The 72,089-nt window shown below is 48.6% G+C and overlaps 1 protein-coding gene across 1 annotated transcript; it reads left to right on the top strand.

Annotated features, from left to right (window-relative positions):
- Window positions 1-36,775: 36,775 nt before the first annotated feature.
- LOC142311195 (uncharacterized) lies at window positions 36,776-60,672 on the top strand. The gene is made up of 5 exons (XM_075349388.1): window positions 36,776-37,247; window positions 56,330-56,467; window positions 58,115-58,276; window positions 58,462-58,531; window positions 58,638-60,672. The coding sequence occupies exons 1-5, from the start codon at window positions 36,798-36,800 to the stop codon at window positions 59,837-59,839; spliced, it is 2,022 nt and encodes a 673-aa protein (XP_075205503.1). The 5' UTR covers window positions 36,776-36,797; the 3' UTR covers window positions 59,840-60,672.
- Window positions 60,673-72,089: the final 11,417 nt, after the last annotated feature.

Genomic DNA, 72,089 nt, shown 5'->3' with positions numbered 1-72,089 from the left:
GTGGTCAGTGATGCTGGGGATACACATTGCTGGGGCTGTAGTGTAGGATGTGGTGAGTGATGCTGGGGATACACATTGCTGGGGCTGTAGTGTAGGATGTGGTGAGTGATGCTGGGGATACACATTGCTGGGGCTGTAGTGTAGGATGTGGTGAGTGATGCTGGGGATACACATTGCTGGGGCTGTAGTGTAGGATGTGGTGAGTGATCCTGGGGATACACATTGCTGGGGCTGTAGTGTAGGATGTGGTGAGTGATGCTGGGGATACACATTGCTGGGGCTGTAGTGTAGGATATGGTGAGTGATGCTGGGGATACACATTGCTGGGGCTGTAGTGTAGGATGTGGTGAGTGATGCTGGGGATACACATTGCTGGGGCTGTAGTGTAGGATGTGGTGAGTGATGCTGGGGATACACATTGCTGGGGCTGTAGTGTAGGATGTGGTGAGTGATGCTGGGGATACACATTGCTGGGGCTGTAGTGTAGGATGTGGTGAGTGATGCTGGGGATACACATTGCTGGGGCTGTAGTGTAGGATGTGGTGAGTGATGCTGGGGATACACATTGCTGGGGCTGTAGTGTAGGATGTGGTGAGTGATGCTGGGGATACACATTGCTGGGGCTGTAGTGTAGGATGTGGTGAGTGATCCTGGGGATACACATTGCTGGGGCTGTAGTGTAGGATGTGGTGAGTGATGCTGGGGATACACATTGCTGGGGCTGTAGTGTAGGATGTGGTGAGTGATGCTGGGGATACACATTGCTGGGGCTGTAGTGTAGGATATGGTGAGTGATGCTGGGGATACACATTGCTGGGGCTGTAGTGTAGGATGTGGTGAGTGATGCTGGGGATACACATTGCTGGGGCTGTAGTGTAGGATATGGTGAGTGATGCTGGGGATACACATTGCTGGGGCTGTAGTGTAGGATATGGTGAGTGATGCTGGGGATACACATTGCTGGGGCTGTAGTGTAGGATGTGGTCAGTGATGCTGGGGATACACATTGCTGGGGCTGTAGTGTAGGATGTGATGAGTGATGCTGGGGATACACATTGCTGGGGCTGTACTGTAGGATATGGTGAGTGATGCTGGGGATACACATTGCTGGGGCTGTAGTGTAGGATGTGGTGAGTGATGCTGGGGATACACATTGCTGGGGCTGTAGTGTAGGATGTGGTGAGTGATGCTGGAGATACACATTGCTGGGGCTGTAGTGTAGGATGTGGTGAGTGATGCTGGGGATACACATTGCTGGGGCTGTAGTGTAGGATGTGGTGAGTGATGCTGGAGATACACATTGCTGGGGCTGTAGTGTAGGATGTGGTCAGTGATGCTGGGGATACACATTGCTGGGGCTGTAGTGTAGGATGTGGTGAGTGATGCTGGGGATACACATTGCTGGGGCTGTAGTGTAGGATGTGGTGAGTGATGCTGGGGATACACATTGCTGGGGCTGTAGTGTAGGATGTGGTGAGTGATGCTGGGGATACACATTGCTGGGGCTGTAGTGTAGGATGTGGTGAGTGATGCTGGGGATACACATTGCTGGGGCTGTAGTGTAGGATGTGGTGAGTGATGCTGGAGATACACATTGCTGGGGCTGTAGTGTAGGATGTGGTGAGTGATGCTGGGGATACACATTGCTGGGGCTGTAGTGTAGGATGTGCTCAGTGATGCTGGGGATACACATTGCTGGGGCTGTAGTGTAGGATGTGATGAGTGATGCTGGGGATACACATTGCTGGGGCTGTAGTGTAGGATGTGGTGAGTGATGCTGGGGATACACATTGCTGGGGCTGTAGTGTAGGATGTGATGAGTGATGCTGGGGATACACATTGCTGGGGCTGTAGTGTAGGATGTGGTGAGTGATGCTGGGGATACACATTGCTGGGGCTGTAGTGTAGGATGTGGTGAGTGATGCTGGAGATACACATTGCTGGGGGTGTAGTGTAGGATGTGGTGAGTGATGCTGGAGATACACATTGCTGGGGGTGTAGTGTAGGATGTGGTGAGTGATGCTGGGGATACACATTGCTGGGGCTGTAGTGTAGGATATGGTGAGTGATGCTGGGGATACACATTGCTGGGGCTGTAGTGTAGGATGTGGTGAGTGATGCTGGGGATACACATTGCTGGGGCTGTAGTGTAGGATGTGCTCAGTGATGCTGGGGATACACATTGCTGGGGCTGTAGTGTAGGATGTGGTCAGTGATGCTGGGGATACACATTGCTGGGGCTGTAGTGTAGGATGTGGTCAGTGATGCTGGGGATACACATTGCTGGGGTGTAGTGTAGGATGTGGTGAGTGATGCTGGGGATACACATTGCTGGGGCTGTAGTGTAGGATGTGGTGAGTGATGCTGGAGATACACATTGCTGGGGGTGTAGTGTAGGATGTGATGAGTGATGCTGGGGATACACATTGCTGGGGCTGTAGTGTAGGATGTGATGAGTGATGCTGGGGATACACATTGCTGGGGCTGTAGTGTAGGATGTGGTGAGTGATGCTGGGGATACACATTGCTGGGGCTGTAGTGTAGGATGTGGTGAGTGATGCTGGGGATACACATTGCTGGGGCTGTAGTGTAGGATGTGGTGAGTGATGCTGGGGATACACATTGCTGGGGCTGTAGTGTAGGATGTGGTGAGTGATGCTGGGGATACACATTGCTGGGGCTGTAGTGTAGGATATGGTGAGTGATGCTGGGGATACACATTGCTGGGGCTGTAGTGCAGGATGTGCTCAGTGATGCTTGAGATACACATTGCTGGGGCTGTAGTGTAGGATGTGGTGAGTGATGCTGGGGATACACATTGCTGGGGCTGTAGTGTAGGATATGGTGAGTGATGCTGGGGATACACATTGCTGGGGCTGTAGTGCAGGATGTGCTCAGTGATGCTTGAGATACACATTGCTGGGGCTGTAGTGTAGGATGTGGTGAGTGATGCTGGGGATACACACTGCTCGGGGCTGTAGTGCAGGATGTGCTCAGTGATGCTGGGGATACACATTGCTGGGGCTGTAGTGTAGGATGTGCTCAGTGATGCTGGGGATACACATTGCTGGGGCTGTAGTGCAGGATGTGCTCAGTGATGCTGGGGATACACATTGCTGGGGCTCTAGTGCAGGATGTGCTCAGTGATGCTGGGGATACACATTGCTGGGGCTGTAGTGTAGGATGTGCTCAGTGATGCTGGGGATACACATTGCTGGGGCTGTAGTGTAGGATGTGCTCAGTGATGCTGGGGATACACATTGCTGGGGCTGTTGTGTAGGATGTGGTGAGTGATGCTGGGGATACACATTGCTGGGGCTGTAGTGTAGGATGTGCTCAGTGATGCTGGAGATACACATTGCTGGGGCTGTAGTGTAGGATGTGGTGAGTGATGCTGGAGATACACATTGCTGGGGCTGTAGTGTAGGATGTGCTCAGTGATGCTGGAGATACACATTGCTGGGGCTGTAGTGTAGGATGTGGTGTGAAGTGCTGGGGATACACATTGCTGGGGCTGTAGTGTAGGATGTGGTGAGTGATGCTGGGGATACACATTGCTGGGGCTGTAGTGTAGGATGTGGTGAGTGATGCTGGGGATACACATTGCTGGGGCTGTAGTGTAGGATGTGCTCAGTGATGCTGGAGATACACATTGCTGGGGCTGTAGTGTAGGATGTGGTCAGTGATGCTGGGGATACACATTGCTGGGGCTGTAGTGTAGGATGTGGTGAGTGATGCTGGGGATACACATTGCTGGGGCTGTAGTGTAGGATGTGGTGAGTGATGCTGGGGATACACATTGCTGGGGCTGTAGTGTAGGATGTGGTGAGTGATGCTGGGGATACACATTGCTGGGGCTGTAGTGTAGGATGTGGTGAGTGATGCTGGGGATACACATTGCTGGGGCTGTAGTGTAGGATGTGGTGAGTGATGCTGGAGATACACATTGCTGGGGCTGTAGTGTAGGATGTGGTGAGTGATGCTGGGGATACACATTGCTGGGGCTGTAGTGTAGGATGTGCTCAGTGATGCTGGGGATACACATTGCTGGGGCTGTAGTGTAGGATGTGATGAGTGATGCTGGGGATACACATTGCTGGGGCTGTAGTGTAGGATGTGGTGAGTGATGCTGGGGATACACATTGCTGGGGCTGTAGTGTAGGATGTGATGAGTGATGCTGGGGATACACATTGCTGGGGCTGTAGTGTAGGATGTGGTGAGTGATGCTGGGGATACACATTGCTGGGGCTGTAGTGTAGGATGTGGTGAGTGATGCTGGAGATACACATTGCTGGGGGTGTAGTGTAGGATGTGGTGAGTGATGCTGGAGATACACATTGCTGGGGGTGTAGTGTAGGATGTGGTGAGTGATGCTGGGGATACACATTGCTGGGGCTGTAGTGTAGGATATGGTGAGTGATGCTGGGGATACACATTGCTGGGGCTGTAGTGTAGGATGTGGTGAGTGATGCTGGGGATACACATTGCTGGGGCTGTAGTGTAGGATGTGCTCAGTGATGCTGGGGATACACATTGCTGGGGCTGTAGTGTAGGATGTGGTCAGTGATGCTGGGGATACACATTGCTGGGGCTGTAGTGTAGGATGTGGTCAGTGATGCTGGGGATACACATTGCTGGGGTGTAGTGTAGGATGTGGTGAGTGATGCTGGGGATACACATTGCTGGGGCTGTAGTGTAGGATGTGGTGAGTGATGCTGGAGATACACATTGCTGGGGGTGTAGTGTAGGATGTGATGAGTGATGCTGGGGATACACATTGCTGGGGCTGTAGTGTAGGATGTGATGAGTGATGCTGGGGATACACATTGCTGGGGCTGTAGTGTAGGATGTGGTGAGTGATGCTGGGGATACACATTGCTGGGGCTGTAGTGTAGGATGTGATGAGTGATGCTGGGGATACACATTGCTGGGGCTGTAGTGTAGGATGTGGTGAGTGATGCTGGAGATACACATTACTGGGGGTGTAGAGTAGGATGTGATGAGTGATGCTGGGGATACACATTGCTGGGGCTGTAGTGTAGGATGTGATGAGTGATGCTGGGGATACACATTGCTGGGGCTGTAGTGTAGGATGTGGTGAGTGATGCTGGGGATACACATTGCTGGGGCTGTAGTGTAGGATGTGATGAGTGATGCTGGGGATACACATTGCTGGGGCTGTAGTGTAGGATGTGGTGAGTGATGCTGGGGATACACATTGCTGGGGCTGTAGTGTAGGATGTGGTGAGTGATACTGGAGATACACATTGCTGGGGCTGTAGTGTAGGATGTGGTGAGTGATACTGGAGATACACATTGCTGGGGCTGTAGTGTAGGATGTGGTGAGTGATGCTGGGGATACACATTGCTGGGGCTGTAGTGTAGGATGTGGTGAGTGATGCTGCGGATACACATTGCTGGGGCTGTAGTGTAGGATGTGGTGAGTGATGCTGCGGATACACATTGCTGGGGCTGTAGTGTAGGATGTGGTGAGTGATGCTGGGGATACACATTGCTGGGGCTGTAGTGTAGGATGTGGTGAGTGATGCTGCGGATACACATTGCTGGGGCTGTAGTGTAGGATGTGGTGAGTGATGTTGGGGATACACATTGCTGGGGCTGTAGTGTTGATGTGGTGAGTGACGCTGCGGATACACATTGCTGGGGCTGTAGTGTAGGATATGGTGAGTGATCCTGGGGATACACATTGCTGGGGCTGTAGTGTAGGATGTGGTGAGTGATGCTGGGGATACACATTGCTGGGGCTGTAGTGTAGGATGTGGTGAGTGATGCTGGGGATACACATTGCTGGGGCTGTAGTGTAGGATGTGGTGAGTGATCCTAGGGATACACATTGCTGGGGCTGTAGTGTAGGATGTGGTGAGTGATGCTGGAGATACACATTGCTGGGGCTGTAGTGTAGGATGTGGTGAGTGATGCTGGGGATACACATTGCTGGGGCTGTAGTGTAGGATGTGGTGAGTGATGCTGCGGATACACATTGCTGGGGCTGTAGTGTAGGATGTGGTGAGTGATGCTGCGGATACACATTGCTGGGGCTGTAGTGTAGGATGTGGTGAGTGATCCTAGGGATACACATTGCTGGGGCTGTAGTGTAGGATGTGGTGAGTGATGCTGGAGATACACATTGCTGGGGCTGTAGTGTAGGATGTGGTGAGTGATGCTGGGGATACACATTGCTGGGGCTGTAGTGTAGGATGTGGTGAGTGATGCTGCGGATACACATTGCTGGGGCTGTAGTGTAGGATGTGGTGAGTGATGCTGCGGATACACATTGCTGGGGCTGTAGTGTAGGATGTGGTGAGTGATGCTGGGGATACACATTGCTGGGGCTGTAGTGTAGGATGTGGTGAGTGATGCTGGGGATACACATTGCTGGGGCTGTAGTGTAGGATGTGGTGAGTGATGTTGGGGATACACATTGCTGGGGCTGTAGTGTAGGATGTGGTGAGTGACGCTGCGGATACACATTGCTGGGGCTGTAGTGTAGGATATGGTGAGTGATCCTGGGGATACACATTGCTGGGGCTGTAGTGTAGGATGTGGTCAGTGATGCTGGGGATACACATTGCTGGGGCTGTAGTGTAGGATGTGATGAGTGATGCTGGGGATACACATTGCTGGGGCTGTAGTGTAGGATGTGGTGAGTGATGCTGGGGATACACATTACTGGGGCTGTAGTGTAGGATGTGGTGAGTGATGCTGGGGATACACATTGCTGGGGCTGTAGTGTAGGATGTGGTGAGTGATCCTCGGGATACACATTGCTGGGGCTGTAGTGTAGGATGTGGTGAGTGATGCTGGGGATACACATTGCTGGGGCTGTAGTGTAGGATGTGGTGAGTGATCCTCGGGATACACATTGCTGGGGCTGTAGTGTAGGATGTGGTGAGTGATGCTGGGGATACACATTGCTGGGGCTGTAGTGTAGGATGTGGTGAGTGATCCTAGGGATACACATTGCTGGGGCTGTAGTGTAGGATGTGGTGAGTGATGCTGGAGATACACATTGCTGGGGCTGTAGTGTAGGATGTGGTGAGTGATGCTGGGGATACACATTGCTGGGGCTGTAGTGTAGGATGTGGTGAGTGATGCTGCGGATACACATTGCTGGGGCTGTAGTGTAGGATGTGGTGAGTGATGCTGCGGATACACATTGCTGGGGCTGTAGTGTAGGATGTGGTGAGTGATGCTGGGGATACACATTGCTGGGGCTGTAGTGTAGGATGTGGTGAGTGATGTTGGGGATACACATTGCTGGGGCTGTAGTGTAGGATGTGGTGAGTGACGCTGCGGATACACATTGCTGGGGCTGTAGTGTAGGATATGGTGAGTGATCCTGGGGATACACATTGCTGGGGCTGTAGTGTAGGATGTGGTCAGTGATGCTGGGGATACACATTGCTGGGGCTGTAGTGTAGGATGTGATGAGTGATGCTGGGGATACACATTGCTGGGGCTGTAGTGTAGGATGTGGTGAGTGATGCTGGGGATACACATTGCTGGGGCTGTAGTGTAGGATGTGGTGAGTGATGCTGGGGATACACATTGCTGGGGCTGTAGTGTAGGATGTGGTGAGTGATCCTCGGGATACACATTGCTGGGGCTGTAGTGTAGGATGTGGTGAGTGATGCTGGGGATACACATTGCTGGGGCTGTAGTGTAGGATGTGGTGAGTGATCCTCGGGATACACATTGCTGGGGCTGTAGTGTAGGATGTGGTGAGTGATGCTGGGGATACACATTGCTGGGGCTGTAGTGTAGGATGTGGTGAGTGATCCTAGGGATACACATTGCTGGGGCTGTAGTGTAGGATGTGGTGAGTGATGCTGGAGATACACATTGCTGGGGCTGTAGTGTAGGATGTGGTGAGTGATGCTGGGGATACACATTGCTGGGGCTGTAGTGTAGGATGTGGTGAGTGATGCTGCGGATACACATTGCTGGGGCTGTAGTGTAGGATGTGGTGAGTGATGCTGCGGATACACATTGCTGGGGCTGTAGTGTAGGATGTGGTGAGTGATGCTGGGGATACACATTGCTGGGGCTGTAGTGTAGGATGTGGTGAGTGATGCTGGGGATACACATTGCTGGGGCTGTAGTGTAGGATGTGGTGAGTTATGCTGCGGATACACATTGCTGGGGCTGTAGTGTAGGATGTGGTGAGTGATGCTGGGGATACACATTGCTGGGGCTGTAGTGTAGGATGTGGTGAGTGATGCTGCGGATACACATTGCTGGGGCTGTAGTGTAGGATGTGGTGAGTGATGTTGGGGATACACATTGCTGGGGCTGTAGTGTAGGATGTGGTGAGTGATGCTGCGGATACACATTGCTGGGGCTGTAGTGTAGGATATGGTGAGTGATCCTGGGGATACACATTGCTGGGGCTGTAGTGTAGGATGTGGTCAGTGATGCTGGGGATACACATTGCTGGGGCTGTAGTGTAGGATGTGGTCAGTGATCCTGGAGATACACGTTGCTGGGGCTGTAGTGTAGGATGTGGTCAGTGATCCTGGGGATACACATTGCTGGGGCTGTAGTGTAGGATATGGTGAGTGATGCTGGGGATACACATTGCTGGGGCTGTAGTGTAGGATGTGGTGAGTGATGCTGGGGATACACATTGCTGGGGCTGTAGTGTAGGATGTGGTGAGTGATGCTGCGGATACACATTGCTGGGGCTGTAGTGTAGGATGTGGTGAGTGATGTTGGGGATACACATTGCTGGGGCTGTAGTGTAGGATGTGGTGAGTGATGCTGCGGATACACATTGCTGGGGCTGTAGTGTAGGATATGGTGAGTGATCCTGGGGATACACATTGCTGGGGCTGTAGTGTAGGATGTGGTCAGTGATGCTGGGGATACACATTGCTGGGGCTGTAGTGTAGGATGTGGTCAGTGATCCTGGAGATACACATTGCTGGGGCTGTAGTGTAGGATGTGGTGAGTGATGCTGGGGATACACATTGCTGGGGCTGTAGTGCAGGATGTGCTCAGTGATGCTGGGGATACACATTGCTGGGGCTGTAGTGTAGGATGTGGTGAGTGATGCTGGGGATACACATTGCTGGGGCTGTAGTGTAGGATGTGGTGAGTGATACTGGAGATACACATTGCTGGGGCTGTAGTGTAGGATGTGGTGAGTGATGCTGGGGATACACATTGCTGGGGCTGTAGTGTAGGATGTGGTGAGTGATGCTGGGGATACACATTGCTGGGGCTGTACTGTAGGATGTGGTGAGTGATGCTGGGGATACACATTGCTGGGGCTGTAGTGTAGGATGTGGTGAGTGATGCTGCGGATACACATTGCTGGGGCTGTAGTGTAGGATGTGGTCAGTGATCCTGGAGATACACATTGCTGGGGCTGTAGTGTAGGATGTGGTCAGTGATCCTGGGGATACACATTGCTGGGGCTGTAGTGTAGGATATGGTGAGTGATGCTGGGGATACACATTGCTGGGGCTGTAGTGTAGGATGTGGTGAGTGATGCTGGGGATACACATTGCTGGGGCTGTAGTGTAGCATGTGGTGAGTGATGCTGCGGATACACATTGCTGGGGCTGTAGTGTAGGATGTGGTGAGTGATGCTGCGGATACACATTGCTGGGGCTGTAGTGTAGGATGTGGTGAGTGATGTTGGGGCTACACATTGCTGGGGCTGTAGTGTAGGATGTGGTGAGTGATGCTGGAGATACACATTGCTGGGGCTGTAGTGTAGGATGTGGTGAGTGATGCTGGGGATACACATTGCTGGGGCTGTAGTGTAGAATGTGGTGAGTGATGCTGCGGATACACATTGCTGGGGCTGTAGTGTAGGATATGGTGAGTGATGCTGGGGATACACATTGCTGGGGCTGTAGTGTAGGATGTGGTGAGTGATGCTGGGGATACACATTGCTGGGGCTGTAGTGTAGGATGTGGTGAGTGATGCTGGGGATACACATTGCTGGGGCTGTACTGTAGGATGTGGTGAGTGATGCTGGGGATACACATTGCTGGGGCTGTAGTGTAGGATGTGGTGAGTGATGCTGCGGATACACATTGCTGGGGCTGTAGTGTAGGATGTGGTCAGTGATCCTGGAGATACACATTGCTGGGGCTGTAGTGTAGGATGTGGTGAGTGATGCTGGGGATACACATTGCTGGGGCTGTAGTGCAGGATGTGCTCAGTGATGCTGGGGATACACATTGCTGGGGCTGTAGTGTAGGATGTGGTGAGTGATGCTGGGGATACACATTGCTGGGGCTGTAGTGTAGGATGTGGTGAGTGATACTGGAGATACACATTGCTGGGGCTGTAGTGTAGGATGTGGTGAGTGATGCTGGGGATACACATTGCTGGGGCTGTAGTGTAGGATGTGGTGAGTGATGCTGGGGATACACATTGCTGGGGCTGTACTGTAGGATGTGGTGAGTGATGCTGGGGATACACATTGCTGGGGCTGTAGTGTAGGATGTGGTGAGTGATGCTGCGGATACACATTGCTGGGGCTGTAGTGTAGGATGTGGTCAGTGATCCTGGAGATACACATTGCTGGGGCTGTAGTGTAGGATGTGGTCAGTGATCCTGGGGATACACATTGCTGGGGCTGTAGTGTAGGATATGGTGAGTGATGCTGGGGATACACATTGCTGGGGCTGTAGTGTAGGATGTGGTGAGTGATGCTGGGGATACACATTGCTGGGGCTGTAGTGTAGCATGTGGTGAGTGATGCTGCGGATACACATTGCTGGGGCTGTAGTGTAGGATGTGGTGAGTGATGCTGCGGATACACATTGCTGGGGCTGTAGTGTAGGATGTGGTGAGTGATGTTGGGGCTACACATTGCTGGGGCTGTAGTGTAGGATGTGGTGAGTGATGCTGGAGATACACATTGCTGGGGCTGTAGTGTAGGATGTGGTGAGTGATGCTGGGGATACACATTGCTGGGGCTGTAGTGTAGAATGTGGTGAGTGATGCTGCGGATACACATTGCTGGGGCTGTAGTGTAGGATATGGTGAGTGATGCTGGGGATACACATTGCTGGGGCTGTAGTGTAGGATGTGGTGAGTGATGCTGGGGATACACATTGCTGGGGCTGTAGTGTAGGATGTGGTGAGTGATGTTGGGGATACACATTGCTGGGGCTGTAGTGTAGGATGTGGTGAGTGATGCTGCGGATACACATTGCTGGGGCTGTAGTGTAGGATGTGGTGAGTGATGCTGGGGATACACATTGCTGGGGCTGTAGTGTAGGATGTGGTGAGTGATGCTGGAGATTCACATTGCTGGGGCTGTAGTGTAGGATGTGGTGAGTGATGCTGGTGATACACATTGCTGGGGCTGTAGTGTAGGATGTGGTGAGTGATGCTGGGGATACACATTGCTGGGGCTGTAGTGTAGGATGTGGTGAGTGATGCTGGGGATACACATTGCTGGGGCTGTAGTGTAGGATGTGGTGAGTGATGCTGGGGATACACATTGCTGGGGCTGTAGTGTAGGATGTGGTGAGTGATGCTGGGGATACACATTGCTGGGGCTGTAGTGTAGGATATGGTGAGTGATGCTGGGGATACACATTGCTGGGGCTGTAGTGTAGGATGTGGTGAGTGATGCTGGGGATACACATTGCTGGGGCTGTAGTGTAGGATGTGGTGAGTGATGCTGGGGATACACATTGCTGGGGCTGTAGTGTAGGATGTGGTGAGTGATGCTGGGGATACACATTGCTGGGGCTGTAGTGTAGGATGTGGTGAGTGATGCTGCGGATACACATTGCTGGGGCTGTAGTGTAGGATGTGGTGAGTGATGCTGCGGATACACATTGCTGGGGCTGTAGTGTAGGATGTGGTGAGTGATGCTGGAGATACACATTGCTGGGGCTGTAGTGTAGGATGTGGTGAGTGATGCTGGGGATACACATTGCTGGGGCTGTAGTGCAGGATGTGCTCAGTGATGCTGGGGATACACATTGCTGGGGCTGTAGTGTAGGATGTGGTGAGTGATGCTGGAGATACACATTGCTGGGGCTGTAGTGTAGGATGTGGTGAGTGATGCTGGGGATACACATTGCTGGGGCTGTAGTGTAGGATGTGCTCAGTGATGCTGGGGATACACATTGCTCGGGGGTGTAGTGCAGGATGTGCTCAGTGATGCTGGGGCTACACATTGCTGGGGCTGTAGTGTAGGATGTGGTGAGTGATGCTGGGGATACACATTGCTGGGGCTGTAGTGCAGGATGTGGTGAGTGATGCTGGGGATACACATTGCTGGGGCTGTAGTGTAGGATGTGGTGAGTGATGCTGGGGATACACATTGCTGGGGCTGTAGTGTAGGATATGGTGAGTGATGCTGGGGATACACATTGCTGGGGCTGTAGTGTAGGATGTGGTGAGTGATGCTGGGGATACACATTGCTGGGGTTGTAGTGTAGGATGTGGTGAGTGATGCTGGAGATACACATTGCTGGGGCTGTAGTGTAGGATGTGGTGAGTGATGCTGGGGATACACATTGCTGGGGCTGTAGTGTAGGATGTGGTGAGTGATGCTGGGGATACACATTGCTGGGGCTGTAGTGTAGGATGTGGTGAGTGATGCTGGGGATACACATTGCTGGGGCTGTAGTGTAGGATGTGGTGAGTGATGCTGGGGATACACATTGCTGGGGCTGTAGTGTAGGATGGGGTGAGTGATGCTGGGGACACACATTGCTGGGGCTGTAGTGCAGGATGTGCTCAGTGATGCTGGGGCTACACATTGCTGGGGCTGTAGTGTAGGATATGGTGAGTGATGCTGGGGATACACATTGCTGGGGCTGTAGTGTAGGATGTGCTCAGTGATGCTGGGGATACACATTGCTGGGGCTGTAGTGTAGGATGTGGTGAGTGATGCTGGGGATACACATTGCTGGGGCTGTAGTGTAGGATGTGGTGAGTGATGCTGGGGATACACATTGCTGGGGCTGTAGTGTAGGATATGGTGAGTGATGCTGGGGATACATATTGCTGGGGCTGTAGTGTAGGATGTGGTGAGTGATGCTGGGGATACACATTGCTGGGGCTGTAGTGCAGGATGTGGTGAGTGATGCTGGGGATACACATTGCTGGGGCTGTAGTGTAGGATGTGGTGAGTGATGCTGGGGATACACATTGCTGGGGCTGTAGTGTAGGATATGGTGAGTGATGCTGGGGATACACATTGCTGGGGCTGTAGTGTAGGATGTGGTGAGTGATGCTGGGGATACACATTGCTGGGGCTGTAGTGTAGGATGTGGTGAGTGATGCTGGAGATACACATTGCTGGGGCTGGAGATACACATTGCTGGGGCTGTAGTGTAGGATGTGGTGAGTGATGCTGGGGATACACATTGCTGGGGCTGTAGTGTAGGATGTGGTGAGTGATGCTGGGGATACACATTGCTGGGGCTGTAGTGTAGGATGTGGTGAGTGATGCTGGGGACACACATTGCTGGGGCTGTAGTGCAGGATGTGCTCAGTGATGCTGGGGCTGCACATTGCTGGGGCTACACATTGCTGGGGCTGTAGTGTAGGATATGGTGAGTGATGCTGGGGATACACATTGCTGGGGCTGTAGTGTAGGATGTGCTCAGTGATGCTGGAGATACACATTGCTGGGGCTGTAGTGTAGGATGTGGTGAGTGATGCTGGGGATACACATTGCTGGGGCTGTAGTGTAGGATATGGTGAGTGATGCTGGGGATACACATTGCTGGGGCTGTAGTGTAGGATATGGTGAGTGATTCTGGGGATACACATTGCTGGGGCTGTAGTGTAGGATGTGGTGAGTGATGCTGAGGATACACATTGCTGGGGCTGTAGTGTAGGATGTGGTGAGTGATGCTGGGGATACACATTGCTGGGGCTGTAGTGTAGGATGTGGTGAGTGATGCTGGAGATACACATTGCTGGGGCTGTAGTGTAGGATGTGCTCAGTGATGCTGGAGATACACATTGCTGGGGCTGTAGTGTAGGATGTGCTCAGTGATGCTGGGGCTACACATTGCTGGGGCTTTAGTGTAGGATGTGGTGAGTGATGCTGGGGATACACATTGCTGGGGCTGTAGTGTAGGATGTGGTGAGTGATCCTGGGGCTACACATTGCTGGGGCTGTAGTGTAGGATGTGGTGAGTGATGCTGGGGATACACATTGCTGGGGCTGTAGTGCAGGATGTGGTGAGTGATGCTGGGGATACACATTGCTGGGGGTGTAGTGTAGGATGTGGTGAGTGATGCTGGGTATACACATTGCTGGGGCTGTAGTGTAGGATGTGGTGAGTGATGCTGGGGATACACATTGCTGGGGCTTTAGTGTAGGATGTGGTGAGTGATGCTGGGGATACACATTGCTGGGGCTGTAGTGTAGGATGTGGTGAGTGATGCTGGGGATACACATTGCTGGGGGTGTAGTGTAGGATGTGGTGAGTGATGCTGGGTATACAAATTGCTGGGGCTGTAGTGTAGGATGTGGTGAGTGATGCTGGGGATACACATTGCTGGGGCTGTAGTGTAGGATGTGGTGAGTGATGCTGGGGATACACATTGCTGGGGCTGTAGTGTAGGATGTGGTGAGTGATGCTGCGGATACACATTGCTGGGGCTGTAGTGTAGGATGTGGTGAGTGATGCTGCGGATACACATTGCTGGGGCTGTAGTGTAGGATGTGGTGAGTGATGCTGGGGATACACATTGCTGGGGCTGTAGTGTAGGATGTGGTGAGTGATGCTGGGGATACACATTGCTCGGGGGTGTATTGCAGGATGTGCTCAGTGATGCTGGGGCTACACATTGCTGGGGCTGTAGTGTAGGATGTGGTGAGTGATGCTGGGGATACACATTGCTGGGGCTGTAGTGTAGGATATGGTGAGTGATGCTGGGGATACACATTGCTGGGGCTGTGGTGTAGGATGTGGTGAGTGATGCTGGGGATACACATTGCTGGGGCTGTAGTGTAGGATATGGTGAGTGATGCTGGGGATACACATTGCTGGGGCTGTAGTGTGGTGGTGGATGTGGTGAGTGATGCTGGGGATACACATTGCTGGGGCTGTAGTGTAGGATGTGGTGAGTGATGCTGGGGATACACATTGCTGGGGCTGTAGTGCAGGATGTGCTCAGTGATGCTGGAGATACACATTGCTGGGGCTGTAGTGTAGGATGTGGTGAGTGATGCTGGAGATACACATTGCTGGGGCTGTAGTGTAGGATGTGCTCAGTGATGCTGGAGATACACATTGCTGGGGCTGTAGTGTAGGATGTGGTGAGTGATCCTGGGGATACACATTGCTGGGGCTGTAGTGTAGGATGTGGTGAGTGATGCTGGGGATACACATTGCTGGGGCTGTAGTGTAGGATGTGCTCAGTGATGCTGGAGATACACATTGCTGGGGCTGTAGTGTAGGATGTGGTGAGTTATGCTGGAGATACACATTGCTGGGGCTGTAGTGTAGGATGTGGTGAGTGATCCTGGGGCTACACATTGCTGGGGCTGTAGTGTAGGATGTGGTGAGTGATCCTGGGGCTACACATTGCTGGGGCTGTAGTGTAGGATGTGGTGAGTGATGCTGGAGATACACATTGCTGGGGCTGTAGTGTAGGATGTGGTGAGTGATGCTGGGGATACACATTGCTGGGGCTGTAGTGTAGGATGTGGTGAGTGATGCTGGGGATACACATTGCTGGGGCTGTAGTGTAGGATGTGGTGAGTGATGCTGGGGATACACATTGCTGGGGCTGTAGTGTAGGATGTGGTGAGTGATGCTGGGGATACACATTGCTGGGGCTGTAGTGTAGGATGTGGTGAGTGATGCTGGGGATACACATTGCTGGGGCTGTAGTGTAGGATATGGTGAGTGATGCTGGGGATACACATTGCTGGGGCTGTAGTGCAGGATGTGCTCAGTGATGCTTGAGATACACATTGCTGGGGCTGTAGTGTAGGATGTGGTGAGTGATGCTGGGGATACACATTGCTGGGGCTGTAGTGTAGGATATGGTGAGTGATGCTGGGGATACACATTGCTGGGGCTGTAGTGCAGGATGTGCTCAGTGATGCTTGAGATACACATTGCTGGGGCTGTAGTGTAGGATGTGGTGAGTGATGCTGGGGATACACACTGCTCGGGGCTGTAGTGCAGGATGTGCTCAGTGATGCTGGGGATACACATTGCTGGGGCTGTAGTGTAGGATGTGCTCAGTGATGCTGGGGATACACATTGCTGGGGCTGTAGTGCAGGATGTGCTCAGTGATGCTGGGGATACACATTGCTGGGGCTGTAGTGCAGGATGTGCTCAGTGATGCTGGGGATACACATTGCTGGGGCTGTAGTGTAGGATGTGCTCAGTGATGCTGGGGATACACATTGCTGGGGCTGTAGTGTAGGATGTGCTCAGTGATGCTGGGGATACACATTGCTGGGGCTGTAGTGTAGGATGTGGTGAGTGATGCTGGGGATACACATTGCTGGGGCTGTAGTGTAGGATGTGGTGAGTGATGCTGGAGATACACATTGCTGGGGCTGTAGTGTAGGATGTGCTCAGTGATGCTGGAGATACACATTGCTGGGGCTGTAGTGCAGGATATGGTGAGTGATGCTGGAGATACACATTGCTGGGGCTGTAGTGTAGGATGTGGTGAGTGATGCTGGGGATACACATTGCTGGGGCTGTAGTGTAGGATGTGGTGAGTGATGCTGGGGATACACATTGCTGGGGCTGTAGTGTAGGATGTGCTCAGTGATGCTGGAGATACACATTGCTGGGGCTGTAGTGTAGGATGTGGTGAGTGATGCTGGAGATACACATTGCTGGGGCTGTAGTGTAGGATGTGGTGAGTGATGCTGGGGATACACATTGCTGGGGCTGTAGTGTAGGATGTGGTGAGTGATGCTGGGGATACACATTGCTGGGGCTGTAGTGTAGGATGTGGTGAGTGATGCTGCGGATACACATTGCTGGGGCTGTAGTGTAGGATATGGTGAGTGATGCTGGGGATACACATTGCTGGGGCTGTAGTGTAGGATATGGTGAGTGATCCTGGGGATACACATTGCTGGGGCTGTGGTGTAGGATGTGGTGAGTGATGCTGGGGATACACATTGCTGGGGCTGTAGTGTAGGATATGGTGAGTGATGCTGGGGATACACATTGCTGGGGCTGTGGTGTAGGATGTGGTGAGTGATGCTGGGGATACACATTGCTGGGGCTGTAGTGTAGGATATGGTGAGTGATGCTGGGGATACACATTGCTGGGGCTGTAGTGTGGTGGTGGATGTGGTGAGTGATGCTGGGGATACACATTGCTGGGGCTGTAGTGTAGGATGTGGTGAGTGATGCTGGGGATACACATTGCTGGGGCTGTAGTGCAGGATGTGCTCAGTGATGCTGGAGATACACATTGCTGGGGCTGTAGTGTAGGATGTGGTGAGTGATGCTGGAGATACACATTGCTGGGGCTGTAGTGTAGGATGTGCTCAGTGATGCTGGAGATACACATTGCTGGGGCTGTAGTGTAGGATGTGGTGAGTGATGCTGGGGCTACACATTGCTGGGGCTGTAGTGTAGGATGTGGTGAGTGATGCTGGAGATACACATTGCTGGGGCTGTAGTGTAGGATGTGGTGAGTGATGCTGGGGATACACATTGCTGGGGCTGTAGTGTAGGATGTGGTGAGTGATGCTGGGGATACACATTGCTGGGGCTGTAGTGTAGGATGTGGTGAGTGATGCTGGGGATACACATTGCTGGGGCTGTAGTGTAGGATATGGTGAGTGATGCTGGGGATACACATTGCAGGGGCTGTAGTGCAGGATGTGCTCAGTGATGCTTGAGATACACATTGCTGGGGCTGTAGTGTAGGATATGGTGAGTGATGCTGGGGATACACATTGCTGGGGCTGTAGTGCAGGATGTGCTCAGTGATGCTGGGGATACACATTGCTGGGGCTGTAGTGTAGGATGTGCTCAGTGATGCTGGGGATACACATTGCTGGGGCTGTAGTGCAGGATGTGCTCAGTGATGCTGGGGATACACATTGCTGGGGCTGTAGTGTAGGATGTGCTCAGTGATGCTGGGGATACACATTGCTGGGGCTGTAGTGTAGGATGTGGTGAGTGATGCTGGGGATACACATTGCTGGGGCTGTAGTGTAGGATGTGGTGAGTGATGCTGGGGATACACATTGCTGGGGCTGTAGTGTAGGATGTGGTGAGTGATGCTGGGGATACACATTGCTGGGGCTGTAGTGTAGGATGTGGTGAGTGATGCTGGGGATACACATTGCTGGGGCTGTAGTGTAGGATGTGCTCAGTGATGCTGGAGATACACATTGCTGGGGCTGTAGTGTAGGATGTGGTGAGTGATGCTGGAGATACACATTGCTGGGGCTGTAGTGTAGGATGTGGTGAGTGATGCTGGAGATACACATTGCTGGGGCTGTAGTGTAGGATGTGCTCAGTGATGCTGGGGATACACATTGCTGGGGCTGTAGTGTAGGATATGGTGAGTGATGCTGGAGATACACATTGCTGGGGCTGTAGTGTAGGATGTGGTGAGTGATGCTGGGGATACACATTGCTGGGGCTGTAGTGTAGGATGTGGTCAGTGATCCTGGAGATACACATTGCTGGGGCTGTAGTGTAGGATGTGGTCAGTGATCCTGGGGATACACATTGCTGGGGCTGTAGTGTAGGATATGGTGAGTGATGCTGGGGATACACATTGCTGGGGCTGTAGTGTAGGATGTGGTGAGTGATGCTGGGGATACACATTGCTGGGGCTGTAGTGTAGCATGTGGTGAGTGATGCTGCGGATACACATTGCTGGGGCTGTAGTGTAGGATGTGGTGAGTGATGCTGCGGATACACATTGCTGGGGCTGTAGTGTAGGATGTGGTGAGTGATGTTGGGGCTACACATTGCTGGGGCTGTAGTGTAGGATGTGGTGAGTGATGCTGGAGATACACATTGCTGGGGCTGTAGTGTAGGATGTGGTGAGTGATGCTGGGGATACACATTGCTGGGGCTGTAGTGTAGAATGTGGTGAGTGATGCTGCGGATACACATTGCTGGGGCTGTAGTGTAGGATATGGTGAGTGATGCTGGGGATACACATTGCTGGGGCTGTAGTGTAGGATGTGGTGAGTGATGCTGGGGATACACATTGCTGGGGCTGTAGTGTAGGATGTGGTGAGTGATGTTGGGGATACACATTGCTGGGGCTGTAGTGTAGGATGTGGTGAGTGATGCTGCGGATACACATTGCTGGGGCTGTAGTGTAGGATGTGGTGAGTGATGCTGGGGATACACATTGCTGGGGCTGTAGTGTAGGATGTGGTGAGTGATGCTGGAGATTCACATTGCTGGGGCTGTAGTGTAGGATGTGGTGAGTGATGCTGGTGATACACATTGCTGGGGCTGTAGTGTAGGATGTGGTGAGTGATGCTGGGGATACACATTGCTGGGGCTGTAGTGTAGGATGTGGTGAGTGATGCTGGGGATACACATTGCTGGGGCTGTAGTGTAGGATGTGGTGAGTGATGCTGAGGATACACATTGCTGGGGCTGTAGTGTAGGATGTGGTGAGTGATGCTGGGGATACACATTGCTGGGGCTGTAGTGTAGGATATGGTGAGTGATGCTGGGGATACACATTGCTGGGGCTGTAGTGTAGGATGTGGTGAGTGATGCTGGGGATACACATTGCTGGGGCTGTAGTGTAGGATGTGGTGAGTGATGCTGGGGATACACATTGCTGGGGCTGTAGTGTAGGATGTGGTGAGTGATGCTGGGGATACACATTGCTGGGGCTGTAGTGTAGGATGTGGTGAGTGATGCTGCGGATACACATTGCTGGGGCTGTAGTGTAGGATGTGGTGAGTGATGCTGCGGATACACATTGCTGGGGCTGTAGTGTAGGATGTGGTGAGTGATGCTGGAGATACACATTGCTGGGGCTGTAGTGTAGGATGTGGTGAGTGATGCTGGGGATACACATTGCTGGGGCTGTAGTGCAGGATGTGCTCAGTGATGCTGGGGATACACATTGCTGGGGCTGTAGTGTAGGATGTGGTGAGTGATGCTGGAGATACACATTGCTGGGGCTGTAGTGTAGGATGTGGTGAGTGATGCTGGGGATACACATTGCTGGGGCTGTAGTGTAGGATGTGCTCAGTGATGCTGGGGATACACATTGCTCGGGGGTGTAGTGCAGGATGTGCTCAGTGATGCTGGGGCTACACATTGCTGGGGCTGTAGTGTAGGATGTGGTGAGTGATGCTGGGGATACACATTGCTGGGGCTGTAGTGCAGGATGTGGTGAGTGATGCTGGGGATACACATTGCTGGGGCTGTAGTGTAGGATGTGGTGAGTGATGCTGGGGATACACATTGCTGGGGCTGTAGTGTAGGATATGGTGAGTGATGCTGGGGATACACATTGCTGGGGCTGTAGTGTAGGATGTGGTGAGTGATGCTGGGGATACACATTGCTGGGGCTGTAGTGTAGGATGTGGTGAGTGATGCTGGAGATACACATTGCTGGGGCTGTAGTGTAGGATGTGGTGAGTGATGCTGGGGATACACATTGCTGGGGCTGTAGTGTAGGATGTGGTGAGTGATGCTGGGGATACACATTGCTGGGGCTGTAGTGTAGGATGTGGTGAGTGATGCTGGGGATACACATTGCTGGGGCTGTAGTGTAGGATGGGGTGAGTGATGCTGGGGACACACATTGCTGGGGCTGTAGTGCAGGATGTGCTCAGTGATGCTGGGGCTACACATTGCTGGGGCTGTAGTGTAGGATATGGTGAGTGATGCTGGGGATACACATTGCTGGGGCTGTAGTGTAGGATGTGCTCAGTGATGCTGGGGATACACATTGCTGGGGCTGTAGTGTAGGATGTGGTGAGTGATGCTGGGGATACACATTGCTGGGGCTGTAGTGTAGGATGTGGTGAGTGATGCTGGGGATACACATTGCTGGGGCTGTAGTGTAGGATATGGTGAGTGATGCTGGGGATACATATTGCTGGGGCTGTAGTGTAGGATGTGGTGAGTGATGCTGGGGATACACATTGCTGGGGCTGTAGTGCAGGATGTGGTGAGTGATGCTGGGGATACACATTGCTGGGGCTGTAGTGTAGGATGTGGTGAGTGATGCTGGGGATACACATTGCTGGGGCTGTAGTGTAGGATATGGTGACTGATGCTGGGGATACACATTGCTGGGGCTGTAGTGTAGGATGTGGTGAGTGATGCTGGGGATACACATTGCTGGGGCTGTAGTGTAGGATGTGGTGAGTGATGCTGGAGATACACATTGCTGGGGCTGGAGATACACATTGCTGGGGCTGTAGTGTAGGATGTGGTGAGTGATGCTGGGGATACACATTGCTGGGGCTGTAGTGTAGGATGTGGTGAGTGATGCTGGGGATACACATTGCTGGGGCTGTAGTGTAGGATGTGGTGAGTGATGCTGGGGACACACATTGCTGGGGCTGTAGTGCAGGATGTGCTCAGTGATGCTGGGGCTGCACATTGCTGGGGCTACACATTGCTGGGGCTGTAGTGTAGGATATGGTGAGTGATGCTGGGGATACACATTGCTGGGGCTGTAGTGTAGGATGTGCTCAGTGATGCTGGAGATACACATTGCTGGGGCTGTAGTGTAGGATGTGGTGAGTGATGCTGGGGATACACATTGCTGGGGCTGTAGTGTAGGATATGGTGAGTGATGCTGGGGATACACATTGCTGGGGCTGTAGTGTAGGATATGGTGAGTGATTCTGGGGATACACATTGCTGGGGCTGTAGTGTAGGATGTGGTGAGTGATGCTGAGGATACACATTGCTGGGGCTGTAGTGTAGGATGTGGTGAGTGATGCTGGGGATACACATTGCTGGGGCTGTAGTGTAGGATGTGGTGAGTGATGCTGGAGATACACATTGCTGGGGCTGTAGTGTAGGATGTGCTCAGTGATGCTGGAGATACACATTGCTGGGGCTGTAGTGTAGGATGTGCTCAGTGATGCTGGGGCTACACATTGCTGGGGCTGTAGTGTAGGATGTGGTGAGTGATGCTGGGGATACACATTGCTGGGGCTGTAGTGTAGGATGTGGTGAGTGATCCTGGGGCTACACATTGCTGGGGCTGTAGTGTAGGATGTGGTGAGTGATGCTGGGGATACACATTGCTGGGGCTGTAGTGCAGGATGTGGTGAGTGATGCTGGGGATACACATTGCTGGGGGTGTAGTGTAGGATGTGGTGAGTGATGCTGGGTATACACATTGCTGGGGCTGTAGTGTAGGATGTGGTGAGTGATGCTGGGGATACACATTGCTGGGGCTTTAGTGTAGGATGTGGTGAGTGATGCTGGGGATACACATTGCTGGGGCTGTAGTGTAGGATGTGGTGAGTGATGCTGGAGATACACATTGCTGGGGCTGTAGTGTTGGATGTGGTGAGTGATGCTGGGGATACACATTGCTGGGGCTGTAGTGTAGGATGTGGTGAGTGATGCTGGGGACACACATTGCTGGGGCTGTAGTGCAGGATGTGGTGAGTGATGCTGGGGATACACATTGCTGGGGGTGTAGTGTAGGATGTGGTGAGTGATGCTGGGTATACACATTGCTGGGGCTGTAGTGTAGGATGTGGTGAGTGATGCTGGGGATACACATTGCTGGGGCTGTAGTGTAGGATGTGGTGAGTGATGCTGGGGATACACATTGCTGGGGCTGTAGTGTAGGATGTGGTGAGTGATGCTGCGGATACACATTGCTGGGGCTGTAGTGTAGGATGTGGTGAGTGATGCTGCGGATACACATTGCTGGGGCTGTAGTGTAGGATGTGGTGAGTGATGCTGGGGATACACATTGCTGGGGCTGTAGTGTAGGATGTGGTGAGTGATGCTGGGGATACACATTGCTCGGGGGTGTATTGCAGGATGTGCTCAGTGATGCTGGGGCTACACATTGCTGGGGCTGTAGTGTAGGATGTGGTGAGTGATGCTGGGGATACACATTGCTGGGGCTGTAGTGTAGGATATGGTGAGTGATGCTGGGGATACACATTGCTGGGGCTGTGGTGTAGGATGTGGTGAGTGATGCTGGGGATACACATTGCTGGGGCTGTAGTGTAGGATATGGTGAGTGATGCTGGGGATACACATTGCTGGGGCTGTAGTGTGGTGGTGGATGTGGTGAGTGATGCTGGGGATACACATTGCTGGGGCTGTAGTGTAGGATGTGGTGAGTGATGCTGGGGATACACATTGCTGGGGCTGTAGTGCAGGATGTGCTCAGTGATGCTGGAGATACACATTGCTGGGGCTGTAGTGTAGGATGTGGTGAGTGATGCTGGAGATACACATTGCTGGGGCTGTAGTGTAGGATGTGCTCAGTGATGCTGGAGATACACATTGCTGGGGCTGTAGTGTAGGATGTGGTGAGTGATCCTGGGGATACACATTGCTGGGGCTGTAGTGTAGGATGTGGTGAGTGATGCTGGGGATACACATTGCTGGGGCTGTAGTGTAGGATGTGCTCAGTGATGCTGGAGATACACATTGCTGGGGCTGTAGTGTAGGATGTGGTGAGTTATGCTGGAGATACACATTGCTGGGGCTGTAGTGTAGGATGTGGTGAGTGATCCTGGGGCTACACATTGCTGGGGCTGTAGTGTAGGATGTGGTGAGTGATCCTGGGGCTACACATTGCTGGGGCTGTAGTGTAGGATGTGGTGAGTGATGCTGGAGATACACATTGCTGGGGCTGTAGTGTAGGATGTGGTGAGTGATGCTGGGGATACACATTGCTGGGGCTGTAGTGTAGGATGTGGTGAGTGATGCTGGGGATACACATTGCTGGGGCTGTAGTGTAGGATGTGGTGAGTGATGCTGGGGATACACATTGCTGGGGCTGTAGTGTAGGATGTGGTGAGTGATGCTGGGGATACACATTGCTGGGGCTGTAGTGTAGGATGTGGTGAGTGATGCTGGGGATACACATTGCTGGGGCTGTAGTGTAGGATATGGTGAGTGATGCTGGGGATACACATTGCTGGGGCTGTAGTGCAGGATGTGCTCAGTGATGCTTGAGATACACATTGCTGGGGCTGTAGTGTAGGATGTGGTGAGTGATGCTGGGGATACACATTGCTGGGGCTGTAGTGTAGGATATGGTGAGTGATGCTGGGGATACACATTGCTGGGGCTGTAGTGCAGGATGTGCTCAGTGATGCTTGAGATACACATTGCTGGGGCTGTAGTGTAGGATGTGGTGAGTGATGCTGGGGATACACACTGCTCGGGGCTGTAGTGCAGGATGTGCTCAGTGATGCTGGGGATACACATTGCTGGGGCTGTAGTGTAGGATGTGCTCAGTGATGCTGGGGATACACATTGCTGGGGCTGTAGTGCAGGATGTGCTCAGTGATGCTGGGGATACACATTGCTGGGGCTGTAGTGCAGGATGTGCTCAGTGATGCTGGGGATACACATTGCTGGGGCTGTAGTGTAGGATGTGCTCAGTGATGCTGGGGATACACATTGCTGGGGCTGTAGTGTAGGATGTGCTCAGTGATGCTGGGGATACACATTGCTGGGGCTGTAGTGTAGGATGTGGTGAGTGATGCTGGGGATACACATTGCTGGGGCTGTAGTGTAGGATGTGGTGAGTGATGCTGGAGATACACATTGCTGGGGCTGTAGTGTAGGATGTGCTCAGTGATGCTGGAGATACACATTGCTGGGGCTGTAGTGCAGGATATGGTGAGTGATGCTGGAGATGCACATTGCTGGGGCTGTAGTGTAGGATGTGGTGAGTGATGCTGGGGATACACATTGCTGGGGCTGTAGTGTAGGATGTGGTGAGTGATGCTGGGGATACACATTGCTGGGGCTGTAGTGTAGGATGTGCTCAGTGATGCTGGAGATACACATTGCTGGGGCTGTAGTGTAGGATGTGGTGAGTGATGCTGGAGATACACATTGCTGGGGCTGTAGTGTAGGATGTGGTGAGTGATGCTGGGGATACACATTGCTGGGGCTGTAGTGTAGGATGTGGTGAGTGATGCTGGGGATACACATTGCTGGGGCTGTAGTGTAGGATGTGGTGAGTGATGCTGCGGATACACATTGCTGGGGCTGTAGTGTAGGATATGGTGAGTGATGCTGGGGATACACATTGCTGGGGCTGTAGTGTAGGATATGGTGAGTGATCCTGGGGATACACATTGCTGGGGCTGTGGTGTAGGATGTGGTGAGTGATGCTGGGGATACACATTGCTGGGGCTGTAGTGTAGGATATGGTGAGTGATGCTGGGGATACACATTGCTGGGGCTGTGGTGTAGGATGTGGTGAGTGATGCTGGGGATACACATTGCTGGGGCTGTAGTGTAGGATATGGTGAGTGATGCTGGGGATACACATTGCTGGGGCTGTAGTGTGGTGGTGGATGTGGTGAGTGATGCTGGGGATACACATTGCTGGGGCTGTAGTGTAGGATGTGGTGAGTGATGCTGGGGATACACATTGCTGGGGCTGTAGTGCAGGATGTGCTCAGTGATGCTGGAGATACACATTGCTGGGGCTGTAGTGTAGGATGTGGTGAGTGATGCTGGAGATACACATTGCTGGGGCTGTAGTGTAGGATGTGCTCAGTGATGCTGGAGATACACATTGCTGGGGCTGTAGTGTAGGATGTGGTGAGTGATCCTGGGGATACACATTGCTGGGGCTGTAGTGTAGGATGTGGTGAGTGATGCTGGGGATACACATTGCTGGGGCTGTAGTGTAGGATGTGCTCAGTGATGCTGGAGATACACATTGCTGGGGCTGTAGTGTAGGATGTGGTGAGTGATGCTGGAGATACACATTGCTGGGGCTGTAGTGTAGGATGTGGTGAGTGATCCTGGGGCTACACATTGCTGGGGCTGTAGTGTAGGATGTGGTGAGTGATGCTGGAGATACACATTGCTGGGGCTGTAGTGTAGGATGTGGTGAGTGATGCTGGGGATACACATTGCTGGGGCTGTAGTGTAGGATGTGGTGAGTGATGCTGGGGATACACATTGCTGGGGCTGTAGTGTAGGATGTGGTGAGTGATGCTGGGGATACACATTGCTGGGGCTGTAGTGTAGGATATGGTGAGTGATGCTGGGGATACACATTGCAGGGGCTGTAGTGCAGGATGTGCTCAGTGATGCTTGAGATACACATTGCTGGGGCTGTAGTGTAGGATATGGTGAGTGATGCTGGGGATACACATTGCTGGGGCTGTAGTGCAGGATGTGCTCAGTGATGCTGGGGATACACATTGCTGGGGCTGTAGTGTAGGATGTGCTCAGTGATGCTGGGGATACACATTGCTGGGGCTGTAGTGCAGGATGTGCTCAGTGATGCTGGGGATACACATTGCTGGGGCTGTAGTGTAGGATGTGCTCAGTGATGCTGGGGATACACATTGCTGGGGCTGTAGTGTAGGATGTGGTGAGTGATGCTGGGGATACACATTGCTGGGGCTGTAGTGTAGGATGTGGTGAGTGATGCTGGGGATACACATTGCTGGGGCTGTAGTGTAGGATGTGGTGAGTGATGCTGGGGATACACATTGCTGGGGCTGTAGTGTAGGATGTGCTCAGTGATGCTGGAGATACACATTGCTGGGGCTGTAGTGTAGGATGTGGTGAGTGATGCTGGAGATACACATTGCTGGGGCTGTAGTGTAGGATGTGGTGAGTGATGCTGGAGATACACATTGCTGGGGCTGTAGTGTAGGATGTGCTCAGTGATGCTGGGGATACACATTGCTGGGGCTGTAGTGTAGGATATGGTGAGTGATGCTGGAGATACACATTGCTGGGGCTGTAGTGTAGGATGTGGTGAGTGATGCTGGGGATACACATTGCTGGGGCTGTAGTGCAGGATGTGGTGAGTGATGCTGGGGATACACATTGCTGGGGCTGTAGTGTAGGATGTGGTGAGTGATGCTGGGGATACACATTGCTGGGGCTGTAGTGTAGGATGTGGTGAGTGATGCTGGGGATACACACTGCTCGGGGCTGTAGTGCAGGATGTGCTCAGTGATGCTGGGGATACACATTGCTGGGGCTGTAGTGTAGGATGTGCTCAGTGATGCTGGGGATACACATTGCTGGGGCTGTAGTGCAGGATGTGCTCAGTGATGCTGGGGATACACATTGCTGGGGCTGTAGTGCAGGATGTGCTCAGTGATGCTGGGGATACACATTGCTGGGGCTGTAGTGTAGGATGTGCTCAGTGATGCTGGGGATACACGTTGCTGGGGCTGTAGTGCAGGATGTGCTCAGTGATGCTGGGGATACGCATTGCTGGGGCTGTAGTGTAGGATGTGGTGAGTGATGCTGGAGATACACACTGCTCGGGGCTGTAGTGTAGGATGTGGTGAGTGATGCTGGGGATACACATTGCTGGGCTGTAGTGTAGGATGTGCTCAGTGATGCTGGGGATAGGCATTGCTGGGGCTGTAGTGTAGGATGTGGTGAGTGATGCTGGAGATACACACTGCTCGGGGCTGTAGTGTAGGATGTGGTGAGTGATGCTGGGGATACACATTGCTGGGGCTGTAGTGTAGGATGTGGTGAGTGATGCTGGGGATACACATTGCTGGGCTGTAGTGTAGGATGTGGTGAGTGATGCTGGGGATACACATTGCTGGGGCTGTAGTGTAGGATGTGGTGAGTGATGCTGGAGATACACATTGCTGGGGCTGTAGTGTAGGATATGGTGAGTGATGCTGGGGATACACATTGCTGGGGCTGTAGTGTAGGATATGGTGAGTGATGCTGGGGATACACATTGCTGGGGCTGTAGTGCAGGATGTGCTCAGTGATGCTGGAGATACACATTGCTGGGGCAGTAGTGTAGGATGTGCTCAGTGATGCTGGAGATACACATTGCTGGGGCTGTAGTGTAGGATGTGCTCAGTGATGCTGGAGATACACATTGCTGGGGCTGTAGTGTAGGATGTGGTGAGTGATCCTGGGGATACACATTGCTGGGGCTGTAGTGTAGGATGTGGTGAGTGATGCTGGAGACACACATTGCTGGGGCTGTAGTGTAGGATGTGGTGAGTGATGCTGGGGATACACATTGCTGGGGCTGTAGTGTAGGATGTGGTGAGTGATGCTGGAGATACACACTGCTCGGGGCTGTAGTGTAGGATATGGTGAGTGATACTGGAGATACACATTGCTGGGGCTGTAGTGTAGGATGTGGTGAGTGATGCTGGGGATACACATTGCTGGGGCTGTAGTGTAGGATGTGGTGAGTGATGCTGGGGATACACATTGCTGGGGCTGTAGTGTAGGATGTGGTGAGTGATGCTGGGGATACACATTGCTGGGGCTGTAGTGTAGGATGTGGTGAGTGATGCTGGGGATACACATTGCTGGGGCTGTAGTGTAGGATGTGGTGAGTGATTCTGGGGATACACATTGCTGGGGCTGTAGTGTAGGATATGTTGAGTGATGCTGGGGATACACATTGCTGGGGCTGTAGTGTAGGATGTGGTGAGTGATGCTGGGGATACACATTGCTGGGGCTGTAGTGTAGGATGTGGTGAGTGATGCTGGGGATACACATTGCTGGGGCTGTAGTGTAGGATGTGGTGAGTGATGCTGGGGATACACATTGCTGGGGCTGTAGTGTAGGATATGGTGAGTGATGCTGGAGATACACATTGCTGGGGCTGTAGTGTAGGATGTGGTGAGTGATCCTGTGGATACACATTGCTGGGGCTGTAGTGTAGGATATGGTAAGTGATGCTGGGGATACACATTGCTGTAGTGTAGGATGTGGTGAGTGATGCTGGGGATACACATTGCTGGGGCTGTAGTGTAGGATGTGGTGAGTGATGCTGGGGATACACATTGCTGGGGCTGTAGTGTAGGATATGGTGAGTGATGCTGGGGATACACATTGCTAAGGCTGTAGTGTAGGATGTGGTGAGTGATGCTGGGGATACACATTGCTGGGGCTGTAGTGTAGAATGTGGTGAGTGATGCTGGAGATACACACTGCTCGGGGCTGTAGTGTAGGATGTGGTGAGTGATGCTGGGGATACACATTGCTGGGGCTGTAGTGTAGGATGTGGTGAGTGATCCTGGGGATACACATTGCTGGGGCTGTAGTGTAGGATATGGTGAGTGATCCTGGGGATACACATTGCTGGGGCCGTAGTGTAGGATGTGGTGAGTGATGCTGGGGATACACATTGCTGGGGCTGTAGTGTAGGATATGGTGAGTGATGCTGGGGATACACATTGCTGGGGCTGTAGTGTAGGATGTGTTGAGTGATGCTGGAGATACACATTGCTGGGGCTGTAGTGTAGGATGTGCTCAGTGATGCTGGGGATACACATTGCTGGGGCTGTAGTGTAGGATATGGTGAGTGATGCTGGGGATACACATTGCTGGGGCTGTAGTGTAGGATGTGGTGAGTGATGCTGGGGCTACACATTGCTGGGGCTGTAGTGTAGGATGTGGTGAGTGATGCTGGGGATACACATTGCTGGGGCTGTAGTGTAGGATGTGGTGAGTGATGCTGGGGATACACATTGCTGGGGCTGTAGTGTAGGATGTGGTGAGTGATGCTGGGGATACACATTGCTGGGGCTGTAGTGTAGGATGTGGTGAGTGATGCTGGGGATACACATTGCTGGGGCTGTAGTGTAGGATGTGGTGAGTGATGCTGGGGATACACATTGCTGGGGCTGTAGTGTAGGATATGTTGAGTGATGCTGGGGATACACATTGCTGGGGCTGTAGTGTAGGATGTGGTGAGTGATGCTGGGGATACACATTGCTGGGGCTGTAGTGTAGGATGTGGTGAGTGATGCTGGGGATACACATTGCTGGGGCTGTAGTGTAGGATGTGGTGAGTGATGCTGGGGATACACATTGCTGGGGATGTAGTGTAGGATATGGTGAGTGATGCTGGAGATACACATTGCTGGGGCTGTAGTGTAGGATGTGGTGAGTGATCCTGGGGATACACATTGCTGGGGCTGTAGTGTAGGATATGGTAAGTGATGCTGGGGATACACATTGCTGTAGTGTAGGATGTGGTGAGTGATGCTGGGGATACACATTGCTGGGGCTGTAGTGTAGGATGTGGTGAGTGATGCTGGGGATACACATTGCTGGGGCTGTAGTGTAGGATATGGTGAGTGATGCTGGGGATACACATTGCTGGGGCTGTAGTGTAGGATGTGGTGAGTGATGCTGGGGATACACATTGCTGGGGCTGTAGTGTAGGATGTGGTGAGTGATGCTGGAGATACACACTGCTCGGGGCTGTAGTGTAGGATGTGGTGAGTGATGTTGGGGATACACATTGCTGGGGCTGTAGTGTAGGATGTGGTGAGTAATCCTGGGGATACACATTGCTGGGGCTGTAGTGTAGGATATGGTGAGTGATCCTGGGGATACACATTGCTGGGGCTGTAGTGTAGGATGTGGTGAGTGATGCTGGGGATACACATTGCTGGGGCTGTAGTGTAGGATGTGTTGAGTGATGCTGGAGATACACATTGCTGGGGCTGTAGTGTAGGATGTGCTCAGTGATGCTGGGGATACACATTGCTAGGGCTGTAGTGTAGGATGTGGTGAGTGATCCTGGGGATACACATTGCTGGGGCTGTAGTGTAGGATGTGGTGAGTGATGCTGGGGATACACATTGCTGGGGCTGTAGTGTAGGATGTGGTGAGTGATGCTGGGGATACACATTGCTGGGGCTGTAGTGTAGGATGTGTTGAGTGATGCTGGAGATACACATTGCTGGGGCTGTAGTGTAGGATGTGCTCAGTGATGCTGGGGATACACATTGCTAGGGCTGTAGTGTAGGATATGGTGAGTGATGCTGGGGATACACATTGCTGGGGCTATAGTGTAGGATGTGGTGAGTGATGCTGGGGATACACATTGCTGGGGCTGTAGTGTAGGATATGGTGAGTGATGCTGGGGATACACATTGCTGGGGCTGTAGTGTAGGATGTGGTGAGTGATGCTGGGGATACACATTGCTGGGGCTGTAGTGTAGGATGTGGTGAGTGATGCTGGGGATACACATTGCTGGGGCTGTAGTGTAGGATGTGGTGAGTGATGCTGGGGATACACATTGCTGGGGGTGTAGTGTAAGATGTGGTGAGTGATGCTGGGGATACACATTGCTGGGGCTGTAGTGTAGGATGTGGTGAGTGATGCTGGGGATACACATTGCTGGGGCTGTAGTGTAGGATGTAGTGAGTGATCCTGGGGATACACATTGCTGGGGCTGTAGTGTAGGATATGGTGAGTGATGCTGGGGATACACATTGCTGGGGCTGTAGTGCAGGATGTGCTCAGTGATGCTGGAGATACACATTGCTGGGGCTGTAGTGTAGGATGTGGTGAGTGATGCTGGGGATACACATTGCTGGGGCTGTAGTGTAGGATGTGGTGAGTGATGCTGGAGATACACATTGCTGGGGCTGTAGTGTAGGATATGGTGAGTGATGCTGGGGATACACATTGCTGGGGCTATAGTGTAGGATGTGGTGAGTGATGCTGGGGATACACATTGCTGGGGCTGTAGTGCAGGATGTGCTCAGTGATGCTGGGGCTACACATTGTTGGGGCTGTAGTGTAGGATATGGTGAGTGATGCTGGGGATACACATTGCTGGGGCTGTAGTGTAGGATATGGTGAGTGATGCTGGGGATACACATTGCTGGGGCTGTAGTGTAGGATGTGGTGAGTGATGCTGGGGATACACATTGCTGGGGCTGTAGTGTCGGATGTGGTGAGTGATGCTGGAGATACACATTGCTGGGGCTGTAGTGTAGGATGTGCTCAGTGATGCTGGGGCTACACATTGCTGGGGCTGTAGTGTAGGATATGGTGAGTGATGCTGGGGATACACATTGCTGGGGCTGTAGTGTAGGATATGGTGAGTGATGCTGGGGATACACATTGCTGGGGCTGTAGTGCAGGATGTGCTCAGTGATGCTGGAGATACACATTGCTGGGGCTGTAGTGTAGGATGTGGTGAGTGATGCTGGGGATACACATTGCTGGGGCTGTAGTGTAGGATGTGGTGAGTGATGCTGGGGATACACATTGCTGGGGCTGTAGTGTAGGATATGGTGAGTGATGCTGGGGATACACATTGCTGGGGCTGTAGTGTAGGATGTGGTGAGTGATGCTGGGGATACACATTGCTGGGGCTGTAGTGTAGGATGTGGTGAGTGATGCTGGGGATACACATTGCTGGGGCTGTAGTGCAGGATGTGCTCAGTGATGCTGGGGCTACACATTGTTGGGGCTGTAGTGTAGGATATGGTGAGTGATGCTGGGGATACACATTGCTGGGGCTGTAGTGTAGGATATGGTGAGTGATGCTGGGGATACACATTGCTGGGGCTGTAGTGTAGGATGTGGTGAGTGATGCTGGGGATACACATTGCTGGGGCTGTAGTGCAGGATGTGCTCAGTGATGCTGGAGATACACATTGCTGGGGCTGTAGTGCAGGATGTGGTGAGTGATGCTGGGGATGCACATTGCTGGGGCTGTGGTGAGTGATGCTGGGGATACACATTGCTGGGGCTGTAGTGCAGGATGTGGTGAGTGATGCTGGGGATACACATTGCTGGGGCTGTAGTGTAGGATGTGGTGAGTGATGCTGGGGATACACATTGCTCGGGGCTGTAGTGCAGGATGTGCTCAGTGATGCTGGGGCTACACATTGTTGGGGCTGTAGTGTAGGATATGGTGAGTGATGCTGGGGATACACATTGCTGGGGCTGTAGTGTAGGATATGGTGAGTGATGCTGGGGATACACATTGCTGGGGCTGTAGTGCAGGATGTGCTCAGTGATGCTGGAGATACACATTGCTGGGGCTGTAGTGCAGGATGTGCTCAGTGATGCTGGAGATACAGATTGCTGGGGCTGTAGTGTAGGATGTGGTGAGTGATGCTGGGGATACACATTGCTGGGGCTGTAGTGTAGGATGTGCTCAGTGATGCTGGAGATACACATTGCTGGGGCTGTAGTGCAGGATGTGCTCAGTGATGCTGGAGATACACATTGCTGGGGCTGTAGTGTAGGATGTGGTGAGTGATGCTGGGGATACACATTGCTGGGGCTGTAGTGCAGGATGTGGTGAGTGATGCTGGAGATACACATTGCTGGGGCTGTAGTGTAGGATGTGGTGAGTGATGCTGGAGATACACATTGCTGGGGCTGTAGTGTAGGATGTGCTCAGTGATGCTGGAGATACACATTGCTGGGGCTGTAGTGTAGGATGTGGTGAGTGACCCTGGGGATACACATTGCTGGGGCTGTAGTGTAGGATGTGGTGAGTGATGCTGGGGATACACATTGCTGGGGCTGTAGTGTAGGATGTGGTGAGTGACCCTGGGGATACACATTGCTGGGGCTGTAGTGTAGGATGTGGTGAGTGATGCTGGGGATACACATTGCTGGGGCTGTAGTGTAGGATGTGGTGAGTGATCCTGGGGCTACACATTGCTGGGGCTGTAGTGTAGGATGTGGTGAGTGATGCTGGGGATACACATTGCTGGGGCTGTAGTGTAGGATGTGGTGAGTGATGCTGGGGATACACATTGCTGGGGCTGTAGTGCAGGATGTGGTGAGTGATGTTGAGGATACACATTGCTGGGGCTGTAGTGTAGGACGTGGTGAGTGATCCTGGGGTTACACATTGCTGGGGCTGTAGTGTAGGATGTGGTGAGTGATGCTGGGGATACACATTGCTGGGGCTGTAGTGTAGGATATGGTGAGTGATGCTGGGGATACACATTGCTGGGGCTGTAGTGTAGGATGTGGTGAGTGATGCTGGGGATACATATTGCTGGGGCTGTAGTGTAGGATGTGGTGAGTGATGCTGGGGATACACATTGCTGGGGCTGTAGTGTAGGATATGGTGAGTGATGCTGGGGATACACATTGCTGGGGCTGTAGTGTAGGATATGGTGAGTGATGCTGGGGATACACATTGCTGGGGCTGTAGTGTAGGATGTGGTGAGTGATGCTGGAGATACACACTGCTCGGGGCTGTAGTGTAGGATGTGGTGAGTGATGCTGGGGATACACATTGCTGGGGCTATAGTGTAGGATGTGGTGAGTGATGCTGGAGATACACATTGCGGGGGCTGTAGTGTAGGATGTGGTGAGTGACCCTGGGGCTACACATTGCTGGGGCTGTAGTGTAGGATGTGGTGAGTGATGCTGGGGATACACATTGCTGGGGCTGTAGTGCAGGATGTGGTGAGTGATGCTGGAGATACACATTGCTGGGGCTGTAGTGTAGGATGTGGTGAGTGATGCTGGAGATACACATTGCTGGGGCTGTAGTGTAGGATGTGCTCAGTGATGCTGGAGATACACATTGCTGGGGCTGTAGTGTAGGATGTGGTGAGTGACCCTGGGGATACACATTGCTGGGGCTGTAGTGTAGGATGTGGTGAGTGATGCTGGGGATACACATTGCTGGGGCTGTAGTGTAGGATGTGGTGAGTGATCCTGGGGCTACACATTGCTGGGGCTGTAGTGTAGGATGTGGTGAGTGATGCTGGGGATACACATTGCTGGGGCTGTAGTGTAGGATGTGGTGAGTGATGCTGGGGATACACATTGCTGGGGCTGTAGTGCAGGATGTGGTGAGTGATGTTGAGGATACACATTGCTGGGGCTGTATTGTAGGATGTGGTGAGTGATGCTGGGGATACACATTGCTGGGGCTGTAGTGTAGGATGTGGTGAGTGATGCTGGGGCTACACATTGCTGGGGCTGTAGTGTAGGATGTGGTGAGTGATCCTGGGGTTACACATTGCTGGGGCTGTAGTGTAGGATGTAGTGAGTGATGCTGGGGATACACATTGCTGGGGCTGTAGTGTAGGATATGGTGAGTGATGCTGGGGATACACATTGCTGGGGCTGTAGTGTAGGATGTGGTGAGTGATGCTGGGGATACACATTGCTGGGGCTGTAGTGTAGGATGTGGTGAGTGATGCTGGGGATACACATTGCTGGGGCTGTAGTGTAGGATATGGTGAGTGATGCTGGGGATACACATTGCTGGGGCTGTAGTGTAGGATATGGTGAGTGATGCTGGGGATACACATTGCTGGGGCTGTAGTGTAGGATGTGGTGAGTGATGCTGGAGATACACACTGCTCGGGGCTGTAGTGTAGGATGTGGTGAGTGATGCTGGGGATACACATTGCTGGGGCTGTAGTGTAGGATGTGGTGAGTGATGCTGGAGATACACATTGCTGGGGCTGTAGTGTAGGATGTGGTGAGTGACCCTGGGGCTACACATTGCTGGGGCTGTAGTGTAGGATGTGGTGAGTGATGCTGGGGATACACATTGCTGGGGCTGTAGTGCAGGATGTGGTGAGTGATGTTGGGGATACACATTGCTGGGGCTGTAGTGTAGGATGTGGTGAGTGATGCTGGGGATACACATTGCTGGGGCTGTAGTGTAGGATGTGGTGAGTGATCCTGGGGCTACACATTGCTGGGGCTGTAGTGTAGGATGTGGTGAGTGATGCTGGGGATACACATTGCTGGGGCTGTAGTGTAGGATGTGGTGAGTGATGCTGGGGATACACATTGCTGGGGCTGTAGTGTAGGATGTGGTGAGTGATGCTGGGGATGCACATTGCTGGGGCTGTAGTGTAGGATGTGGTGAGTGATGCTGGGGATACACATTGCTGGGGCTGTAGTGTAGGATGTGGTGAGTGATGCTGGGGATACACATTGCTGGGGCTGTAGTGTAGGATGTGGTGAGTGATGCTGGAGATACACACTGCTCGGGGCTGTAGTGCAGGATGTACTCAGTGATGCTGGGGATACACATTGCTGGGGCTGTAGTGTAGGATGTGGTGAGTGATGCTGGAGATACACACTGCTCGGGGCTGTAGTGCAGGATGTGCTCAGTGATGCTGGGGATACACATTGCTGGGGCTGTAGTGTAGGATGTGGTGAGTGATGCTGGGGATACACATTGCTGGGGCTGTAGTGTAGGATGTGGTGAGTGATGCTGGGGATACACATTGCTGGGGCTGTAGTGTAGGATATGGTGAGTGATGCTGGGGATACACATTGCTGGGGCTGTAGTGTAGGATGTGGTGAGTGATGCTGGGGATACACATTGCTGGGGCTGTAGTGTAGGATATGGTGAGTGATGCTGGGGATACACATTGCTGGGGCTGTAGTGTAGGATATGGTGAGTGATGCTGGGGATACACATTGCTGGGGCTGTAGTGTAGGATATGGTGAGTGATGCTGGGGATACACATTGCTGGGGCTGTAGTGTAGGATATGGTGAGTGATGCTGGGGATACACATTGCTGGGGCTGTAGTGTAGGATATGGTGAGTGATGCTGGGGATACACATTGCTGGGGCTGTAGTGTAGGATGTGGTGAGTGATGCTGGAGATACACACTGCTCGGGGGTGTAGTGTAGGATGTGGTGAGTGATGCTGGGGATACACATTGCTGGGGCTGTAGTGCAGGATGTGGTGAGTGATGCTGGGGATACACATTGCTGGGGGTGTAGTGCAGGATGTGCTCAGTGATGTTGGGGATACACATTGCTCGGGGTGTAGTGCAGCCCTCAGGGTGGGGTGGAATGGTGACAACAAATGATTTGTCATAGTGGGGCTTCCAGTAACCCAGTTCTAATTGTTCCCCTTAGCTTCCTGCTTTCTCCAGAATTAAGAAGATGCCAAGATGTTTTGTTGAGCGATGCCACAACTATGGGGGAAAGAGACTGAACATTATTCTCCATTCCTTTCCCAATAACCTGGACAAGATCAAAACATGGCTGCGGTGCATTGAGCAAAGCGGTCACGTCATCCGGGACATAGAGGAGCTGGCCGAGAGAATATTCGAAGGGAAAACCAACAACCGATTTCGAGTGTGCTCTGAGCATTTCACCCAGCAATCTTACCAGCCCAGTGGCTTGAGGAAGACTTTGCGGAAAGATGCTGTCCCTACAATTTTCCGAGATGTCCCACCACAGAAATGTCCATGGCAAAAGGTTAAACCAGCACTCAAGAGGTCACACTTGGACTTGTCCGGGAAAGAGAAACACAGGGCATTCACATCAAGACAGTTTGGATGTCATCCGCGACTTATAAACACCTCTGTCCTGGATCAGCGATGTAGCCAGGTAGGTTGTGACCCTTGTGGTCTAAAGTCCTCGAGGGTCCCAGGAAGCTGTTTTCTACAAGCTCCTTCTGCTTCTCATACAACAGGTCACTGTTCTCCGGCCTTAGAGCAGCATTGCTGGAAGCCATTTGGTTTCTTCAGTAAGAGCAATGGCAAAGGAAACTCTCCCAATAATAACTTCTTTCTCTTTAATGCCGCAGTCCACTACTTGAAGAAAACATTTTTAAAAAGGAACCTGTCCAGTCTCCTTACTGAAAGAGCCGCTACCTCCTGGTCGTCCTTCAGTCATAAAGGTGTGCATGGAGCGGCTGCAGTCAGCACTCACCATTCTATAAGCGTCCAGTATAAGCATGCCGAGACCTGTGAGTGCTCAGATGCAGTGCAGAGTGAGTTGTCAATCAAAGTACCGGGTATACTAACAGCTGCTGGTCACTTTATACTGCGCAGTAACTACCTGCTCCATGCACACCTCTGTGACTGAAAGCTGGCCGCTCCCAGAATGGTTGAACTTAACTTTCTCTACTTGTTTAGTAAGGTGGCAATAACAGCATTGTAATAATATTTGCTATATCTTCAGGTTAATAACAAGAAAATCACTGTATACTCTACTCCTGCTCCAGTAATGCCAGGACTTGCACGACACTGTTATGCCATATGACCCCTGCTGCCAATCGGCAACTGCGATTGGCTTCTGCATTCTCAATTCTTCTGGATGATGTCTTTGGACCAACCTCAGACAAGTGGACGCAGTAAGAGTTTAGCAGCTGCTAATGGGCTCATATGACATAATAATTAGTGATGAGCGAGCACAACCATGTTTAGGTGCTCAGTACTCATAGTGAGCAGGTAATGCTCAGATGGGTGTAACTCCTGTACTGAGTACAATGGAAGTCAATGGGGAAACAAAATGTTCCTGAAAAATGCTAGTTTCCCATTGACTTCCATTATACTCTGTAAACGACTCCAGTCCGTCTGAGCATCCAACAGCTGGTTACAAGTACTGAGCACCCGACCATGGCAGTGCTCGCTCGTCACTACCCATGATGATTAAGAGGGCCCTCGTGGTTTGGCTATACTGACACTATCATGCATTGTAATTGATTAAATAAATGCTACATTTTAATCAAGAGCCATCAGAGCTGGACTGTTAAAGGAGTTGATTCACTTTTTTGTTTTCGTCAGGAACACATTGCTCCTGGCTTCTTTTTTTGTGGGGGTCGTGCGCATCTGTAGATTGACATTTCAGGCCACCATCATGGTTGTGCCATTAGTCAGAACTGTGCTGTCTCCCATTCTGCTAGCTTAGGCATTTTCTCTACAGCGAGGGAGTCGTGGAGGGGCATTGAGGCCAGTTTTATCTAAAGCATAGAGCCTGCAATCTGCACATGCTTTTTAACTACACCCATGGACAAAATTGTTGGTACCCTTCCGGTAATGTAAGAAAAGCCCACAATGGTCACTGCAATAACCTGCAACTGATAAAAGTAATTTTCATTTGAAATATAATGAATATGAACTAATGAATATCTGACATTGCTATAGAATTGTGTTTAATCTGAAAAGTGTAAAAAAAAAACAAAAAAAAAAAACCCAAAGTAATGGAAATGACAGAAAGAGGCTCTCATAGACTTGTATTGAAGAGTGACCTTCAGTGCTCCATCAAACACTGTAGCTGTCTGCAGATCACAAACTGGAGAAGACTGACAGGAGTGACTCTTAAAACAGATGAAGATACTGAAGGGTTTGTAAAAGGCCATGTGTCCACGGGAGAAAGTAAATGCAGACTTTTCTGCAGGTATTTCCGCAGGTTCACGCAGCTACTCCCCGGAATCTGCAGCTATCCATTGATGCGGTATTTCTGCGGAATTGTTGCAGTAATCCCGCGGAAACAGTGCGGAATTCCCGCGGATTTCCCGCCCTGTATCTCCATAGTGGAGGGGCGGGAATTCCGTAGATAATTCCGCATGAATAACTGACATGCAATTACGTGCAGCTGTGGGAAATCCGCAGCATTTTCCGCAGCCGCTAAAACCGCAGTATTGATACAGCACTCCCCAAATCCCATAGGATAACATGGAGTGTCTGTACTTGCGCAAACCTGCGGATTTATCTGGAAAATCTAGAAAATCCAGGTTTTTTCCGCAGCAAAATCTGCAGGTACTTTCTCCCATGGGCACATGGCCTAAGAAAGGGTGCAGCAGACTTAGATTTAACCTCTTTTACGACCAATGACAATTGATGGCTGGTCTAATGATGCTGTTAGATGCGGCTATCAATTACTGACAGCGGCATTTAACACGTGCTGATAGGAAATGCATAATTGATGTCGCCCATTGGCACCCCTTTGACGTGATCACGAGTACCGATGGATTGTCATGGCAGCCGGGGGTCAGCTGTCTCTGTCATGACGATCCTCCTATGAAGGCTGGCTGTGAGCCGACATTCATAGGAAATCTTGATTGTTGCGATACAGAGCAGTGCTAATGCACTGCTATATACAGCACAAGCAATCAGACTATCATAGATCTTTTTTTTTTTTTTTTTTTTTTTTTCCTCATCACTTACATATAAAAAGCTAACTATACATGTTTTGTAGCTACAAACTTGTACTGACCTGGGGAATAATACTGCCAGGTCAATTTTACCATATAGTGAACATCGTAAATAAAAAAGCCATTGTGGAATTGCACTTATTTTTTTGCAATTCCACCGCACTTGGAATTTTATTTTTTTTTTTTTTTAAGCATTTTCCAGTACTATGCAGCAGAGTGAGTGGTACAACTCATCCCACAAAAAACAAGCCCTCATATGGCTATATTGACGGAAAAATAAAAAAGTTATGGCTCTTGAAGAAGGAGAGGAAGAAACGAAAAACAGAAAATTGCCTGGTTGTGAAGTGGTCAAGGCACCACTCCAGCAGTGAAATAAGAAAAACAAAAACTGCTATAGTGGTGCTTTCACACTACGTTTTTTTTAACATGCGTCATGAACGTTTTTTTTAACGCAAAAACTGATCCAGTGCAAATGCGTTTTCATTTCAAAGCATTTGCAATGGACTTGCGTCAACATGCGTTCACATGCGTTTGCGTGCGTTATAGTGAGGATCCAGCGACTTGCAGTTTTTTTTAACTTTTTTCAAAAACGCTACTTGTAGCGTTTTTGAGCTGCGTCCAAATACTGTTTTTCACTGGATCCTGACTATACTGCATGCAAACGCATGTGAACGCTGGCATGCTGATAGACAGGATCCTGCTTGCTCTACTGAGCATGCCAGAAACCAGTCTAGCGTGATCAGTCTCTCTCTCTCTGCCCCCCTCTCTCTCCTCTCTCTCTCCCCCGCCTGAGAGCGGCAGACGCTCGTAACCAAGGTAAATATCGGGTAACCAAGCAAAGCGCTTTGCTTAGTTACCCAATGTTTACCTTGGTTACGTGTGCAGGGAGCAGGCAGCCCGGCTCCTAGCAGCTGCGGACGCTCGTAACGAAGGTAAATATCGGGTATCCAAGCAAAGCACTTCTCTTAGTTACCCGATGTTTACCTTGGTTACCAGCGTCCGCAGCTGTCAGACCGGGAGCCGGCATCTATCACATTCAGTTCCCCTCACTCCCGATCACATGACTCAAATGCCCACCCATAAACTTCAAGTGACAGGATCCTGCAAAATAACACATGCGTTTGCATGCATTTTTTTTTGTAAAAACAGGATCCACTTTTACAGAAAAAAACGTTCATGACGCATGTTAAAAAAACGTAGTGTGAAAGCAGCCTTAGGCTGGTTTCACATCAATGTTTTTTTGCCTTGAAGCAAATAAACACAAACTGCATGTGACTGGATCCTGTTGAATTTGAGTTGAACGCATGCAAACGCAAGTGTTATTTACAGGATCCTGTGACTTGCAGTTTGAGTCATGTGGTCGGGAATGAGCTGACTGGGGCTGGGCGGGCATTAAAATCATGATCGGGAGTGAGCTGAATCTGCCATGACAGCATGGATGGAGCTCTGGAAGAGAGAGAGCGTGTGAGTGAGTGAGTGTGCATGTGAGAGTGTGCGAGTGAGTGAGAGTAAGTGTGAGTGTGAGAGTGCATGAGTGAGTGTCACTGACTCATTCACTCACTCTCACCCACTCACCAATCACCGGCGCGGCGCTGTACGGCTGTTACACTCCTCTGGCGGCTTCTCCTGATTTGAAAATGCCGGCCGCCCATTATTCAATCTCGAATTCACTGCTTCCCCCGCCCACCGGCGCCTATGATTGGTTGCAGTCAGACACGCCCCCACGCTGAGTGACAGCTGTCTCACTGCAACCAATCACAGCCGCCGGTGGTTGGGTCTATATCTTGCAGTAAAATAAATAAATAATTGGAAAAAAAACGGCGTGCGGTTCCCCCCAATTTTGATACTAGCCAAGATAAAGCCACACGGCTGAAGGCTGGTATTCTCAGGGTGGGGAGCTCCACGTTATGGGGAGCCCCCCAACCTAAAAATATCAGCCAGCAGCCGCCTGGAATTGCCGCATCCATTAGATGCGACAGTCCCAGGACTCCACCCGGCTCATCCCAAATTGCCCTGGTGTGGTGGCAATCGGGGTAATAAGGGGTTAATCATGGCAGGCGTCTATGAGACACCCTCAATGATTAACCTGTAAGTGAAAGTAAATAAACACATACACCCAAAAAAATCCTTTATTTGGAATAAAAGACAAAAAAACACCCTCTTTCACCATTTTATTAAAACCCCCAAATACCCCTCCAGGTCCGACGTAATTCACAGAAGTCCCACGACGCTATCAGCTCTGCTACATGAAGCCGACAGGATTAGAACAAATTTCCAGAGAACCATACTCAAAATACACCCGTTGTTCCTGTATGTCCAGGAACCATACGAGTAGCACCAACTCCTAGTCATATCAAGGAAAGGAGGACATGCGAGGTATGAAAGTGCAAAAATACATGATTTATTAGAAAATGTGGTGACACAAAACTTGTAAAAGTTAGTGTGAATAATTAAAAAAGACACCAGACCAATCAGGATGTTACATGTGTATAGAATATTAGTTCCAAATTGCAAAAAAGGCACTCATTTCAATGTGTATACAATCAATAAGTCTCTACTATGAAGCATCTCTATCATATATTCAAGAGCAATAATGGCATTCATGCACAGTAAGGCATATATAAATTCAATGCAACAAAAGGAGGCAGTGATTGGTATAAACACGTAATGGATATGTAGGCCTATCGGCTCTAATATAGGGTATATCCCCGGATAATAGTATGTGAAGCTATAAAGCCACTAGTCGTGGCAAGTCCAGGAGTTTTTTAGAGCTGTAACATAAAAGTCCCATCAAGGCACAAGTCATACCTTTAAATGCCTGCACAAGGATCGATTGGCATGTGCCAAAATACAGGATTGGTCCGGAGAGAGGGCCCTAAGGCTGCCCGACGTACGTTTCGATGAAGGGGTTAAATCTTCTTCAGGGGATGGGATGCCGTAACGTACGTACCACAAAAGCCGGTGTTTAAATAATGGCGTTAATCTCCGAACCCGGAAGTCACATAGTGGCGCGTGCGCAGGTCCATCCGGAAAGTCTCGCACAAAGTCTCGCCGTCACGCTATCCCGCGCATGCGCGGGAGCGGGGGACGCGTCACCATAGCTCCCGCGCATGCGCGAAGCACCAGACGGCGAAAACCAATGCGGAGAGAGAGCAGAGGACCCGGGCATGCGCACATGAAGACCGGGGACGGTTACAATACTATAGGTACAGGTATATTACAAAGATATAAATGCCAAACAAAATTATTTTCCTCAAAAGGTCCAGGTAACATCAAATAGTGAATGTGCCTATGAGAGAAAAAAAAACAGATAAGACCAGCATTAAGAACGGGACCAGGGAAATATTTAAAAGATTAAAAATCACAAGACAAAAACAAGGTAGGAGTGAGGCAAGAGGTGGTCACCCGGAGGAGGTCAAGATTAAAGAAAGTTAAAAATGAATGAAATTATTGGATCACAAAAATGGGGCATAACTAATAGACTCATTAAGTCCCATAGGGACCATAGTATTCAATGTAAGAATCCATTTCGTTTCACATTGTGCCAAGCGCTTTTTAAGGTCACCACCCCTGATCCCCCCCCCCTTCAATCATATCAATACCCCTGATTTTAAGTTTAGAGGGGTCACAGGAGTTGTGAATCTTAAAATGCCTTGCCAAGGTCTTCAAAAGTGTGGTATCAGTTATTTCTTTGGCTGCAGCAATGTCCCTCACATGTTCCCTGACTCTTATGCGAAGCTCACTTGAGGTGAGCCCCACATATGTCAGGGGGCAAGTACAAGTAGCAAAATACACCACGTGTGTGCTACCACACGTGATGTATTGCTTAATGTTGTAGTTTTTCTTGCCATCAGAGGAACAAAATTGTGTACTGCGGAGGACATTGCTGCTGGCCAAGCAATGTCCACAGGGAAAACATCCCTGTAAAGGACCACGTGAGCCAAAGAAATTAACCTTAGGAGGAACGAAATGGCTTCTTTCTAAAAGGTCTTTCAAATTTTTGGCTCGCCTCGATGTCATTGATGGGCGATGTGTGAGGTTCTTAGCCAACACTGGGTCGGTCAATAAGACCGACCAGTGTTTCATCATGATGTTCCGCATAGCATCCCATTTCTCATTATAAGTCCCGATGAATCTTACCACTGAGTCAAAGGTTTCCCGTTTTTTGGGAGCATAACCCAACAGTTGTGCTCTTGGGGTTTTCCTAGCCCTATTATACCCGTGTTTGATGTTCCTGTTGCTGTAACCCCTGTCTAAAAATCGGGCCCTGAGATCGGATGATTGAATTTAAAATTTACTGTCGGAAGAGCATATCCGCCTCATTCTTAGGAATTGGCCGGTGGGGATGGCGTGGATGGTAGAAGGGTGATGGGCAGAGGAGGCGTGCAGTAACGCATTGACGGACGTATTCTTACGAAAAACGTCCGTTTGGATTGACCCCCTGTCACCAACTGTGATGTTGATGTCCAGGAAGTCAATCATGCGATTACTGCTTTTGTATGTGAGTTTGATGTTAAATTTGTTCCTATTCAACTGCCCCATAAATCGATCAAGCTGCTCCGCCGGGCCCTGCCACACAAAAATAATATCATCACGATACCAACACTGCACATGGGCCGATGCCCCCACGCCCCGTCACCGAAAACCAGCCTCTCCCAAAATCCAAGGAAGAGACCGGCGTACTAAGGCGCGCAGGCCGCGCCCATGACAGTGCCGCGTCTCTGTAAATAAAAAAAGTCAGCCAAGCCGAAAGGGAAGCCATCCAAAACCTGGAAGAACTACTCCAGGAGCAGGAGGCCCCCCCAACAGGTGTGTTCCCCCACTCTCTTTTACCCAGATCTTCAAAGTTCCCCCCCCTTTTCATTATGTCTCGCAGTAGACATCTTTGTCAGGCTAGTCAGTGAGGATCTTAGGAAAATTGACACCAGACGCAGATGGGATAATTTAACCCATCTGCAGAGAGAGGCCCTCACTGAGCTACAGGGTTATTCTGACATTATCATCAAACCCGCGGATAAGGGGGGGAACATTGTGATCATGTCAGTTGATAAATGTGAGCGTGAGGTGACACGACAATTACGTGATAAGGAGACATACATAAGGCTTCCATCTAATCCCTTAGGGAAATACACCAGTGAGCTTGCTGTAATCCTTGAGAAGGCCCTTGAGATCGGATTGATTGATAAAAAAATGTTTGAGGGCCTGTGCAAGAAATATCCTAAGATACCGACCTTCTACATCCTACCTAAAATACATAAAGATGCTGTCAACCCGCCTGGACGTCCGATCGTGTCCAGCATTGAGGGAATGTGTGACCCCATATGTAAGTTCATCGATCATTATCTTCAACCAATGGTGGAAACACTACCCTCATATGTTCGTGACACGACGGACGTCCTTAGGCGCATTGACGGCATCTTTTTGGATGATGACATGACTATTGTCACTGCGGATGTAGAGGGTCTGTACACCTGTGAGCACGGTCTAAGAGCTGTCCGCTTCTTCTTGGAAGCGTCGGTCGGGGTGACGTAATGGGCGAATTGATCTTAGAGCTGCTCCGCTTCGTCCTGACACACAACTTTTTTGTCTTTAATTACTTTTTTTATTTACAGAGACGCTGCACTGCCATGGGCGCGGCCTGCGCGCCTTCGTACGCCGGCCTCTTCCTTGGATTTTGGGAGAGGCTGGTTTTCGGTCACGGGGGCGTGGGGGCATCGGCCCATGTGCAGTGTTGGTATCGTTATATTGATGATATTATTTTTGTGTGGCAGGGCCCGGCGGAGCAGCTTGATCGATTTATGGGGCAGTTGAATAGGAACAAATTTAACATCAAACTCACATACAAAAGCAGTAATCGCATGATTGACTTCCTGGACATCAAAATCACAGTTGGTGACAGGGGGTCAATCCAAACGGACGTTTTTCGTAAGAATACGTCTGTCAATGCGTTACTGCACGCCTCCTCTGCCCATCACCCTTCTACCATCCACGCCATCCCCACCGGCCAATTCCTAAGAATGAGGCGGATATGCTCTTCCGACAGTAAATTTGAAATTCAATCATCCGATCTCAGGGCCCGATTTTTAGACAGGGGTTACAGCAACAGGAACATCAAACACGGGTATAATAGGGCTAGGAAAACCCCAAGAGCACAACTGTTGGGTTATGCTCCCAAAAAACGGGAAACCTTTGACTCAGTGGTAAGATTCATCGGGACTTATAATGAGAAATGGGATGCTATGCGGAACATCATGATGAAACACTGGTCGGTCTTATTGACCGACCCAGTGTTGGCTAAGAACCTCACACATCGCCCATCAATGACATCGAGGCGAGCCAAAAATTTGAAAGACCTTTTAGTAAGAAGCCATTTCGTTCCTCCTAAGGTTAATTTCTTTGGCTCACGTGGTCCTTTACAGGGATGATTTCCCTGTGGACATTGCTTGGCCTGCAGCAATGTCCTCCGCAGTACACAATTTTGTTCCTCCGATGGCAAGAAAACTACAACATTAAGCAATACATCACGTGTGGTAGCACACACGTGGTGTATTTCTTTGTCGCTCCATTGGGAGACCCAGACAATTGGGTGTATAGCTTCTGCCTCCGGAGGCCACACAAAGTATTACACTTTAAAAAGTGTAACCCCTCCCCTCTACCTATACACCCTCCCGTGGATCACGGGCTCCTCAGTTTTATGCTTTGTGTGGAAGGAGGCACACATCCACTCATAGAAGAAAAAAAAAAAAAAAAAAGATTTATCATACATAGTATGACAGAAGAAAAGAGGTCCCCTATGGGGTCCCCGGCATGCTCCCTTCTCACCCCACTATGTCGGCGGTGTTGTTAAGGTTGAGGTACCCATTGCGGGTACAAAGGCTGGAGCCACATGCCGTCTCCTTCACCATCCCTTATGCGGCTCTGGGAGAAGTGGGAGCCTCACCGGTCATTCACCTGCTGAGACCGTGCTCCATCCGCAGCCCCTGGTGGAACCTGCTGGACCGGAGCGTTTTCATCCCCAGGGACCGGGCCCTGCACCTTCAAGGTACTCTGTGTCCCCATGGGGGGACGGTACGGGGAGAGAGGTCGCCTCTCTCCCCAGTAGCGCCGTCCGTTGTTTTTTCATCGGACTTCTGCGCCGGCCGTGCCTGCTTGTCGGGCATGGCCTTAAATTTAGTCCCCGGCTTCATCGCGGCCTAGTCGCGAAAAATCCCGCCCCCGAGCCTGCTTGTCAGGGGGAAGGGCGGTATTACCGACAGAGGGCTGGAGCATCTTTGCATGCCCCCCCCTCCCCTCTCATGGACCACTATGGGGCCTCCAGATTCCCGCCTTTTGCCGGCGCCGCCCATGGCTCCACTCCCCCCTTGAGAGCTCCGGCAGCCATGTTTGGCATTCTGCCGGTGTATGCTGCAGCTGCACATCTCTACAGCTCTGGGGGACCCACGACAGGGAATCTGGAGGACACCAGCGGTTGGTAAGCCACACCGGTCACCCGGTGCTGGTTCCCCTAGGGTGCCGTGATATATATATATATATATATATATATATATATATATATATATATATATATATATATATATATATATATATATATATATATATATATCTCTATCTATCTACATATATATATTATATATATTCGGAACGGCTGTTTAACCCTTTCCCATATACCCTCAGTGGTCGCTCTCCTAAGGGACACTTATTGCTTGCAGCATGTCGTCCACAAGGAGCAAAGCCCTTAAGACACAGGTTTTTTTCGCAGCCTGTACCTCTTGTGGGGCTATGTTGCCTGCGGGATCCACCTACCCTCACTGTGATCAATGCTCGACTCCTGCCACGCTTGCTCAGCCGGAGCCCGGGGCACTTGTGGGCCCCTCGGCTCATGTAGATCCCCCTGCTCCCCCTGAGCAGGCTGCAGGGACAGAGTCACCGGCGTTGGCCTCTTTCGCTGAGAAACTCTCTGTCACTTTCTCAATCCATTGCACAGTCTATGGACAAATGGTCATCTAAGCTCCTTGAGGCTTTGCAGTCCAGACCGGGCTCTTCACAGGCCCCGGCCCCTGTTAGTTTGTCTCCTCCAGGGCCTTCTCGGTCCGCGCCGCAGCGCGCTCCCAGGATAGCCTCTAGGTCCCAGGCGGAGGACTCCTGCCCGGATCGCAGTCCCAGACCGGCTAAGCGGCCTCGCTGGGACTCTTCCCCGGCCTCCTCACGCTGCTCTGGATCTCAGCTGGAGGACTCTCAGGATGACGAGGCGGACGTGGGAGCTCAGGGCTCTGACCCTGACTTCGCCCTCAACCTTGATACCCCTGAGGGGGACGCCTTAGTAAATGATCTTATTTCGTCCATCAACCAGGTGTTGGATCTCTCTCCCCCGCCTCCACCGGTAGAGGAGTCGGCTTCTCAGCAGGAGAAACACCAATTTCGATTCCCCAAACGTACGCGCAATACGTTCTTTGATCACTCTAACTTCAGTGACGCTGTCCAGAAGCCCAGAGCGGTCCCGGACAAGCGTTTTGCTAAAAGGCACTCTGACACACGTTATCCCTTTTTCACCTGAGGTCGTTAAGGGCTGGGCGCACTCACCCAAGGTGGATCCACCAGTCTCTAGATTGGCTGCTAGGTCCGTTGTGTCTGTTGCCGATGGCTCATCCCTGAAGGATGCCACTGACAGACAGAGCTCTTGGTGAAGTCTATTTATGAGGCCACGGGCGCGTCTTTTGCCCCGGCCTTTGCGGCTGTGTGGGCTCTCCAAGCAATCTCGGCATGTCTGACTGAGATTAATGCTGTCACGCGGAATTCTGCTCCGCATGTGTCTTCCTTGACCTCTCAGGCATCAGCATTTTCGTCCTACGCCATGAACGCCGTCCTGGACTCTGCTAGCCGTACGGCTGTAGCATCCGCTAACTCCGTGGCAGTCCGCAGGGCCATGTGGCTGCGCGAATGGAAAGCAGACTCTGCTTCCAAAAGGTTCTTAACTGGTTTGCCTTTTTCTGGCGAACGTTTGTTTGGCGAACGGTTGGATGAGATTATTAAGGAATCCTCGGGAAAGGACTCCTCCTTACCCCAGTCCAAACCTAAGAGACCTCAGCAGAGAAAAATCCAATCGAGGTTTCGGTCCATTGGTCCCTCCGCCAAGCCCCAATCCTCTTCGTCCAACCGGCCGGAGAAAGGCCAGAGGAACGCCTATGGGTGGCGGTCCAAGTCACGCCCCCAAAAGGCCGCAGGAGGCACTGCCTCCAAGACGGCCTCCTCATTACTCTCGGCCTCATCTAGCCACATCCTCGGTCGGTGGCAGGCTCTCCCGCTTTGGCGACGCCTGGTGGCCACACATTCAAGACCGATGGGTGAGAGACATTCTGTCTCATGGTTACAGGATAGAGTTCAGCTCTCGACCTACGGCTCGTTTTTTCAGAACCTCCCCACCCCCCGCACAGGCAGACGCACTGTTTCAGGCGGAGGACGCTCTAAAGATGGAAGGAGTTGTGATTCCCGTTCCCCTTCAGGAACGTGGTCGCGGATTTTACTCCAACTTGTTCGTGGTGCCAAAAAAGGACGGGTCTTTCCGTCCCGTTCTGGACCTCAAGCTGCTCAACAGACATGTGAGAACCAGACGGTTTCGGATGGAATCTCTCCGCTCGGTCATCGCCTCGTTGTCACAAGGAGACTTCCTAGCATCGATCGACATCAAGGATGCTTATCTCCATGTGCCGATCGCACCCGAACACCGTTTCCTGCGTTTCGCCATCGGGGACGAACACCTCCAGTTCGTCGCATTGCCCTTCGGCCTGGCAACAGCCCCACGGGTCTTCACCAAAGTCATGGCATCCGTCGTGGCAGTCCTGCACTCTCAGGGCCACTCGGTAATCCCATACTTGGACGATCTCCTAATCAGGGCCCCTTCTCGGGTGGCGTGTCAACGAAGTCTTACCGTCACGCTGGCGACTCTCCAGCAGTTCGGGTGGATCATCAATTTCCCGAAATCCAAGTTGACGCCGACCCAATCACTGACTTACCTCGGGATGGAGTTTCATACCCTTCCAGCGTTAGTCAAGCTACCGCGGGACAAGCCGCTTTCTCTGCAGGCGGGGGTGCAGTCACTTCTTCGGAGTCAGTCACACCCCTTAAGGCGCCTCATGCACTTCCTGGGGAAGATGGTTGCAGGTATGGAGGCAGTGCCGTTCGCGCAGTTCCATCTACGGCCACTCCAATGGGACATTCTTCGCAAATGGGACAAGAGTTCGGCTTCCCTCGACAAGAACATCTCTCTTTCACTTGCAACCAAAACATCACTTCAGTGGTGGCTCCTACCCACATCTCTGTCTCGGGGAAAATCCTTCCTCCCCCCAACCTGGGCCGTGGTCACCACGGACGCGAGCCTGTCAGGTTGGGGAGCGGTTTTTCTCCACCACAGGGCTCAAGGAACCTGGACTCCAATAGAATCGTCCCTTCAGATCAATATTCTGGAGATAAGGGCAGTATATCTAGCCCTATTGGCTTTCCATCGGTGGCTGGAGGGCAGGCAGATCCGAATCCAGTCGGACAACGCCACTGCCGTCGCCTACATCAACCACCAAGGCGGCACTTGCAGTCGTCAAGCCTTCCAGGAAGTAGAGCGGATTCTGCAGTGGGTGGAAGTCACAGGCTCCACCATCTCCGCAGTTCACATCCCGGGCGTGGAAAACTGGGAAGCAGATTTTCTCAGTCGTCAGGGCATGGACGCGGGGGAATGGTCTCTTCACCCAGACGTGTTTCGAGAGATCTGTCGCCGCTGGGGAACGCCGGACGTAGATCTCATGGCATCGAGACACAACAACAAGGTCCCGGCCTTCATGGCACGGTCTCAGGATCACAGAGCTCTGGCAGCGGACGCTCTGGTCCAGGATTGGTCGCAGTTTCGACTGCCATATGTGTTCCCCCCTCTGGCAATGCTGCCCAGAGTACTACGCAAGATCCGGTCCGACTGCCGTCGCGCCATTTTCGTCGCTCCAGACTGGCCGAGGCGGTCGTGGTATCCGGATCTGTGGCATCTCACGGTGGGTCAACCGTGGGCGCTTCCAGACCGTCCAGACTTGCTGTCACAAGGGACGTTTTTCCATCTGAATTCTGTGGCCCTCAACCTGACTGTGTGGCCATTGAGTCCTGGCTCCTAGCGTCTTCAGGGTTATCTCAGGATGTCATTGCCACCATGAGACAAGCCAGGAAGCCAACGTCCGCCAAAATCTATTACAGGTCTTGGCAACTTTTCTTATCCTGGTGCTCTGATAACGTTTTGTCTCCATGGCCGTTTGCTTTACCCACATTTCTTTCATTCCTACAATCTGGAATGGACAAGGGTTTGTCCCTCAGCTCTCTCAAGGGCCAGGTGTCGGCGCTCTCCGTGTTTTTTCAAAAGCGTCTAGCCAGGCTTCCGCAGGTCCGCACGTTCCTGCAGGGGGTTTGCCACATGGTCCCACCTTACAAACGTCCGTTGGATCCTTGGGATCTTAACAGGGTTCTGACGGCTCTTCAAAAGCCGCCTTTTGAGCCGCTGCGGGATGTTTCTCTTTCCTGTCTTTCTCAGAAGGTGGCCTTCCTGGTGGCAGTCACATCACTTCGGAGAGTGTCTGAGCTTGCAGCGCTGTCTTGCAAAGCCCCCTTCCTGGCTTTTCACCAGGATAAGGTGGTTCTGCGTCCTGTCCCGGAATTTCTTCCTAAGGTGGTATCCCCTTTTCATCTAAATCAGGATATCTCCTTGCCTTCCTTTTGCCCTAATCCAATTCACCAGTGTGAAAAGGATTTGCACTCTTTGGATCTAGTGAGAGCACTCCGGTTCTACGTGTCTCGCACGGCGCCCCTGCGCCGTTCAGACGCGCTCTTTGTCCTTGTCGCTGGCCAGCGTAAGGGCTCTCAGGCCTCCAAGTCAACCTTGGCTCGGTGGATCAAGGAACCGATTCTCGAGGCCTACCGTTCTTCTGGGCTTCCACTCCCTTCAGGGTTGAAAGCCCATTCTACCAGAGCCGTAGGTGCGTCCTGGGCTTTGCGGCACCGGGCGACGGCTCAGCAGGTATGTCAGGCAGCTACGTGCTCTAGTCTGCACACTTTCACGAAGCACTATCAAGTGCATGCCTATGCTTCGGCAGACGCCAGTCTAGGTAGGCGAGTCCTCCAGGCGGCGGTTGCCCACCTGTAAGAGGGGGCCGTTTTTGGCTCTTTTTATTGAGGTATTCTTTTACCCACCCAGGGACTGCTCTTGGACGTCCCAATTGTCTGGGTCTCCCAATGGAGCGACAAAGAAGGGAATTTTGTTTACTTACCGTAAATTCCTTTTCTTCTAGCTCCTATTGGGAGACCCAGCACCCGCCCCTGTGCCCTTCGGGCTGGTTGTTCTTTTGTGTACACATGTTGTTGATGTTGATTTGTTCTTATGGTTCATGGTCTTCAGTTCTCTGAACATCCTTCGGATTGAATTTACCCTAGACCAATTTGTAAGTTTTCTCCTTCCTGCTTTTGCACCAAAACTGAGGAGCCCGTGATCCACGGGAGGGTGTATAGGCAGAGGGGAGGGGTTACACTTTTAAAGTGTAATACTTTGTGTGGCCTCCGGAGGCAGAAGCTATACACCCAATTGTCTGGGTCTCCCAATAGGAGCTAGAAGAAAAGGAATTTACGGTAAGTAAACAAAATTCCCTTTTTTGCTACTTGTACTTGCCCCCTGACATATGTGGGGCTCACCTCACGTGAGCTTCGCATAAGAGTCAGTGAACATGTGAGGGACATTGCTGCAGCCAAAGCAATAACTGATACCACACTTTTGAAGACCTTGCCAAGGCATTTTAAGATTCACCACTCCTGTGACCCCTCTAAACTTAAAATCAGGGGTATTGATATGATTGAAGGGGGGATCCGGTGTGGTGACCTTAAAAAGCGCTTGGCACAATGTGAAACGAAATGGATTCTTACATTGAATACTATGGTCCCTATGGGACTTAATGAGTCTATTAGTTATGCCCCATTTTTGTGATCCAATAATTTCATTCATTTTTAACTTTCTTTAATCTTGACCTCCTCCGGGTGACCACCTCTTGCCTCACTCTAATCCTTGTTTTTGTCTTGTGATTTTTAATCTTTTAAATATTTCCCTGGTCCCGTTCTTAATGCTGGTCTTATCTGTTTTTTTTCTCTCATAGGCACATTCACTATTTGATGTTACCTGGACCTTTTGAGGAAAATAATTTTGTTTGGCATTTATATCTTTGTAATATACCTGTACCTATAGTATTATAACCGTCCCCGGTCTTCATGTGCGCATGCCCGGGTCCTCTGCTCTCTCTCCGCATTGGTTTTCGCCGTCTGGTGCTTCGCGCATGCGCGGGAGCTATGGTGACGCCTCCCGCGCATGCGCGGGATAGCGTGACGGCGAGACTTTCCGGATGGACCTGCGCACGTGCCACTATGTGACTTCCGGGTTCGGAGATTAACGCCATTATTTAAACACCGGCTTTTGTGGTACGTACCTTACGGCATCCCATCCCCTGAAGAAGATTTAACCCCTTCATCGAAACGTACGTCGGGCAGCCTTGGGGCCCTCTCTCCGGACCAATCCTGTATTTTGGCACATGCCAATCGATCCTTGTGCAGGCATTTAAGGGTATGACTTGTGCCTTGATGGAACTTTTATGTTACAGCTCTAAAAAACTCCTGGACTTGCCACGACTAGTGGCTTTATAGCTTCACATACTATTATCCGGGGATATACCCTATATTAGAGCCGATAGGCCTACATATCCATTACGTGTTTATACCAATCACTGCCTCCTTTTGTTGCATTGAATTTATATATGCCTTACTGTGCATGAATGCCATTATTGCTCTTGAATATATGATAGAGATGCTTCATAGTAGAGACTTATTGATTGTATACACATTGAAATGAGTGCCTTTTTTGCAATTTGGAACTAATATTCTATACACATGTAACATCCTGATTGGTCTGGTGTCTTTTTTATTATTCACACTAACTTTTACAAGTTTTGTGTCACCACATTTTCTAATAAATCATGTATTTTTGCACTTTGATAACTCGCATATGAAGCTGACAGGAGCGGCAGTAGAACACCGCCGCTATCTATCAGCTCCACGCAGCAACTGAAGGGAGTCGCGCTGTCAGCGGTGATGTCACTGAGGTAATGCCTGAATGTGCGGTGATGATGGGGGCTGTAGTGCTGGTGTTTGTGCGGTGATGATGCGTGCGGTAGTGCCGGTGTTTGTGCGGTGGTAATGCGTGCGGTGTGAGTGTGGGAGTGAGTGTGAGTGAGAGTGATATTCAGGCCATTTTCTGTACAGCAAACAGGATCCTTCCTGCAGCATACAACCACAACTGTTAAAACCGGATCCGGCGCCCATTGAAATACATTGCAGCTACTGCCGCAATGTACAGGATCCAGTGAGTTGCAGATTTTGGACGGAGGTGAAAAACGCAACAAGTTGCTTTTTTGATAAAAGGTAAAAAACTGCAACTCACCGGATCTTGACACTACCGCACGCAAACGCATGTTGCCACAAGTCCATTGACATTGCATTGAGCAGATAACGGATCCTGTAAGATGCGTTTTGCGTTGTTTTGCCGACCGGCAAAAAAACGCTGATGTGAAACCAGCCTTAAAGTGAACCTGACAGGTCCCCCGTTCCCCCCAGAACCACCAGCAGCTGTGTCCCGGTCTACATTCCCTGTCTAACAGGCCCTTTTTTACATTGCACACAAACAGATTTTTAGAAAAAGTATTGCTAAAGTCCATTTATCATATGCAAATTACCCTTTGACTAGTCGATGGAACATTAGTTTCCCCAGACCCATCGGCCCACTTACAATGTTATCATGCTAAGTGATATATTACTACTGTTTCACAATAAAGACACTTTTAACAATTAGGTAAAGTTAATTATTTATTTTTACAGCTGGACTACCATATCTGAAGCTAATTTGCACATTGGCCATCATGTAATAAAAATCGTTTTGTGTTTTTTTATTTATTTATTTATTTTGAGGATGACCCCTTTTAAAGGCCCAGTCACACACGACTTACCAGCGATCCCGAAAACGATGCGACCTGATAGGGATCGCAGGTAAGTCGCTGGGAGGTCGCAGGTGAGCTGTCACACAGTCAGACCTTACCAGTGATGCAGGAACGATACAGGTCGCAGTAGCGACCTGTATAACGATCTCAGCAGTCACTGTGAGCCTGTCACACATGGTTAAAAACACAACGATGTGTCCTGCCTAGCAGGACATCACCTTTGAAGAAAATGGCCTGGACCATTCTGCAACGACTAGAGATCTCACAGCAGGGGCCTGATCCGGTGTCACACATAACGGGATCGCTACTGCGTCACAGAAACCGTGACTCAGCTGCGATCTCGCCTGCGATCTCGTTATGTGTGACGGTACCTTAAATTTCAAGTGCATTGCTAGTTGTTCGCGGTGGTCATATATTTTCAAATATTTAATCCTATGAGAAAAAATTGTACATAGAAACCCATGTTGATAAAAGTAAAATGTTTTAGTGGAAATGCAAACAGGATAAAAGCATGTTGATGATAAAAAGTGGGAAACCGGCAGCTGGCACCGCAACTCAGAAAGACACAAAGGAGACAACAGTGTATCACAGTATATGAAAAGTATAGGAAAAGTTCCCCTAGAGAACATGGCACTAGGAAGCATACAAGTAGATGACAAGTAAGAACACTCAAGGCCTAGTGCCAGATATGTGCAATAACAGTTTTTATGGTAGTAATAAAAAAAAAAATAAAAAAAAAAGGAATGCAGTAATGTAATGGACAGTATGTAATGGTTAATATGTGAAAGACAGGAAGGGGTCTGATCTCAAAACAGGGGAGTCTAGTCTAGTAACAACATAAAGGATTCATAGAACAGATATCCCTGAAATAGGTGAAAATGGTCAGGTACATTAAGTGCAATTGCACAATGTAATGGACAAAGGTTAAGGATATGTGCGCACGTGTGCGTAATTCATGCAGTTACGCTGAGCTTTGTAGCGCAGCGTAACTGCATGCGTCCTGCGTCCCCTGCACAGTCTATGGAGATTGTGCAGGGGCCGTGCGCACGTGGCATATTAGAGAGCAGCGCTTCGGCTGCTGCCCGAATCGCTGCGTTCTAAGAAGTGACATGTCACTTCTTCCGTGCGCTTTGCCGGCAGCCCCTGCTCTGTCTATGGCAGGAGCTGCAGGCAGAGCGCACGTTCTCGCCGGCATCATGCGCTTCAGAACGCAGCTTTTCAGCTGCGCTCTGAAGCGCACCTTTTCGGTGCGGTGCAGAGCGCACACGTGCGCACATAGCCTTAGGGAAGAAAAGGAAGGTAGAAAGTGTACAATAGCTACCTTCTGCAGAGTGTAGGTGCCATGCCCTGATGTACGTTTCGTCAGTGTTGCCTTTTGCTCTATTTTCAAATATTTGTACTTTCTAGCAGCAAAATGCCATATTTTAGAAAATGCTGTAGAATATATCGTCACATTGACTCCTCTCACCATTGACTTATAGGCTAATATGGAGACTACCATTAAAACCACTGAGTATTTCCAACATAAAGACAAGGAAACCAAAGAAGGACATAGAATGGATATTCCGCGTGTGATCCTGAACCTCACACTGGAGATCATCTGCCTGCTAACTGGAGAGGTGAGGGCTAGTCCAGTTCTTTCAGATGTCATCAGCACATTTAAAGGGAACCTGTCAGCAGAAATTTTGCCCTAAACCTAAAAGTTTCCCCTTCTGCAGCTCCTGGGCTGCATTCTAGCAAGGTTCCTATAGTTATTCTGCCCCCTTTTAGATCAAAATAAATAGTTTATAAAGTGGTACCTTTCAGTTTGAAAATCTTGTTAATTGTACACGGGGGGGGGGCTGTCTGTTGTCCGTTACTGTCCCTCCTGCCGCTTTAGGCCGTCCCCCAACGCTCAATTACATACCATACACAATGCTCATTTACATACCTCAGAACGCCGCCCAGTGCGTCCGATGTCTCGCGCATGCGCCGTGCCACTGTAGCGGGACTGTGCACAGTGTGACCGCTGGTGATGTTGCGCAGGCACGAGATTATGGGCGGTGCTGTGATTTTCATCAGCAAGCTCCTGCCCATAATCTCGTGCCCGTGCTTTCCCCTCTGCCTCCACCGTTCTGTGCATGCCCTGGCCAGATGACCAGATAGTCGGTGGTGTCCTGCTCCGCTCTTCCCATCTATTTGCTGCTCCAGGGCTAGATGGGAAAGAGGTGACGTTGGGTCATCTGGCCAGGGCATGCGCAGAACGATGGAGGTAGAGGGGAAAGCGCAGGCACGAGATTATGGGCGGGAACTTGCTGATGAAAATCACAGCGTCGCCCATAATCTCGTGCCTGCGCAACGTCGCCAGCGGTCCCACTGTGCACAGTCCCGCTACAGTGGCACGGCGCATGTGCGAGACATAGGACGCACTGGGCGGCGTCCTGAGGTATGTAAATGAGCGTTGGGGGTCGGCCTAAAGCGGCAGGAGGGACAGTAACAGACAACAGAGAGCCCGCCCCCCCGTGTACCATTAACAAGATTTTCAAACTGAAAGGTACCACTTTATAAACTATTTATTTTGATCTAAAAGGGGGCAGAATAACTATAGGAACCATGCTAGAATGCAGCCCAGGAGCTGAAGAAGGGGAATCTTTTAGGTTTAGGGCAAAATTTCTGCTGACAGGCTCCATTTAAAGGGAACCTATCACCAGGATTTTGCCACCTAATCTGAGAGCAACATAATATAGAGGCAGAGACCCTGATTCCAGCAGTGTGCCACTTACTGGCTACTTAGTGTAGTTTTCATAAAATCACTGTTAAATCGGTACGAGATTATCATCAGAGTACTAGTTAATTTGCTGCCAGTTAGTCAACTTTAATCATGAGCTCTGTATAACCCCTACCCATCACTGATTGGCCGCTTTTTATTTCCACTGTACATGGGCAGAAATCTACCAATCAGTGGTGTGGGCAGGGTTATACAGAGCTCAGCATTCAGAGAACTAGTAGATCTGCAGTAGAGAACTTTTGGGGGGGGGGGGGGTTGAGGTTTTTTTTGTTGTGTTTTTTTTTTTTTTTTAAATGACAGCAAACAGCTCAGTAAGTGACACATTTCTGGAATCAGGGTCTCTGTCTCTACATTATGCTGCTCTCAGATGGGGAAGCAAAAACTTGCTGACAGATTCCCTTTAAGTTGTATTTGATGATACTAAAACTTGGATGATGTTACTAAGATTGTATTAAGAATGTCTGATTCCCTGCATAGTGATGTTCAGCTTTTTTTGAAGGATTGTATTGTTGTGAAGAAGACATCTAGTCATGGTCAAGGATGGAGCAGAATTCAGAGCCCCATGATAGAGCCTCCTGCTAACTCCTTAATGTCTGTGAAGAACAATGAGCAGAAGATCCTAGACCTCACCAACAAGATCATTGAGCTGCTGACTGGAGAGGTGAGCGCTGCTGGGAATATTGAACAAAGTATTACATTTAATTCAGCATCCAGGATAGGAGTTTCTGGCTCTCTCCTGAAGTGGTTATGGAGCAAAGTACAGTAGTAAATAGACATCACAGATTTTGTCATTCAGACTCTCCATTTGTATTCAGCATTTTCTTTTTTCTTCTTTTTTTTTTGCAGAAGTGCAACTATTTAGAAGATTCCCATAACAATATCATGCTTGAGAGCCACCAGGCCCTATCATCTCTTGGTAAGTTTTTTTTTTTTTCTTTGACTTAATGTTTTAGAATGTGTTTTGAAAATGCATAAGCATAAAAAATGTATAGTACCTCAATCAAGTTTTGTCTTCTTTTCAGGTAACATGGTGAATGGCTTGAGTGGCCAAACATCTGCCCATAGTGTAGAGGAATTGTCATCATGTGAAGAAAAGGAAGATGTTCACACACCCACAGGTCATAGACAACAGCACCTGTTTAGTGATATTAAAGCGGAATCAGTCTCATATGATAGCAGAAACAGCACAGACTCCAATGCTTATAAATCAACAGATGATACCCAGGAGTATCCATCTACTCCTATCAAGGAGGAACCCGTTTCATCTGAAGAGGAAAGCTTCACCGACCCCGAGATCTATGCAACCACAGATCATACACCACGACATGCATCGCCTCATATTAAGGAGGAAAAAGGCTTAAGTCAAAGCGCAAATACTACAGATGCGGACACTTATACACCCACATATCAAACACCACAATATTCATCTCCTATTAAGGAGGAAAGTGTTGTTTATGATGGAGGAAACCTCACAGATGTGTATGTTCCCTCAGATCATATACATTCTCCTACTCTTATTGAGGATTCAGTATCATGTGATGGGGGAAGCATCACAAACCTCACAGATCATGCACACCAGCATCCAGCTAATTATGTTATAGATGAACCAGAGATGTGTGACGAAGGAAGGGCCATAAATCTAGAAACACAGCCGTCATCAACTAATACGGAGTGTGAAAATGAAAATGTGCAAAATAACTATTCCTCGTTTGACAAAGGCAACTTAGACACGGATATATATGCACTTATAAAACATGCACAGGCAAAATATACATTTTCTCGTATTGAAGATGGTTCGAGTTCAGAGGAAGAGAACTCAAAAGACCACATACAGATGTCAGCAGATCATACTCTTCAACGTCCACCTAATGATACAGGGGAAACTGTCCCACAGACTTTTCAGTGTCCTGATTGTTCTGAATGCTTTACTCGCAAATCGGGGCTTATTAATCATCGGCGAAATCACCGGCAAGAGAAGTTGACATGTTCCAAGTGTGGTAAAGTCTTCTCTAAGAGATCCAGCCTTCAAAACCACCTCACCCTGCACACTGGAGAGAAACCCTATGCTTGTCCCATATGTGGAAAGTGCTTTGCTCGAAAAAGTAATCTAATCTCACATGAAACCATTCACTCTGGGAAGGCATCCTTTATATGTGCAGAGTGTGGGAGATATTTTGTCTGTAAAGTCCATCTTACGAAACATCAGATTATCCATGAGAAATAATCCTCCTTCCCTGCTTTTTAGATCTCAAGTTCTTCGATGGTAGAAGTCGTTTTCGTGACCCAAGATTAGACGGCAGCATGGCAATTTCCCAATGATGTACTTATACTAGATATGTACTGTATGGATTTCTCCATTCTGCATCTTGTTTTTCATCATCAAGGGCTTTTTTTTTATTATATCACTGAAACATTTTAATGTTAGAATTAAATCTGCCATTGACGTCACTGTAATAACGCAGGCCTAGAAGAGATGGAGAATTTTCTTGCCATGCAAGTACCTTCCACCCCCCCCCCCCCCCCCCACACTCTCTTATTTTGTTATTTTTAGAATCTACTTTTTCACATTGAAAAGCTTGTGTCTTTTACTAAAGACCATTAATAATCTCATCATATTTTCATGTGTCTTGGTGCTTTATATGTCTAGCATAAAATCTGTACACCGGATTGTTTTCATCACCGAATAGAGAAGGTGTACTCTTTATATCTAAGACTTAATGAATGCATGTGCAACCCCTAGGGAGAAGCAAACTAAAGTATTAATGTCTCTTCATACAAAGACTAATGGATCTTGTATTGGTTGTTGAACAACAAATGTTTTAGTACTTTTCATTTTGTGAGTGTTCGGGAACAAAATAATACTGCATAAAGCATTGGGTCTGACAGTGTTAACCCTAAAAACACTATGTTGTTGACGTTGAGTTGTGTTGTATGTCCAAGTCCTCCTGTATGGATCACGAGCTGTTCACTGTTTGAAGCCATAAATCTCCAATAAGTCTAGTGCTCTTACTACTTTATCTAAATTGATCTGTAAATAAAGCATCTTGGTCTGGTTGATACGTGGTATTGACGACTTATTTTTTTTTTACTCTGGCCTATTCATAAAGGACCATTCAAAGTATGGTGTAAAGAAGAGACAGGTGAGGGAGAACCTGATGATGTACCCTGATGAATTATTAGTAAATTATCTACAAAACAAAACTATTTTAAGACTATGTTCACATAGGGCTTTTTGGTAAGTTTTTTTCCTGACCAAAACCTGATCTTGTGGCAGGAAATCTCCTTTGAGTCATCTGCGTTTTTGGTGCTTTTTTCATGCGTTGTTTAGTGCCGTTTTTGCTGCAGATTTGCTGCGCTTTTTTTTTTTTTTTTTTTTTTAACAAAATGGGTTCTATCAATGACAAAATGCAGCAAATCTGCAGCAAAGAATTGACATGCTCATTCTTTAGAAACCTGACCAAAAACGCAGGTATTTGACAAAACAGTCAGGAAAAAAACCTGATGTGTGTGTGTGCATGAGATTTCAGAAATCTCAGACTTTGCTGGGACTGTAAAAAGCAGCATTTTATTAGCATGGATTTGCATAAAACCAAGGCAAATCTGCAGCTAAAAAACACAGCATAAACTTACCAAAAAAGCCCTGTGTGAACATTACTTAAGCAAGTATACATCACAGCGTCCCTTTTAAGAAAGGCCTAAGAAAGAACTTGATCATACCTTAATGTCAATGCAAAAGGACTAAAGAGTGCTATGCTTGGAAATTGAAGTTTGGATACTATAGCCACCAAAATATTTTATAAACCTTCTTAAAGCATCACTCCAGCTTCCCCCCTCCCCCCACACCCGTCGCTGAGTGTTGTTTCTAATCGAAGACCCTGCAAAATTTAGTTTGTTTTTTTTTCTGCCATCTGTAATGATTGGCAGCAAAAATCACTATCTGTGATTTCCTTAAATTCTGAAGTTTGTACTGCACATGCCTGTAGTGCCTGGGCCCAGCGTGGTATCCTTGCACGTCCCCGCTCCCAGGCTCTGTCGGGGGCGTCCTCTCGCTCTCACTTGACCGGCGGCTCCACTCCCTCCTCTACTGCCCCGGGGTCTGCAATGGCCTCTTTCAACTTCCAGGCTGCACTCAGTCCTTGGGGCAGGAGAGGAGGGAGTGTAACCCCTGGGCAAGTGAGAAGGAGGACGCCCCGTGGAAGCGTGCAGGAATACCGCGCTTAGACTGGGCAGGTGAGAGGGGGGCTCCCCCTCGAAGCCTGGGAGTGGGGACGTGCAGGGATACATTATTATATATATTTTACCACGTTAGGACCAGTACCGGGCGCTACAATGCCCTAAAAAATGTATCAAAAAAATTGGAGGTATATCATGTAAACCTCCAAAAGAAAGGAGCAAGAATTCCAATATAAAACAATTATTTTTATTGATATGGAAAAATTAAATATAAAAACATGAGAATGTTACAGCATAAATAGGAGGACCATAAAGCATATCCAAACAAAAAGCACCACAATTATTTCCTCATTAATAAATAGGATTATATCAATTAAATATAATAGTAAAAACTCAAAAATACAGGCAATACCATCAAAGGAATTCTTTACTAAAGTGCAATGCGAAGTATAACAATAATTGATTACTTTAAAGTGATCCTGTGCATAAATTAATATATACAATGATATGTAGAAAAGCCTATAATTTAATAAGTTAAACCCCAATATTATATATAAATTGAAACTAAGCAAATGTTCAAATAACTCCTAAAAATGATTATTTAAAGTGTCTACTGCTGAAATTTATAAATTAAGTCAAAATTGTCAATCCAGGTATAGCAGATGCTCTAAGAACAGGAAAAGGCTATATAGTGAAATTAAATGTCCAAAAGATGGCGATAGTATGTTAAATAATGTTTATAGTGCAATACTATTCATGCATATGTCACATCATATACTGTATGAGCAACCACAACGCCCAAGAAAAGGCATAATGTGAATCAATAATAGCCTGCAGGTAAAATATATCTTTGCACTGTGTTATCCAGTAGAGATAAAAAAATAGTTTAAAAGAACTGAGAGTTCTCAGTGGTTGATACCTTTTTAATGGCTAACTGAAAAAAATAGTAATAATAGCAAGCTTTCGAGACTACTCAGGTCTCTTCATCAGGCTCAGTATAACAAAAAATCTGAAGAGTCACATTTATACACAACAGGACATAGAATGGGGCAGTAAATAAAACATGTTATGTGAAGCAGAACTATCACTATGGCAAGAGGACAAACTGTTGTGGCCATAAATATTGCAGCAGTTCATAGATAAGCAGTGTGAAAGTTTTATTGTCCTCTGATTGGGGTCTGGTCCGGACTGTGATGCCCCCAGATGCTCTTAGGAGCACATTTCTTAATTGATGTAAAAAACATAAATCCATGCGATACATTCATTCCTGCTCTGAATGTGTCAAAGGTCATCATAAGTTTGTATACTTTATTAAATTTTAAGGGGTTTACAATAACAGAGGAGGGGGTAATTGAAGTATTTAAAATGCATTCTTAAAAATATTGTTGAAATAACAAAGAAGGGGAAGAGGAAGGGAAGAAAGGGTATGCTAAAAGTGGATGGGAAGGGGTATTGGAGGGGAAGTGGGAATGGAAGGAGTTAGGGAATATAAAGGGGGAGGAGAAAGGGAAGGAGGAAGACGTTGAGGTAATTCGTTAAGTTTCAAAGTCAAGCAAGATTATAAACTCATATTCATTTAGCACAGTATATAAACACATTCGGAAATAACATATTACATTTATATTATTTAGATAATGTCAAGGAACTAATTCAAAACAAGGTTTGGCATGTATTTCTGGGACCAAAGAGACCATCTTATTTTATATCTTTTGATAGTTTTTTTCTTTTAACGCAATATTATACTCATATGAATTATGAGCTGAAACCCTGTCCGTAACTTCTGAAATAGATGGGATTCTTTCTTCTCTCCAGTTGGCTGCTAATAAATTCTTAATAACTAAGAAAATGTGACAGACAATGTATCTATACCTTTTTCTCATATTCTTCTAACCCTATGGAAAGCATAACCAATTCTGGAGTAAGATTTATATCTTTTGTAGTCAATTGCTTTAAGAGGTCTCTGACTTTCTTCCATAAGGGTTTAAGTAAAGGACATCCCCAGAAAATGTGGACAAAGGATCCATTTTTCCTGCAACCTCTCCAACATAGTGGTGAGTTTTCAGCAGAAAACTTGCACAACTTTAGAGGGGTATAGTACCATCTGGAATACACTTTATAATATGTCTCCTGAAGAGAAGCACAGGTTGCAGCTGCATAAGTTGTTTCCAGAGCTTGTTTCCATGTACTTATAGGGAATTCCTTGTGCAAATCTTTCTCCCAATTATTTAGGTTTAGCTTTTTTCTCAAATTCATAATCTTCATTTAGCAAGGAATATATATTACTGGTTTTCCAAATAATTTGGTTTAATGGATTATTCAATAAATTTATTAGGGGTTTAGGAAGCTGAAATCTAGGTTTTTTGTTTGTAAGAAAATTTTCTATACGGTACCAAATTTTTTTCTCTTTATTTGGGATGTTGAATTTACTTTGTATGTTTTTGAAGGGCAAGATTTTGTTATTTTCTATTAGGTCGAGAAAATTGTTTATGTTGTATTGTTTCCATTTTATTATGTTCATTTTGGGAGTCAGAATTTGTATTGTTTCAATTGGGCAACATTTAATATCCTCCAAAGGTACATTATCTTTCATCAATGTTTTTAATAGGGATTTCCATGCCCATAGTTCTGCTTTACTTGTTTGAAATTTAGTTAATGTTTTTTGTGTGTTTTAAAAGTTGGGCCAAAATGATATCTGATTTGGGAATGTTTCGATTATAATGTTTTTCTATATGTACCCAACTATTTTTAAATTCGGTAATTAGACTATTTTGGGTCTGTTTAATGAGACTAGTTAAATAATAAGCGTAAATATTCGGTAAACCTAGGCCTCCATTCCTCTTATGTTTACATAAAATGTTTTGGGAAATTCTAGGTTTCTTATTTTGCCAGATGAATAGTGATAACTGAGATTGTAGTTTCTGGATCCAGTGCTTAGGAATTGTTGTTGTTAAACATCGGAATAGGTATAGAATTTTTGGCAAAATAATAGATTTATATTATATGACCTTTCCCATCCATGAAACTTCAGTCATCTTTAAATTTTTCAATTCATTTTGGATGTTGTTTAATAATGGGGTTATGTTCATAGATACATTTTTTTTGGTTGGGTTTGTAATGTATATCCCTAAATATTTCAATTTTTCAGTTTCCCACTTGAAGGCAAATTCCTTCTGAATACAATCTTTTAAATCAGGGTCTATGTTATAACCAAAAATTTGGGACTTAAGCCCCCAACACACGCTTCAATATATCTCACAATCCGTCGTTGGGGTCAAGTTGTAAGTGACGCACATCCGGCATAGTTTGTGAGGTATCTGCGTGTGACGGCTACGTGCGATCAGGATTGAACGCAAAACCGTTGATCGCAAACACATCGTATCTTTGTCTAGAATTGAGCGTTTTGTTGCACGAACCTAGTCAATTGTAACGTGTGACATCCCTCATACGATTTTGGTGTCTGATGCTATGTGCGCAGGTGTGCGCTCTGCACCGCAGCCTAAAAAAGGTCCGCTTCAGAGCGCAGCTGAAAAGCTGCGTTCTGAAGCGCCTCACAATGTCTGTCATTCACTAATCTCTGTCAGTCGGTCACAATCTCTGTCCCTCACTCTCTGTTCATGTCAGTCTATCACTCTTACCCCCTCTCTCATACTAACCGTTCCCCGATCCCCGACGCGGCGCTGCACGGCATTCACACTGCTCCGGCGGCTTTTACTGTTTTGAAAAAGCCGGCCGCCCATTAAACAATCTCGTATTCCCTGCTTTCCCCGCCCACCGGCGCCTATGATTGGTTACAGTGAGACACGCCCCCACGCTGAGTGACTGGTGTCACACTGCACCCAATCACAGAAGCCGGTGGGCGTGTCTATACTGTGCAGTGAAATAAATAATTAAATAATTTAAAAAAACGGCGTGCGGTCCCCCCAATTTTAATACCAGCCAGATAAAGCCATACGGCTGAAGGCTGGTATTCTCAGGATGGGGAGCTCCACGTTATGGGGAGCCCCCCAGCCTAACAATATCAGCCAACAGCCGCCCAGAATTGCCGCATACATTAGATGCGACAGTTCTGGGGCTGTACCCGGCTCTTCCCGATTTGTCCTGGTGCGTTGGCAAATCGGGGTAATAAGGAGTTATTGGCAGCCCATAGCTGCCAATAAGTCCTAGATTAATCATGTCAGGCGTCTATGAGATACCTTCCATGATTAATCTGTAAATTACAGTAAATAAACACACACACATGAAAAATCCTTTATTAGAAATAAAAAACACAAACATATACCCTGGTTCACCACTTTAATAAGCCCGAAAAAGCCCTTCATGTCCGGCGTAATCCAGGATGGTCCAGCGTCGCTTCCAGTTCTGCTGCATGGAGGTGACCGGAGCTGCAGAAGACACCGCCGCTCCTGTCACCTCCACACAACAACTGAAGACAGCCGCGCGATCAGCTGAGCTGTCACTGAAGTTACCCGCTGTCACTGGATACAGCGGTGGCCGCGGGTAACCTCAGTGACGGCTCAGCCGATCGCGCGGCTGTCTTCAGTTGCTGTGTGGAGGTGACAGGAGCTGCTGTGTCTGCTGCAGCTCCGGTCACCTCCATGCAGCAGCGCTGGAAGCGACGCTGGATCATCCTGGATTACGCCGGACATGGAGGGCTTTTTTTGGGCTGATTAAAGTGGTTAACCAGGGTATATGTTTGTGTTTTTTATTTCTAATAAAGGATTTTTTCGGGTGTGTGTGTTTATTTACTGTCACTTACAGATTAATCATGGAAGGTGTCTCATAGACGCCTGACATGATTAATCTAGGACTTATTGGCAGCTATGGGCTGCCAATAACTCCTTATTACCCCAATTTGCCAACGCACCAGGGCAAATCGGGAAGAGCCGGGTACAGTCCCAGAACTGTCGCATATAATGTATGCGGCAATTCTGGCCGGCTGCTGGCTGATATTGTTAGGCTGGGAGGCCCTTCCATAACGTGGAGCTCCCCATCCTGAGAATACCAGCCTTCAGCCGTATGGCTTTATCTGACTGGTTTTAAAATTGGGGGGGACCGCACGCCGTTTTTTTTAATTATTTAATTATTTATTTCACTGCATAGTATAGACACGCCCACCGGCTTCTGTGATTGGGTGCAGTGTGACACCAGTCACTCAGCGTGGGGGCGTGTCTCACTGTAACCAATCATAGGCGCCGGTGGGCAGGGAAAGCAGGGAATACGAGATTGTTAAATGGGCAGCCGGCTTTTTCAAAACAGTAAAAGCCGCCGGAGCAGTGTGACCGCCGTGCAGCGCCGGGGATCGGTGAGTATATGAGAGAGGGCTGCTCAATTCAGTTACTCAGGAGTTTAGCGGTCACCGGTGAGTCCTTCACTGGTGACCTCTAATCAGGGCGCGACACAGACAGAGCCGCAGCATGACAATGAAGTCGGGTGAAGTTCACCCGAGTTCATTCTGACAGTGCGGCTCTGTCTGTGTCTGCTGTCATCTGCCATTCAGCTCTGCTACATGGCTGTCTGTGTCGGCTGTCAGCGGCCATGTAGCAGAGCTGAATGGCAGATGACATAGTAAAAACGCATCCCTACACATTACACACGCTTGGCAAGTCAATAAATAAAAAAAAAAAAAGGGTGCCCAATGCATACGTCACAGAACACATGATCTAAAGGAGCGCACACAAAATTGATCAATTTAACATAGACTACTAACGCACATGTGAGAGCAAATGAACGACCTACGTGCAATCTCATAAGATCCCGGATGCAACCTGGGCGTGTCACATCGCAAATGCGATTGTACAACTAATTGCAACGTGTAAAGCAGGCTTTAGAATAATTGATTTTATAATATGATACGGCTGAGAAATCATCCAGAATATTAATTGTATTTCTAAGTGACTCTAGTGGGTCGGTTATACTAAGAATTACATCGTCAGCATATAGTGTGTTTTTATACTGTTTGTGATTTGTGGAAATACCTTTTATATTTTCTCTTACTCTAATTTTTTCAGCTAGGGGTTCCATCATTAAGGCAAATAATAAAGGAGAGAGTGGGCAGCCCTGTCTGGTTCCATTGCTTATAGAAAAATTACTAGAGAGGAAGTTATTGACGTAGATTTTTGCAGTGGGTTGGGAATAAATTTCTAATAATTTTAATATCTGACCATTAAATCCAAATTTTTTCAAGGTTGCTATCATGCAACCCCAATGGATCCTATCGAAAGCCTTCTCTGCATCCAATGAAAGGAGCAGAGAAGGCTCCTGATTTTTCTCAACCAGATCCACATGGTTCAAAATTTTACGTGTCGCATCAGATGACTGCCTGTCTTTAATAAACCCCACCTGATCCAAGTGGATCAAATTAGGGAGAATTTTCTGAAGCCGGTTTGCAATAAGCTTAGAGATTAACTTCATATCTGTGTCAATCAAGGATATCGGCCTATAATTTGACATGTCTAGAGGATCACCTTTATTTTTTGGGATAATAGTAATATTAGCTGTAAGCATCTCTTTTGGGATATGTCCTTCTGTAGATAAGTAGTTAATTAATCTGGTCAGATATGGGGATAATATATCTCCAAATGTTTTATAATATTCATTATTTAGCCCGTCGGGACCTGGTGATTTCTCCAATTTAAGCTGTTTGATGACTAATAAAACTTCTTCTTTTCTATATAGCTTATTTAAAGATTTTAAATCATTATTTGAAATTTTGGGAAGGTCAATTTTATCTAGAAAATCCTTTATTGATTTTTCAGTGGGTTGTATTAGGTTATCGTTATCTTTCAAGTTATATAAATCGTGGTAGTATCTGGCGAAGGAATTTGCAATATCTTTAGGATGTTTACAAAGGATACTGTCTTTTATTTTTAATTGCTGGTATTCTACTTTTAACTCTTTGTTGCCTAATTCTTTTCATCATTAATTTTGTGGGTCTATTATTAGAATGGTAAAAATTTGTTTTGTTTATTAACATCACTTTGTTGTACTCTTGGGTTAGTAAAGAATTTAGTTCTATTCTCAGATTCAGAATGTGGGAGTGATTTGCATCTGATGGGTTTATTATTTGTATGTGTTCAGCTTCCCTAATTTTGTCTGAAATTTCTTTGAATTTCTTCAATTTTTGCTTTTTATCTTTACTGTTAATTTGTATCATTATCCCTCTTATGACCGCTTTATGTGTGTTCCAAAGAGAGCTAATTGAGATGTCGTTTGTGTCATTTTCCTTGAAATAATTTTTAAGGGCTTCTTCAATTACTGCAGTATGTTTTGGGTTTCTAAGCAAATACGAATTGCACCTCCATATTCTATCACTATTATCTAATTTTCCAGAACCCATCTGAAAATTTACAGGGGAATGGTCAGACCAGGTTCTTTGACCTATGCTTACAGATTTAAATTTATTTATTGTAAATAATGTAGTTAGAACCAAGTCTATTCTTGAAAAAGTCTTATGGGAGTTAGAATAATACGTATACTCTCTTGAACTCGTATTTAAGCACCTGAACATATCAAGCAATTCTTCGTCTTCAAGCCAATTATCTAATGTAGGTAAAAGATATCTTGTTTTAGATGTTGAATCTAGCATGCCATTTGGTACCATATTAAAATCACCAAAAAGAATCAAATCCCCCTTCTGAACTTCTCTGACAATAGTCATCAACTTATTAAGGAAGTGTATCTGGCCTCTATTTGGTGCGTATACATTAACAAATGTATAAATTGTGTTGTTGATTTTGCACACTATTATGCAATACCTACCTGCATTATCAGATACCTTAGTAATAAGTTCAAAGGTTACAGAATCTCTAATTAGAATAGCCACTACAGCCTTTTTTTTTTTTTTCATTTGAGGAAGTATATTTGTGGGGAAAACGTCTATGGTTGAATGAAGGCGGTTTGGACTTTTTAAATTTTGTCTCTACAACATCCGCCTTTGATTCATTCAGGAATTTCCATACCGCAAATCTCTTCCTTGGACTGTTTAGTCCCCTGACATTATACAGTTAGGTCCAGAAATATTTGGAAAGTGACACAAGTTTTGTTATTTTAGCTGTTGACAAAAACATGTTCAGAAATACAATTATATATATAATATGGGCTGAAAGTGCACACTCCCAGCTGCAATATGAGAGTTTTCACATCCAAATCGGAGAAAGGGCTTAGGAATCATAGCTCTGTAATGCATAGCCTCCTCTTTTTCAAGGGACCAAAAGTAATTGGACAAGGGACTCTAAGGGCTGCAATTAACTCTGAAGGCGTCTCCCTCGTTAACCTGTAATCAATGAAGTAGTTAAAAGGTCTGGGGTTGATTACAGGTGTGTGGTTTTGCATTTGGAAGCTGTTGCTGTGACCAGACAACATGCGGTCTAAGGAACTCTCAATTGAGGTGAAGCAGAACATCCTGAGGCTGAAAAAAAAGAAGAAATCCATCAGAGAGATAGCAGACATGCTTGGAGTAGCAAAATCAACAGTTGGGTACATTCTGAGAAAAAAGGAATTGACTGGTGAGCTTGGGAACTCAAAAAGACCTGGGCTTCCACGGATGACAACAGTGGTGGATGATCGCCGCATACTTTCTTTGGTGAAGAAGAACCCGTTCACAACATCAACTGAAGTCCAGAACACTCTCAGTGAAGTAGGTGTATCTGTCTCTAAGTCAACAGTAAAGAGAAGACTCCATGAAAGTAAATACAAAGGGTTCACATCTAGATGCAAACCATTCATCAATTCCAAAAATAGACAGGCCAGAGTTACATTTGCTGAAAAACACCTCATGAAGCCAGCTCAGTTCTGGAAAAGTATTCTATGGACAGATGAGACAAAGATCAACCTGTACCAGAATGATGGGAAGAAAAAAGTTTGGAGAAGAAAGGGAACGGCACATGATCCAAGGCACACCACATCCTCTGTAAAACATGGTGGAGGCAACGTGATGGCATGGGCATGCATGGCTTTCAATGGCACTGGGTCACTTGTGTTTATTGATGACATAACAGCAGACAAGAGTAGCCGGATGAATTCTGAAGTGTACCGGGATATACTTTCAGCCCAGATTCAGCCAAATGCCGCAAAGTTGATCGGACGGAGCTTCATAATACAGATGGACAATGACCCCAAGCATACAGCCAAAGCTACCGAGGAGTTCATGAGTGCAAAAAAGTGGAACATTCTGCAATGGCCAAGTCAATCACCAGATCTTAACCCAATTGAGCATGCATTTCACTTGCTCAAATCCAGACTTAAGACGGAAAGACCCACAAACAAGCAAGACCTGAAGGCTGCGGCTGTAAAGGCCTGGCAAAGCATTAAGAAGGAGGAAACCCAGCGTTTGGTGATGTCCATGGGTTCCAGACTTAAGGCAGTGATTGCCTCCAAAGGATTCGCAACAAAATATTGAAAATAAAAATATTTTGTTTGGGTTTGGTTTATTTGTCCAATTACTTTTGACCTCCTAAAATGTGGAGTGTTTGTAAAGAAATGTGACAATTCCTACAATTTCTATCAGATATTTTTGTTCAAATCTTCAAATTAAACGTTACAATCTGCACTTGAATTCTGTTGTAGAGATTTCATTTCAAATCCAATGTGGTGGCATGCAGAGCCCAACTCGCGAAAATTGTGTCACTGTCCAAATATTTCTGGACCTAACTGTATGTCAAGAGATTAAGTGTTATTAGCAATAGTATTGAAAAAGGTGGTTATTCCGAATGTTGTGTGGGGTAACCAAAGATTAGATTCGCATAAACATATAACTTGACTATTATTTTGTTCCTGTATGGAAGGAAAAAGGTTAAACACAAGTAATACAAACAAGAAAAACATAACTGTATAACATAAGTCCCAAATTCTTCCTGGAGGATCTTGATATGGAAATGAAATGAAACCCATTTCAAGAATCACTCCTGATGGGAGTAAAGTTCAACAGCCAATGTCTTACTCCAACCTCTTTTATGAGTGGATATCCAAATCCAGTGATAATGAAGTGTTCTTCAAATCCAGGTGGTGGACCATAAATATTGTCCAACTAAATTGATGAGCCTAGAGAAGAAATAATAAATCAAGTTGTAACGAGTCCAAGATCCTTCAGCATCTTCTCGCCTTCTTTCGCAGAGATGATAGACAAAGTCTTTCCTTGATGATGGATTAGGATCTTTGTAGGAAATCCCCATCTATATGATATGTTGTTCTGTCTAAGTAGTTGAGTGATACTATTGAGACTTTTCCTCTGTAGAATGGTTTCTTTAGATAAATCCGAAAAAATCTTTAAATTCTTGTAGGGTGAAGGAAGATTCTTGTGAAGT

The sequence above is a fragment of the Anomaloglossus baeobatrachus genome, chromosome 5 (assembly GCF_048569485.1).
Source record: "Anomaloglossus baeobatrachus isolate aAnoBae1 chromosome 5, aAnoBae1.hap1, whole genome shotgun sequence".
NCBI classification, from domain to species: Eukaryota; Metazoa; Chordata; class Amphibia; order Anura; family Aromobatidae; genus Anomaloglossus; species Anomaloglossus baeobatrachus.
Note: the sequence above shows the minus strand (reverse complement) of the source record. Positions and strands in the feature narration are given on the sequence as shown.

Excerpts from the sequence above, each read along its gene's own strand:
- LOC142311195 (XM_075349388.1), top strand. The coding sequence starts at position 36,798 with ATGCCAAGATGTTTTGTTGAGCGATGCCACAACTATGGGGGAAAGAGA. Across the intron at positions 37,248-56,329 it reads TGGATCAGCGATGTAGCCAG|GCTAATATGGAGACTACCAT; the intron begins GTAGGTTGTGAC and ends ATTGACTTATAG. Across the intron at positions 56,468-58,114 it reads TCTGCCTGCTAACTGGAGAG|GATTGTATTGTTGTGAAGAA; the intron begins GTGAGGGCTAGT and ends CTTTTTTTGAAG.